Source organism: Aethalodelphis obliquidens, unplaced genomic scaffold (genome assembly GCF_003676395.1).
Source record: "Aethalodelphis obliquidens isolate GAN/ISIS:26980383/991018 unplaced genomic scaffold, ASM367639v1 scaffold37, whole genome shotgun sequence".
Lineage (NCBI taxonomy): Eukaryota > Metazoa > Chordata > Mammalia > Artiodactyla > Delphinidae > Aethalodelphis > Aethalodelphis obliquidens.
Window position 1 is genome coordinate 5,730,870 of NW_020837981.1, and position 63,450 is coordinate 5,794,319.

General features: G+C 42.7%; 3 protein-coding genes across 6 annotated transcripts in view; 1 reads left to right on the forward strand and 2 right to left on the reverse strand.

Moving 5' to 3' along the window:
- The window catches only part of PRXL2A (peroxiredoxin like 2A), a 21,144-nt gene extending 19,027 nt beyond the window's left edge, over positions 1-2,117 (reverse strand). The window contains exon 1 of one of the 4 annotated variants that reach the window (XM_027129723.1): positions 1,953-2,117. The gene's annotated coding sequence lies outside the window, so the exon portion shown is untranslated. The remainder of the gene's footprint in view (positions 1-1,952) is intronic. The other 3 variants (XM_027129724.1, XM_027129728.1, XM_027129727.1) reach the window with 3 other exon arrangements.
- Positions 2,118-30,320: 28,203 nt separating this feature from the next.
- Positions 30,321-39,817, reverse strand: DYDC2 (DPY30 domain containing 2). The gene is made up of 4 exons (XM_027129735.1): positions 39,222-39,817; positions 34,181-34,375; positions 33,715-33,840; positions 30,321-30,935 (listed from the first exon to the last, which is right to left on the reverse strand). The coding sequence occupies exons 2-4, from the start codon at positions 34,325-34,327 to the stop codon at positions 30,723-30,725; spliced, it is 486 nt and encodes a 161-aa protein (XP_026985536.1). The 5' UTR covers positions 34,328-34,375; positions 39,222-39,817; the 3' UTR covers positions 30,321-30,722.
- A 133-nt stretch (positions 39,818-39,950) lies between these two features.
- Positions 39,951-58,522, forward strand: DYDC1 (DPY30 domain containing 1). Its single transcript, XM_027129734.1, has 7 exons — positions 39,951-40,085; positions 42,831-43,000; positions 44,928-45,029; positions 51,314-51,406; positions 54,730-54,786; positions 55,266-55,367; positions 57,760-58,522. The coding sequence occupies exons 2-7, from the start codon at positions 42,854-42,856 to the stop codon at positions 57,787-57,789; spliced, it is 531 nt and encodes a 176-aa protein (XP_026985535.1). The 5' UTR covers positions 39,951-40,085; positions 42,831-42,853; the 3' UTR covers positions 57,790-58,522.
- Positions 58,523-63,450: the final 4,928 nt, after the last annotated feature.

A 63,450-nucleotide genomic window follows, 5' to 3' on the forward strand; every position in this document is an offset into this window, starting at 1 on the left:
CTCCTATGAGGGCAGGAGATTTGAAGCAGAAAAGACACAAAACACTGAACAACTTCTTCAGCTGTGTCACTGCAGGCCTGCCTCTTGGGCGGAAGTTCTGGATCTGGAGGGAACCCTGGCTTTTCTCAGGCCCCTGTGGTCTAACTGCCACCCCACAATGCATACTCCATGCTGCCCGTCTGCAGCCTGCCAGCACCAGAGAAGGCAAACAGCCCTGCCCAGTTGTAATCTCCCTGTGTCAGAGGCCACTGAGCTCAGGGGTGGGCTGGCTACCGCACAGTGTCTCCAGACAGTTCTTGCCACACACGCCTCAGCAGAAGGTGGCTTGGAGTGTCTCTGCTCAACATTTCACAAAAAGGCAAGTACCCAGCTGGCAGGAGAGCTGCCTTATTTCTGGGATACTAATAGAGGCTGGGGCTTTGAGCCTCAGAATTCCAGTCCTTACCAAACTTTCCAAGCACCATTTAAGTGACAGAAGCAGATAAGACAAAATAAATGTCTTCATACCCCCTCAGGAACAACACATAAGATGTCAAATGAATGGCATGCCCTTATAAAGAACAGCAATACAGTAATGGCCACACCAAGAATAGCTCAAACCTAATTCAAATTCCTACAAGCTGTTAGAACCTGGACAAAGCACTGTTTTTGTATCAGTAAAACAAGAATGATTCCCAAATTACAAAATGTAATCTTCCACAGAGTTGTAAGAATCAAAGGATTAAATGTATACGTGGTGCTTTGTAAGCTACCTTACAAAGAGTGACATAATGTGAGGTGTAATTCTTACTCATTTCTAGATTAGTCAATGATTGCCCCTAAAATGTGGTTTGTACATGAGACGGAGGGTTTCTGATGACCGGGTATGTTCCAAGGAGACAGGGTTTCTGATCTCCAGGACTGGGCTGGAGCAGAAGCATCGGAGCCTATACAAGCTGGCTCCCGGACAATGCTTTGCTAAATAAATCCCAAGTAATTATTTTCTGCTTTTAACCACCTGACAAGTTCAAAGGAAAATGCATTAAAACAAAGACAAAAACAAAAACTACACAGGGTTAGAGAATTGGGTTGTGGAAAGAGCCTCGTGTTGGTAAGGAAAAGAGGCCCAGAGTCAGCTGGGACTGGACCCCAAGCCAGCTTCTGGCCCCCCCGGGGGTGCTGCCTCCCCACGGCCCTGGCCAGGCTGGGTCTTAAACATCTTCTCCAAATGCTTCAGCTCCGATCCCTGCAACAACCTCGAGGAGAAACTGTCCGATCATCAGTGCCTTGTCTTTTCACTCCCAGACTTCAGCACAGTGGTTTAAAACGTACGGCTGAGCTCTTTTCAAAAAAAGTTGCCAGGGGTTGTAACCTTTGGGTAAGGTAGGCAAAACAGGTGCCTCTGAGATGATGAAAAACGCGAGAAATCGCGGCGCCATAAAACCCAGGACCCTAAGCAGGCACAGAGCCCAAGACGACCAGGCTCTTGGCCTCCACCCGCACATCGCCCATCGCCAGCTGGTCGGCCCGCCACCCACAGGCAACCCCGCAGGCCCATCCCGGGCTCGGCCCCGCAGAACAGACGCGCCAGGACAAAGCCCCTTTCTCAGTTCTTTGTCCCAACAATCCAGGCAAGCCGGTGCCATTAGCCTCTCTCAAAGCCTGGGGGCGGGGAAGAGGGGGGTTTCTCGGCCGGTCAGATCAGCGCAGGGTCCCGGCCCCGGGTTTTCTGACCGCAAACGCTGGGTTTTTCCGCGGAGCGCGGGGCTCAGGGGCGGGGGGGGGCGTCGTCCTCCGAGGGAGGTGGGGGCCGCCTCGAGACCAGCAGGTGTGGCCGCGCCCTGCCGGCTCTGAAGCAGCTTCCCGCGGGCTCCGAAGCTGACCGTGGGGCTGACCTAACCAGCCCCGCATCCGGCCAACCCGCGCGCGCCTCGACCTGCATCATTCGCCCCTCCCTGCCTCAGTTTCCTCACCTGCCTTCGCGGACGTCACGTGCCCCGCAGAGCCCTGCGCGCCGCACTTACCGCTCGCGCTCCCCTGCAGCCCGCCTCCTCTCGCGCCCGACGCACGGTGGCTGGCGGATGGAACACTCCCCGGCCCCAGGGGTCCCAGGGGTGGCCCCAGCGCCTGCGCAGGTTCGCGCCTGCGTCTCCCCGCGCGCCACTCCCACGTGACCCCCCCACCCCCCCCCCCCCCCCTCCCGTGGCTCAGTGCCAGCCCGGCTGTGGCGCTGTCGCCAGCTCGGAGCGCGCGTCCAACCCTATGCGGCTCTCGGGACCCGTTCGCATACGGTCCCTGGTTCTCACAGCTCCAGCTGCTTTCAGTCCTTCGCGAGTGGTGACCCTAGGCTCTTGATTCATTGTCAGGGGCGCCTTCTGGAGCAAAAGGAGGCTCTCGACTGCCCTGCTGGGACCTGGAAGTCCTGTAGCCGAGGACAGTCCCCTTTCAGTCCTCAGCGAGTTTCTGAGCAGTTATTTTTTCACGGTTTTTTGGCATAGGGAGGGGGAATCTTTAGGACCGACACACTTTAGCAACAAATTCAGAATTGCCAGCCTCTGACCCCCATCCCACATCCTCTTTCACCCCCAAATGCTGGCCATTGGGCAGAGCGTGGTGAGTGGAGATGGCTGGCTACTGGGATGTTGCCTGACTTCACAGATTCTGAAGTCGGGGTCTAGTTTGACCCACATGGTTCTTCCACTCATTCATTTACTCCTCATATTTAAGTGTCCACGTTGTTTTATAAAAGTAGGCAGTTGAGAGAACACCTTTTCAGAGACAGGAAGCCCTGATTCACAAGATAACACTTAAAGTAACACTGGGACAACTGATCAGTCACAGGGCAGTGCGCAATGAAATAGCAAAGCAGGGCTGCCACACCCACTGGTCAGAGGTAGCTGTCTGCCTGCAGTTTGGCCCCTGAGTTCACCTGGCACCGCCTCCTGGTGTACAAAGTCCAAAGCGTTCCCTGTCACCTTCCTGACCTCCCACCCAGACTCCAAGCTCCTTGTAAATTTATGGGCCATTTAAGAGATCTCTCCTTCACCAGATTGTGAGTTCCTTTGCTCCATCTCTGGGAACCCAGAGCCTGGCCCAAGGCCAGCATGGAAGTATACAGGGGAAGTGCTGTGAAAGAGAGGATGTTTCTAAATTGGAGGTGAGAGGAATCAGTTTGAGTGATCATGCAGCCTTCTTGCAGGAGTAGGTATTTGATTTGAAGGCCTGAAAATATTTGGTATAATTTGGTACAATGTGGGTGTAGTCATAAGAAGACGATTTACCCCCAGAGGGCCTTTCTCACTGCTGCTTAATACCTTCTTACCCGGTGAAGGGGAGGGGGAAAAGGCTTATTCTATCCATCCTGAGATAGGATATTTGGTCAACAGGGAGAAAGGTTGCAGGGGAAAAAGCCCACTTAGAACAAAACAGGAAGCCATTTCCCTTGAGTTTGGGTCCCCGGAGACTGACCATTAATGACAGAGCCATTCAGGGATCACCGGTAGCAGAATCCTGGGGTGGAAGGCTCCCTGAGGCTTCAGCTGTGGTATAATTACCAAAACAAAAAGCCATGATCATATTTATACTTTTGTAGCATTCCAAAGCTCTGGACTTCAACAGCCAGGCTAGATCTGACAGCTAATTAACACACTCTTCACACTCCCAATTTGTCCAAGAAGGCGCAGGCTGCACTCATTAAAAAGCAGTCATCAGACCAGAAGAAAAAGTAGACACAGGAAAATTTACAAACTCAGGGATTAAAAACAAAAACATCAAGCTACCAAGTTTGAAAAAGAAGAGTAGTTCTGGTGTTGTAAAGACCATGACATAATCTAGATTTTAATTTAAGGGGGTAGAAATTAAGGTCGACTACTACGAGCTTTGTGACAATTTGGGTGTGGTACCCTCTCAGCATGGGCAGGGAAACTGCTCTGTCCTTCAAAAATCCCCTGGGGCAGGCAGAAAACATTGCTAACAGGAGGCAGTTTGGGTAAAGATTTGTGATTCTTTCAGTGTCACAGACACCCCTAGATTCACCTAGCTTCATCTGCTCACTCAGCAGTGACCCAGGCCAGCATCATAACATGATTTTTTAAGCTGATGGTCCTGCAGTGTGTCTGGGCTCATTGGGGACAGTTCTGGAAGCAGCTAGCATCAACATGAAAATAAAGTAAAAATAGGTGCTTGATTTCATTGTTCCAAGCCTAGGTTCTTGTTCTGTGAATGCATAAAAGTCAAATCAAAATCTGGAAACATGTATGAACCACAAAAACAGATGTGCACGGATCCGCTCCAAATATCTTTCTACTTGTCAATATCCCTGAATTCCACTTTCTTATTTTATAAAAACATATAAAGATGCTCTACTTCCACAGCGCACCTCACAGCAAAGCCTTTCTGGAGCCCTCAATAGACGTGACCAGAGGTTCACCAGATGGACCAGTGACTGACCCAGAGCTGGATAGTAGGATAATTCTGTCCCCAGGTTGGGGAAGCAGGGCTGCCTTGAGTGTCCTCACTCATTACCTTTTTCTCTATCCACTAACATTCATTTAGGAAGCTTTAGTGTGCAAGTAACAGAAACCCAACTCAGACTGCCTTGAGGTGATCCTATGATTCAATAAAGTTATCAACTATCCAGGTCCTTTTGCTTCTTTGCACTGTTAGCCAGGTGTTGGTTCATGTTAAGACTGGTTCATCTTGTGGTCACAGGATGGCTTCCAAGATCCAGCATGGGGAGGGGCCAGTTAGACTAAGGAGTGAACAAAGCCCAGAGCCAGTCAGCCACTCTGATTGGCCAGTCACTGTGGTCAGGGTATTGCTGCGCTCTGATTGATCTAAGTCTGGGTTAGTGCCCATCTCATACATTATTGCGTGCATAGTTAAAAGGATAAATAGAAGTGAAATAAATGTCTTAAGATATTCCTAAGACATTTTCACATCCAAAGTCCAACTCTTCTCCATCATTTTTGGACTCAGAATCACTGATGTCTGCATTTATCACACAATATTATCCTTGGGCTATAAGAAACACTGGTGATGCAGCATTTCTTAAAGAGTGCTCCACTACACTGCAACGAGAAGCCCACGCACTGCAATGAAGAGTAGCCCCCGCTCGCCACAACTAGAGAAAGCCTGCGTGCAGCAATGAAGACCCAATGCAGCCCAATAAATAAATCTTTTTTAAAAAAAAGAGTGCTCCACTATTGTCTTCTGCTCAAAACCAGCAGGAAGTTTTGATAAATAGACGTTTTACATCTTAATGGTAGTCCTTCAAAACACAGGAATTGGGCTTCCCTGGTGGTGCAGTGGTTGAGAGTCCGCCTGCTGATGCAGGGGACACGGGTTTGTGACCCGGTCCGGGAAGATCCCACATGCCGCGGAGCGGCTGGGCCCGTGAGCCATGGCCACTGAGCCTGCGCGTCCGGAGCCTGTGCTCCGCAACGGGAGAGGCCACAACAGTGAGAGGCCCGCGTACCGCAAAAAAAAAAAAAAAAAAAAAACACATGAATTGTGATGACAATCTCTCATTGCTTTGGAATTTCTTTCATCTATTTCAAGAGATTTGGGAAATTTTCCATTGCATTACAATCCTTCTGCATGGATCTTGTAGTAAAAGATAATAGACTTCATATGTGTGTGAAGGGGGATTGGGGGTAGCTTTATTTCTTGGTTCTATAAACCTCTTGATTTTGCTTTGCAAGAAAACAGAAAAATGAAGTCATTCCTTTGATAACAAAATTCCCTTTACTAATATAAATTTATTTTCCACTTGCTGTTTCCATGAATTTCTGTGTTCACAATAACTTTTTCACTTTAGTGCCAAATCCTAATGTAATCTCTTAGAAGATTTTTATACAGCCATTAAACTCAACTCATGGAATATAAACAACGTGCACTTGCAACTGGAGGCAACTTAACAGAGAAGCCAAGCTTTATAAGGAAAACAAATGTCTGAAAGTAGTTGTGAAAGTTACATGAAAAAACAGACAAAATTTGCCTTACCAAATATCAAAATACACCATAAAGTCGTTGTAATTCAAATAAATACGGTATTTTCTAAAAACTCTGCTTTATCTCTAACTATATCCCAATTTTCAATCCTGGTATTGATTTCCTTCTCACTTCTTTTGCTGGACACCAAGGTCCAGGTGAGCTTCTCTGGTTGCCAATACTCTATGCATATTGTCACACATCACTGCTGGAAAATTAACACTTTTAATGACTCCATAGTTAGAGGAAGACCAGAAGTTCTGAGTTTGGTACTTACTCTGCCCTGTGCACTTCTTCCCTTGGCTAATTTCAATCTGTATCTTTTCCCTATAATAAAAATATAACCGTGAGCATAATGGCATTCAGTGAGTTCTATGAGTTCCCCTAGTGAATTATCAAACCTAAGTGTGGTCTCAGGGACCCTCAACTGGAAATTGGTGTCAGAAGTCTTGCTTCCCTCAAATTCCTCACTGTCCTTGACAGGTTTAGGGGCACCTGGGTTATCTAGCATAGTAAAACCTGTTAAGAACTTTCCTGTTGACTCAGTTTATTGTTATATTTTTCTGAAAAATTGTCCATTTCAACTAAGTTTTAAGATGTATTTATTTAAAGTTGTTCCCTAGTGATTTTCTAAAAACTCTGCTTTTCCTGTAGTTATAGCCCATTTCTCAATCTGGTTATCACTTTCCTTCTCACCTATTTTTGCTTGAATTAAAAAAATGTTTTGGGGACTTCCCTGGTGGCGCAGTGGTTAAGCATCCGCCTGCCAATGCAGGGGACCCGGGTTCGAGCCCTCATCTGGGAAGATCCCACATGCTGTGGAGCAACTAAGCGCATGTGCCACGACTACTGAGCCTGTGCTCTAGAGCCCAAGAGCCACGACTACTGAAGCCCGTGTGCCTAGAGCCCGTGCTTCACAACAAGAGAAGCCACCGCAATGAGAAGCCCACGCACCGCAACGAAGAGTAGCCCCCGTTTGCCGCAGCTAGAGAAAGCCGGCGCGCAGCAACGAAGACCCAACGCAGCCAAAAGTAAATAAATAAATTTTTTAAAAAAGTTTTGTCAGCTTTAGTAAAGTACAATTTTTTATGAAGTTAGAGTTGAGGTAAAATTCACCAATTTTAACTGCTGAATTTGAAGAGTTGGAACCCACATATGCAGACATCTACCATCACCACCACCATCATCATATAGAACATTTCTATTACCCCCAATAGTTCTCTCATGGCCCTTGTGGTCAATTCCTTCCCCAGATCCCTAGCCTCAGGAGATCACTGATGTGCTTCCTATCGCTATAGTTTTGCTTTTTGTAGAATCTCATATAAATGGAATCATGCAGCATGTAGTATCTTGTTTGGCTTTTTTCACTTAGAATAATGCTTTTGAGATTCATCCATGTTTCTGTGTACAGCAGTACTTCATTACTTCTTATTGCTAAGAAGTATTCCATTGTATAGGTATGCCAAATTTTGTTTCTCCATTCACCAGTTGATTGATATATTTGGGTTGCTTCTAGCTTTTGGGCAGCTATGAATAAAGTTGCTGGGAACGTTTGTAGGCAACCTCTGGACATATGTTGTCATTTCTCTTGGATCAATGTCTAGGCGTGGTCATATGGTCAGTGTATGTTTAACTTTATAAGACACTCTCAAACTGTTTTCTAAAGTGCCTATATGATTTTCATTCTAATTCTAAGAATTCCAGTTTCTCCACATCCTCACCAAATTTAGTATTTTCCATCATCCCCTGTGGTTTCCTCCACTGACAGCACACTTGCCATTAGACCCTTGAGGCCACCATCAATGCTTTAGGGCATATGGTCAAGTTTCTACAGAGATCCTGCAGCAATCCAGGGACAGAGAGGGCTCAGGCCCTCCATCATGTCAGGTAACCCTAGACCCATCTCTTCTGTTTGTCTTAGAAATCTCAACATCACCATGGGTCTGGCTTCTCCAGCCTCTCCTTCCTCCCAAGTATTGGCTTGTCTCTCCCAGTGTAACTGCTCAGCTGGCTGGAAACAGAAAATGTGTACTCCTCACTCCCTGTTCCCAAGAGCTAAGCTCTTCTGTTCTCTGTTCCTGATGAACAGGCAAGGGACAACTGACATCAGCTGTGTCTCTATCCTTATCTGTATCCCAGTTCCGGTCCTGTCTGTCTATCTCTTCATCTAGCTATGTGTAGGTCTGTATTGACACATGCTGACGCCCTATGGGCATAGAACAATGTCTAGAAGGAAACCCCACAAATTAATAGCAATTGTTCCATTTTGGGAAGGAGGAAGATATACTTTTCGACGTGTAGACTCATGTTGGTTTTTTTAAAGCAATATAACTAAAAATAAAATAGCTACAATGCTAAAAAAAACTGTTTCCTCATACTTCACACTTTGGGCATCCCCCTGCTCTGGGAGTTCTCCATAGTTCTGCCCAGCTCTGCCTACCTCTCATTAAATCATTCATTATTATTTTAAAAAATCACCTACAGTTTCTGGAGGCTAGAGAAGACACTCAGAACTCCCGGACAAAGAGAAATCTGTCTAGTGAGACAGGCTGCTCCATATTCATTAGAGGCTCTCCCAGGAGACGCAGTTTCAGTCTAAAAATGTTTAGAAAGAAGAGCACCCCAGAGAGAGTCTAGGTTTGCCTAACACTGTCTAATTTTTCTCTCTTTTCCTAGTGTCCCATTCAGTATAGCTTGTGTCCCAGATAGAAGAGCCATGGTTGGGATGATAAAAAGCATTGTCTCCCAAACCACAGGTAACCTGCTTTGGACAATAGCGGGCTGCCACCAGCCAGTCCTTCTGAGAGAAAACGAAAGCTTCCTCCCCGCCTGCAGTCACCTTGCCTTAGGTTCTCTTGCGACTATCTCAGAGTGTCACCTTCCCCTCGCTGGCATGCTGCCAGGACACCCAGGGACCTGGCTGGGGCCAGTGGATGCTGTTTCTGCATCCCAGGAATGTTGGTGAGTTCAGGTCACTGGCTGGGATGGCCAGGGCTGCTGCAGAAAGGAGCCGAGAGGTGAGTGTTCTTCACACTCTCCTCAGCCTCACCGGAGGAAACATCCCCTCAAAGCTGGCAAGGTCTCCTCTTTGGTGATTGAGGGCCTCCTCCCCACACACGGCCATGAACGTGGTGCCTGTGCCACCCGTGAAGCAATGCCTTCTCCATCCTCGGTTCTGGGCACGCAGCTGCACAGTGTAAGCTGTGGTTTCTCCCTGGTCAGACACTGTGGGCAGCCAGGGAGACCAGGAATGGCATCGCATCCCCCCAGAGCTCCTGGCAGGGGTATGGCGGGCCTGTTCTGGAGTTCTCACACTTCGTTAAGAGGCCTTCCCAAGTCTCAACCTCACCCTCAACCCTCTGCTATTCAGCCATCCTGCCATTCTTACGCACGCATGCTGTTTCCCCTGGCCTAGACTGCCTTTCCTTATGCTTTTCTGCCTGTAAGACTCCTCATTCTTCAACACCCAGGTCAGAAGTAATCTGTGCAATGCTTTTCCTCTCACTCTGCCTGAGTTAGCTCTGCTCTTCTGGGCTCCCAAGGCTTGTTCCTACTTCTGTTCCCACACTGCCTACCTCTCTCTGTCTCCCCCACTGGACTAGGACCTCGAGGGCAGAGACTGTGCTCATCACAGCCACACTCCCAGCCAAGGGCTTGGCAAGTGTTATTAAGAAGAACGGCTTGGCTCTCCCCCTACCATCCTGAGAGAGGCATTCTCATTGTGGCAAAAAACCCAGGGCGGAGAGTTTCAATGGACCAGCCAGGTTTCACTACAGTTTTCTCTGAAGAGGATTCTGCGATTAGCGATTTAAGTTACTTCTGTGCCCCAACCAGCAGGCACACCTATACTGAAACATTAATCATCTAGCAAACACCCACCACCCCACTGAGTCATCGTGCTGAAAGCAGAGGTTCCAATATTTAGTAACATGCCTGCCAGCCTGATTGTTGGCCAGACCTTTCAACCATGCTATTCAGGAGAGGAAAAGCAAACCTTTATTTCAAGGGAAACTGTATGGATCCTAAATGTTTTTCCCTGAGGGTATAGTATACGTGACTGAATTTGAAGAATGTTTTTCCTGCACACCTGGCATGTAATCTCCCGTATTTTCCAACAAGTCAATGCATAACTCATCCAGCAAATGATTTATACGAATAGATCCCCATTATCTCTGCTGAAAGGGTTTCCTAGATAATGTTGTGACTGAAGAGCATAATGATGCCGGGGCTTTCTCTGCAAGGCCCCAGTTTAGGGCTATTCTAGCTCCTCCTGGTGCTGCATCTTTGGGACTTCGTTGAGTGCCAAAATCTTAGCTTTGAGTGTCCAAACTTCCCAAATTAATGTCACCCTGCAGCATCTGAAGTGTTCATCTCAATTAGTTCACTCTTCAAAAGGCTCCATGTTTGTTTATTTGTTTGTTTGTTTAAAGAAAGCAGTAATAAAACACACAACCAAACTAATTGCATCTTAAACCTGAGAGTCAAGCTGGGTCTTGAAAAGATGTTTGCACACCCATGTCCATAGCAACATTATTCACAGTAGCCAAGAGGTGGAGGCAACCAAATGTCTGTCAGCTGGTGACTGGATAAACAAAATGTGGCATATATATACAATGGAATGTTATTCAGCCTTAAATGATACTGAGCAGGGCCCTTTGGGGCTCCTGGGCACAAAGCCTTTCTGTGTTCCCCCATTTCTTTGATTACAGGAAATATCCTTCAATCAGCCTACATGACCTTCCCTGAGTTCCAGTGGGCAGATTCAAACAGTTGTTAATTAGGGAAGGGACGGGATGTGAGACCAGGGAGAAACAGTCAAGAGAAACAATAGGGCAACCTTGGGACAAGGTCCCCCTTTCCCCATCAAAGGATACACACAACAATATCCTTGAGCTGTTTTGCAGATACTGAAACCCCTTCCAGGTGGGAGAGGTTAACGATTAACGATGGTATGCTGCCCACAAGCATGTAGACCCCAGACCAGTTGGAACCTGAAGGTTGATGATGCTGACTCCTACTTACCTCATCACCAACCCATCAGAAGAATGTCCATGAGCTGATCATGCCCTCTTTGAACCACTGCTATAAAACGTCTCGCTATCCTCTCCAAGTGGGGACACATAGTTTTTTGAGTCAGGAGCCCGCAAAGTAATAAAGCTATCCTTTTCTCCTTCACCCAAAACTCTGTCTCCGAGATTTGATTTGGCACTGATGTACAGAGAAGCTGAGCTTTAGGCATCAAAAAAATCCTGTCTCATGCTACAACATGGATGAACCTTGAGGACATTATACTAAGTGAAGGAAGCCAGCCACAAAGAGACAAACATTGTATGATTCCACTTATACGATGTATCTAAAGTGGTCTAACTCATAGAAGAGAACATAACATGGTGGTTACCAAACAGAAGGGGGCTGGACATGGGAGTTCTTGTTTAATGGAGTTTCAATCTTGCAAGAGGAAAAATTCTGGAGATCAGTTGCACAACAATGTGAATATACTTAACACCACTGAACTGTATACTTGAAAATGGTTAAGATGGTAAATTTTATGTTATGCATTTTTTTAACCACAAAACAAAAACAACAAAACAAAGTTTCTTCAGGATCACCTGGTTTGTCCTACTGTTTTACAAATGGCGCAAAGATTTGCCCAAGGTCATCATCCACGTTCAAGGTGACCTGACTCATGGGCTGGATGCTTTCCATGCTCCAGCAGCCCTAGTGAGTTTCCCCTCCTTCATTAAGGAAGGGAGGAGCCCAAGGCCCCCCATGGTGGTCCCAAGAGAGCCAGGGCAGTAGAGGATGCCCTGGGAGACACTAAATTCTCATCAGTTCCACTCTCTTCTCCTCATCTGCCTCCTGGCTAGCTCATTTTTACTGGGCACAAATGTGTATAACCATGGAAACAAGTCACGTGGCCCTTTGGGTCTAAAGATGACAGAAGCCCAGACTGTTGTCCAAGAGTGGCAGAGTGAGCACACCCAGCACCTGGGGAGACTTCCTCTGTGCCCTGGAGTCACACTCCCAGCAGACACCACCTTACCTCAAATCAGTTTTTCTGCTCCCCAGGTTCGGTTGTGCGTAGGCTTGGGTCTGCATGTACCTTTCTGCTCAGGCTTAAGGAGATTCCACCACAACCTCGGATGTTTCCAAAATGTTCTCACTCCAGAGCTTGCGCTTCCCTGAATGCAATGTTCTTTGCTAGGTATTCAAGGCCCTCTCTGACCCAATCCTAAGGTACTTTTCCAATCATATTGGAAGCTAAGATTGCACAGTGACTTAAGTCTTAGGGTCAGTGCTGAATTCCACTTTAACAGGCTTTATCTCTGTAGCCTTAGACAGTCACTTATCTCACTCAGACTTTCTTAAAGAAGAACACAGATAACAGTATCTAGTGTGTGAGGACTTGATGAGATAAGGCATGCCGGACCTGAGCCTAGAACCCTGTACAATGTAAGCACTCTCTGAAGCACTTGGAAACTGGACATATTGTCAACAGTACAGGTGTCCTCTGCTCCAGCAGAGTAGGATAATTTACCAGATGTATACTGTATACATGGTCTGTGCATTCCAGTCTCTGCCTCTGTCTTACTTCTCTCTTCTCTCTTTCTCTCTTTCTAGAGCATCTTCCCCAAATACCCCCAAGGCCCAGATCAAAGTCACCTCATTCTTGAAGACTTCATTGACCCTCCCAGAAGGAAAGTATCTGTGCTAGAGGTCGATTTGTGTAGCTCTGGGCTATAAAGACACTGTGTCACAAAGGCGGTTTGCTGAATGTGTCCTCAGGTGGTCATGAATGCAGGAGGCTCTAGGACCTGAGACAGGGGCTTAGTCTTTCTCTGGCACTTTGGAAATTTCTGTGAGCAGACCCACAGCTTCTCTCTTCACAGGATGTCTGTGAGACCTTAAGGGGGCATCTATATGACCCAGTTTGTCAGCTACTGCAAGCCTTGGAGAAGAAGGAAGCTTTCTTGAGGATATTGCATGGGCACTCCTAGTAGGCTGCCGCCTGCGTTCTGTTTTTCCCAGTAAAAGCAACCCTGGGTGGTGGAGTTGGCTCCCTCTGCACCATCTTGGGTCCATGGGTCTGACCTTTGCCCCCTCCATCCCCTACTTGTGTTTAGGTCAAAGGTTTAGGCTAATTCTCCTTTCCTACATTCACAGCAACTCTCCTGCCTTGGATTCTCTTACAACTTGTGGCTCCTCTCTTGGCATGTGATTCCAGTCAGTCTGTATGATCATTATTTGGTGTATAATTTGCTCCTCTATTGAATTAGAAGCTCTTTCAGTGCAAGGATTATGTTGGATTGATTTCTCTGCTCTGTGCAGAGCCAAGCACGGTACCTGGCTCATGCTTGGTACCTGGTGGTTTTGGGTTAACTTAATTGTTATAATAGGGAAGCTAATAACTACCAATTACCATGTGCTCATGATCTGTCTGGCCCAGTGCTAAGTGGTCTATATACGTTATCTCAGGTAATCCTCATCTCAGTTCTGTAAAGAAAGCCTTGCTATCCTCCACTTAAAGATGAGCACTGAGGGCCTAGAGAGGATAAGTGACTTGGCCAAGGTCATGCAGCAAGGAAAAGGTAGAGCTGGGGTTTTAATTCATCTCCACATGACTGGATAGATGCATACATGACCAAAGGAAACACACATACAGACACATCATCGCATTTGCAAAATTTTCACCTCACATCTGAAACAAGTCACACAAGCCTGAGGATATCTGGCTCCCCCTAGACAACGTGACCCAGCATCATGACGTGGGCTGCCTGTTTGGGGGCTGCTATCGGTTCAGACCCAGGTTGGGGCTGGCTAGATTTGTAAGATCCTGAACTATACAAGGTGATCTGCACCGTGGCTTCTGTCCTTCCTCTAGCTTCATCTTCATCATTGGCTCAGCTTACTCTGTAAGCTCCAGGAGGGCAGGGACTTTGTCTCTCCTAGGACAGTGCCCGCACCTGGCAGATGTTCAATAAATTACCATTATTCTTTTCAAGTTGTTCCCTTGGTGTGCTTCTATCTTCTCAGCATAATTAACAAGAAATATGGAGGCTAAAGCAGCGGTACTTTACACAAAATTCAGTGCTAAATACATCTCCATGAAAACAAACATATAAAGGAAATGTTTCTGCCATCCACGGAAAGATCTGTCTGATGAGGCTTGGCTCTCTGTATAAGCAGAGGCATGATCCTGTTGCTGAAATGAACAACCAGCCACTTCAGATGAACGTTTGTGAAGTGCTGGTGACACCACATGGCTGTGAAAGGAAACACAGGCTGGAACTTTTGTAAAGGGAGAAAGGAAAAGCGTGGAAGTGGTGGGGAGCTGGGGGAAAGCCCCCGCAGCAACACAACTGCAGGTTTAGAATTACATGGTTCTAGCACAACAACAACAATAGTGACAATAAGAGCATCAGCAGCTGATGTTATTGAGGAGTTCCTATGTTCCAGGCACACCACTCTAGGAGATTTATGTGAATTAACTCATTTAAGTGTCACAGAGGGTGCTGGAAGTTGGAGGTGGATGTTCATGGGCGGAATAACCAGAGGCTGACTTTTTAAAAAATTTATTTTATTGAAGTGCAGTTGATTTACAATGTTGTGTTAGTTTCTGGTGTACAGCAAAGTAATTCAGTTTTATATATATACATATATATATTCTTTTTCACATTCTTTTCCATTATGGTTTATCACAGGATATTGAATATAGTTCCCTGTGCTCTACAGTAGGACCTTGTTGTTTTTCCATCCTATATATACTAGTGTGCATCTGCTAACCTCAAATCCCAATACATCCCTCCCCCACTGCTCCTCCCTCTTGCAACCACAAGTCTGTTCTCTATGTCTGTGAGTCTGTTTCTGTTTCATAGATAAGTTCGTTTGTGTCATATTTTAGGTTCCACATATGAGTGATATCCTATGGTATTTGTCTTTCTCTGTCTGACTTACTTCACTTAGTATGATAATCTTTAGGTCCATCCACGTTTCTGCGAATGGCATTATTTCATTCTTTTGTATGGCTGAGTAGTATTCCATTGTATATATGTACCACATCTTCTTTATCCATTCATCTGTGGATGGACACTTAGGTTGCTTCCATGTCTTGGCTATTGTAAATAGTGCTGCTATGAACATTGGGGTGGGTGTATCTTTTCCAATTAGAGTTTTCTCTGGATATATGCCCAGGAGTAGGATTTCTGGGTCATATGGAAACTCTATATTTAGTTTTCTGGGGAACCTCCATACTGTTTTCCATAATGGCTGCAGCAATTTACATTCCCACTAACAGTGTAGGAGGGTTCCTTTTTCTCCACACCCTCTGCAGCATTTGTTATTTGTAGACATTTTAATGAAGGCCATTTTAACCAGTGTGAGGTGATACCTCATTGTAGTTTTGATTTGCTTTTCTCTAATAATTAGTAATGTTGAGCACCTTTTCATGTGCCTATTGGCCATCTATACGTCTTCTTTGGAGAAATGTCTATATAGCAGAGACTGACTTCTTGAGCATGAGACCCCTGAAGGACTATGCCTGGTAGGAAAGAGTTAGAAGCATTTAGCTAATGATGATTGTATTAGTGATCATTATACTTGTCATGAGCAATGGATAATGGCAACTTCAAAGGCCATTAAAATAATAATAATCTGAAGGGCAGTGTTATGACAAGAGAGCAGTTTCAATGGGTTCTCCTTGCATTTCAGTGGAATTATAGTTTATTTAAGATTGTGTTCAGAGATAGGTAAGCTGCTAAATGAAGAATGTGGTAGTGTCTCCCATCTCCCTCCACAAGCCTGACTTTCCCACCAAATTGTAGGTGGAGAAGCTGAAACCAAGAGCGTGAATACCTGCTGAGCCTCTGACAAGTACTGACAGGTTCAAGGGACCAGGGAGGAAAAGAAATCCCAAGCAGTGTGACATTTAATACATTCCCTCTGCCCAGCAGAGAAATGTGACCCCAAGACTCTCAGGCGCCAGACGATCTCAACAGCCAGAGAGGTCAATTCTCCTCCTAGAGGGAGGACTGGTGGAGCAAGTAACCAGAAGAGTTCACTCCATTACTGTCCCATCTGGAGGTTGGTCTAGAAGAATTCTGTGGAAACACAAGGACTGGGAATTAAGCATCCATTTAGCAGTCACAGTGAAAGCTCAAGTTTAAATGTACATTTTACACTTAAAAAAAAATTGGGGGGCTTCCCTGGTGGCGCAGTGGTTGGGAGTCCGCCTGCCAATGCAGGGGACGCGGGTTCGCGCCCCGGTCCGGAAGATCCCACATGCTGCGGAGCGGCTGGGCCCGTGAGCCATGGCCGCTGAGCCTGCGCGTCCGGAGCCTGTGCTCCACAACGGGAGAGGCCCGCGTACCGCAAAAAAAAAAAAAAAAAAAAAATTGGGGCTTCTCAGGTTCATATTGATAAATTTTACTTTTAAAAAGTAAATTTTGTTTCCCCGATGGAGAAAATAGTTTTACTTCTTTTTTTTTCTTTTTAATTTTATAAAAGATTTATGATCATTATAAAGAAGTTTGTGATGCAGAAAAGTATAACAAAATATAAATTCAGCAGTATTCCTATCACTTAAATGACCATCATTCTATATATTTCTCTATGCATAGACACACATGCACACTCTAAGATAATACATTTGCTATGCCAACACATATCTTTCTACATTATTGCTTTTAATGGCTGCATAATAGTCATCGTGGAATGTTTCCATGATGAATTCCAGTAATGCCTTTTGTGCTATCTACCTTTTATCTATCTATCTCTGAAATATACAAGAAATTAAATACCAAATCAAAGTACTCTTTTTGTAATCAGCTCTCAAAATTGTTGTCAGTCTATGTTTGTGTGTTTTTGTTTTTGTTCTGTGAAGTTGTTTGGGAAATGTTCAAATATTTAAGAAAAGTTTAGATGCTAAGCAGATTGGAACCGGGGATAGAATAACATAAGATTCTGGAGTTCATTTGGCCACTTATGTAAAACGAAACCCTTAGATGGAAAGGGGGGCAGGCAGGGCTTGAAAAAGTTCAGAAACGTGGAGCTCCTCGCAGGCCCCCCTGCCCTTGTCTCTCTGATGCTGCCCCCTGGTGGTGGGCTATCAAGGTTGGGCCCTGCAACCTCCAGTCATGTCTGTCTTTTAACCTCTTCCCCTTCCCTTGGGTTCTTGAAGGGCACTACTTAGGCAGGAGGAAGAAATATTAAAAAGGAGAGAAGCTTTCTTTTTAGTCATGTAGATTCTGAGTCTAATAAAAATAGTTTTTGAATAAGGAGAAGAAATCCACCCTTTTTTACAGCATCCTTTCAAACCCCTCTTATTTCTCCCACCTGTCTCTCTCTGTCTCTGTCTCTCTGTCTCTCTCTCACACACACACACACACACACATTCACACATACATAAAAATCATGTGATCATTTAGCTGTACCACATTCTCCCTATTGGTGGACGTTCTGATTGCTCCGGGTTTTTCATTTTTATAAACTTATCTTTTTTTTTTTTTTTTTTTGAGGTACGCGGGCCTCTCACTGTTGTGGCCTCTCCCATTGCGGAGCACAGGCTCCGGCCCGTGCAGGCTCAGCGGCCATGGCTCACGGGTCTAGCCGTTCCGCGGCATGTGGGATCCTCCCGGACCGGGGCACGAACCCGTGTCCCCTGCATCGGCAGGCGGACTCTCAACCACTGCGCCACCAGGGAAGCCCTATAAACTTATCTTAATGAACAACTCTGTACACACATCTTTATACAGCTTGATAAATTAAAAAGCTCTTTCTCATGTCTTACTTACTTTGTGAGAGCAGAGGGGCTGCCATCAGAAGCTGCAAGAGCTATTTCCAAAGAGACTTCTTCCAGACTGGGGGCAACAATGACCAGGTGAAAACGGGTGGCACAAAGAGGCAAGAGATCCACTTCTGCCAGAAGGCCCCACAGCCCAGGGCTCTGCCTCTGGGGACGCGGTGCTGGGTTAGCCCTTGGAGGGTGAGCAGAGCGGCAGCAGCCGTCATGAGGTGGAAGGGCGCAGCAACTGCCTGGTGGCAGAAACCTTCAAACCACTCCTCAGAGAGTAGAAGCCTGCGGAGCAAGCTCACTGAGTGGGAGAGGCATTACATGGCATCGTGCGTGAGCTCACCTGGCATATCATTAGGGATGACAAAAATAAGCTAGGGAAGAGTCTGAACTAATGGGTGGAATAAGACACTAAAATAAAATATGCATAATCATTTTTTTTTTTTTTTTTTTTTGGCGGTACGCGGGCCTCTCACTGCCGTGGCCCCTCCCGTTGCGGAGCACAGGCTCCAGACGCGCAGGCCCAGCGGCCATGGCTCACGGGCCTAGTCGCTCCGCGGCATGTGGGATCTTCCCAGACCGGGGCACGAACCCGTGTCCCCTGCATCGGTAGGCGGACTCCCAACCACTGCGCCACCAGGGAAGCCCATGCATAATCACTTTTAATGCTATGGTTTTCAGAGGCCAGTTTAAGCTGCAGAAACATGGCCAATAGCTATTGTGTATTGTATGTACTGCCTCATGGAAACCCCAAAACAACTTTACGTGGTGAAGCTTATTAGAATTCTAATTTTAGGAAGGGCAGGCATATGGGGCCCAAAGTGCTTAAGTAACTTGCTCATGGCCATACAGCTAGTAGGTGCCGGGGCGTGGATTTGCACCCAGCTCTTGTGGAGGCCAAAATTCTTGCTCTTAATCCTTAGGTTATGCTGCTTGCTTTCCAAATAAATAACAATTTACTTGGGACGAAAATCAAGTAGAAATTGGCCAATCTTATTATCAGTTTTTTATTTTTTGTTTTGTCTCCATTGTTCACTGAGAGAAGGAGCTACACTCCTCTCATTTATCCGTTAGGTACTTCATCCTGACTGACCTCATTCTCTGATGCTGTGACTTTCATTTCTGTTTGCCGTTATCTATCAGCTTTGTTAACCTTAGTCTGGAGTTACCTCTCGTGAAAACTTCTGAAAAGATTTCTTTTGAATCACTAACGGCAAGTAAATTAAACTTGAAGTGGAGAAAATCTTCATGCCTTCATGGCTTTCCAGAAATGGGTCATAGAATACAAAAGGAAGACCTAAAGCTTTAGCTTGGGTGACACTGACTACAGGGTTTGCACTACAAGATGACATCTGTGGAACTACTTGGCCTGGATTTACTTTACCTTGGCTATCTGTTTTTTCTGAAAAGAAATGAATTGAGATAACGGAGTTTACCTCAGGAGAGGTCATTTCTGCAGCAGAGAATGTGCAGAGTACTTCTTTCTGATGGGCTACAAACATAGGGCATCATGAGCTCGTGTCATCTCAGCCTTGCTCCAAACTACTCCCAATTCCTAAGACGTTTTGTCTTGACTACCTGTTTCTAAAGATTTTCTTCCTTTGAATCGTGTTTGCCAGGGAACTTCACTGAGTTGGATCCTCTCCATAGATTTTCTGACAGCATTTGCTGGGGAGAAGCTCCTGGCTCAAAGTATGCATTACTTGTTCCTCTCCTAAAGAATTGCTTGCAAGATTTTTATCCTGACTAATCATATGCTTGAACCTTTTTTTTTTTTTAATCTCCAGATGGCATTATTTGACTACACTTACTTACTATTATTTGTGATGACATTTGCTGAGAAATTTGTTCTTTATTGGGTTTGGTAGCTTTACCCATGACAGTGATAATTCTTTTGATATTTTGTGTTGAAGGGATCTAGTGATGAATACTAACGTACCCCAAGGCATGTTCTCAGGAATATCACCCTGCAGAACCCCTTCAGTAAACCTGACTACTGACTGTTCTGAGGAATAACCCTAACAACCTCTGCCCTGGGGCTTGCCCTTAAACAATTGTTAGAGTTCTCCAGATTTCAAGGTTTTCTTTCTCTCTCTCTCTTTTTTTTTTTTAATTAATTAATTTATTTTTGGCTGCGTTGGGTGTTTGTAGCTGCGCAGGCTTTCTCTATTTGCGGCGACTGGGGGGCTACTCTTCGTTGCAGTGCATGGGTTTCTCATTGCGGTGGCTTCTCTTGTTGCAGAGCATGGGCTCTAGGAGTGCGGGCTTCAGTAGTTGTGGAGTGTCAGCTCAGTAATTGTGGCTCGCGGGCTTAGTTGCTCCTCGGCATGTGGGATCTTCCCGGACCAGGGCTCAAACCCATGTCCCCTGCATTGGTGGGCAAATTCTTAACCACTGCGCCACCAGGGAAGTCCCTCAAGGACTTTATCATTTCTCATTGAGTCAACAAACTATTCTTCAGATCCTGCCTCTTTTGAGGGTTTTATTCTAAACATCTTGACCTTTGGGCATTATTTTTCTGTATGACTTTTCTGAACATCTATTCTGGTCAATCCTCTTGATGGAAACTTCTCTTTCTAAGGCCAGCAACTGATTTTTGAGGCATCTCATAAACACTGGTTTTATACACTGATTGTGACAGTGATGAATATTGAGGAATTTTTCCCCTGGCTAACTGTTCTCATGAAATTGCTTTCTATTGGCCATTATTCATGAGGATTTTCCTTAGCCAGGCTCATCTGCAGAATTTATCTCCCCTAGTGATAATTCTTGCAAAGTCTCTCCTCAGCTAGTTTTGTCCATGTAGTTAGTTTTTCAGACAAATGATCTGGAGGTAATTCATTCTGGCGCGTTATGGTCTTGGAATACGTCCCCAATGGTGACTTTTTTTGGGCTGTAGGGAATCATTGCAGTCTGGCTTAAAATAGACTTGTGTTTCATCATTAGGGGCAATGATTCCTGACCAGTTTCTCCCTTCTTGGCATTATGTATGTGGACTTTTCTTTTCTGGTGCCTCTTGTGGAGCAATTTTTGCCCCGATAACCGGTATCTGTGAACTGTATTTCTCCTGAAATTTTTGATAATTCCATTTCACTTTAGCTAAACTTATCTATGAGTGTAATATTTTTAGACAACATCTTTGGTTACTATCTTTTTAGTCCTGAAGGTCATCCTTTTTGACAATGGCAACCAACTTTTTTTTTTCTTTTCTAATAATTTCTTTGAGGTGGGAAGACCCAAGATATCCCTGACACTAGGGAGTCAGGATGACTTCTGACCATGGCTTCCAAAAGTCTGCTTTCTGGGAACACTTAATGGGACTTTCTGCCATCTGTGACGTTTGGACTTGCCTTTTGTTGAAAAGCATCAGAAGAAGTTTCTTCTTGACAAATAGAACTCAAACATGAACACAGAAAGACCCAGAGAACTTTCCCTTTAGTAATATGAGACATGCAACAGGGTTCAGAGCTGTTCCTTGAGGAACTGTTGGCGTAAGCATTGAACTCTCTTCATACACATCATAACTTTTAATCCTGTCCAGAAAATCACTCACTAGTTTTTCTTTGCTGACAAGCGTCTTCTTAGAACCACATTTTTAGTTGGTTTAAGCCATTTCATTCTCAAATTCTGAAAATATCTGGTTGTGACATCACAGGTTTTGCATTCGTTCCCCCAAAGTCATTCTTCGTGTTCTCTTTCCAAAGATAGAAAAGTGAGATATATTCCACCCCACAAGATATTATTCAACCTTTTGAAAAAATTTACAATGTACATAAAAATATAACAATGATATTATTAGGTACTAGTTATTCAAAAGAATATTTTCACTGGATGGTATTACTCTGTCACTGGGAAGAGCTTTAGTGATGGACTTCATCACTTATGTGGTTATCACAGTGTTCCTAAAGGGTCTAACATGAATTTTTGAAGTATCCTGCTTGGGATTTTAAATGCTTAAGAGTGTTGGTTAATTTTGGCTGATAATCAAGACAATAAAATATGAATGAGTGAGGTTAAACGCCTCCGGATGACAATGATCATTTGAAAGCTCTTTGAAGATTTGATTTCATCTGAGAGGTAAGAAAAAGACTGTAATTGGGCTTCCCTGGTGGCGCAGTGGTTGAGAGTCCGCCTGCCGGTGCAGGGGACACGGGTTCGTGCCCCGGTCCGGGAAGATCCCACATGCCGCGGAGCGGCTGGGCCTGTGAGCCATGGCCACTGAGCCTGTGCGTCCGGAGCCTGTGCTCCGCAACGGGAGAGGCCACAGCAGTGAGAGGCCCGCGTACCGCAAAAAAAAAAAAAAAAAGACTGTAATTGACTTGAAGCAAAATATCGACTGACAGAGGAATTAAAATTCCTTCATTAGAAAGTATTAGGCAGCACCGCCTGGCAGTCAAGTGTGTGGGCTCCTGACAGACAGACCCGAGTGCCACTGCCTTGCTGTCTGACCTTGGGCCAGCCATCAGCTTCCGAACCTAACTTGTTTCCTCATCCATAACATGGGGATTATTCAAGTATCCAACTTGTGGAGTATTGTGAGAGGTAAATGAGGTAATGCAATTAAGCACTTAGCATAGTGCCCGGCTCATATTCAACGTCCAACATAAGTCAGATATTATTACTGACAATGAAGATCATGCTTTTAAACTATGTCCCTTTCTTTCTTTAAACATGTGTGGAGGAATGAACTTGAGTGGAAAGTGGGAATTTCCATATTCCCTTTTGAAGGGTATGGAAAGTCTGATGAGCACATACCCTTCGGGGGAAGATGTGCTCCATCCTAGACCCTAGCTCTTTGGGAGACGTCCTGATTTTAAAGTCCCTTCAAAAGCAGACATTATTTTGGGGTGAATTTACTCAGCCCCTTAATTTCCCCCTAAACAAATAAAAGCTGGAAGCCGTTTTGGACTTCTCTCCCACTCACTGTAGATTCTTCTCGGATCCAGCCCTTTCCCTGCACCCTGAGCCTCTCTGGCAGCTCCTCACACACACCCTGCTTATGCTTCAGAGTCTTTACTCCTGTCTTTGTGCCTTTGCACGTGCCCTTCTCCTGCTCTGAAATGCTCTTTGTGGTGTCGTTCACCTGCCTTTGTTTATGCCGTCATGTCCCCCTGCACTGGCCCGTTACTGTGGTCATTGAACGTTTCCCATGCACTCAACACTGAATCCCTTACTGCTTCTGTCCATCACAGCTGCTCTTGATCAATAGACAGGATAAGTGAGGAAAGCTGCCAACCACAAGAACTAGAGGGTGAGGAAAATAAGAGAGTCTTTCTTCAGTTGCTTGTCAATTGCTCAGCAAGAGCAAAGCAAGCCTGGTCAGAGGTGAGACACATAATATAAGCTTAGAGGGAGAGGCGAGAAAGACTCTAACCTGAGTGAAGGCATTCAGCTCCCTTTAGAAAGAATGTGTGCATCAGAAGGGGCAGCACAAGCGCTGGCAGTGACCTCCAGGCATTGCCGGGTGTCGGAGGGGAGAGGGCTTGGTCATTTCACTTTGCCATTTTCAACCCCTGGGCCAGGCTAGCCCCGGGAAAGCCTGTGAGAGTCTGGTAACCAGTCATGACTTGGTCTGTCCTGGACTGCAGGGTAGAGCCATCTCAGCTGGGAGAGGATGAGGCTTCTGAGCCAAGTGCCCTTAACCCTTTGTTTCTAAGCCTGCTTTTCTGAGGACAGTGCTGGTGAGTGAGCGCAAGCCCTCCCTTTGGAACCAAAATGTTGGGATTTGAACACTGCCTCTCCCACTCCTAGCCACATGGGCTCAGACAGGCTACCTAATGTCTTTGTGCCTCAGTTTCTTCACTGGTAAAATGGGGATAACAACAGTATGTATTTGCAAAACATATATCTGATAAGTGTTTAGTATTCAGAATATACATAAAGAACTTTACTATTTTTCATGTATGACTGGCAGAAAATAAAAGTAAAATAACTAGCTCAGCCTGGAGCCACAACTAAGGAGCCCACCTGCTGCAACTAAGGAGCCCACCTGCTGTAACTAAGACCCAGCACAACCAAAAAAAAAAAAAAAAAACTAGCTCAGTGTAGCAAGAGTATAAAGAAATGGCCATTTTCATGTAGGAGTGTAAATTAGTCTAGACTTTCCAGATGACAACTTGGTGAAATTGATTGCAATTAAAAATAAAAGTTTATTTTTAAAATAAATAATAATAAATAAATAAAAGTTAAACTACATTATGGGGATAATTGAGGATGTTTGAAAATGGACTGTACATAAGGTAAGAATTTTACAACTTTTAAAATTTTAAACTTTTAATTTTGAGATAATTATAGATTTACATACAGTTGTATGAAATAATATAGAGAGATCTCATGTACAAAAGGTAACATCTTGCAAAACTATAGAACTACTATGATACTGACATTGGTACAATTTACCAGTCTGGTTCAGATTTCCCCTGTTTACCTGTACTTATTTGTATATGTGTGTGTTTAATTCTAAGCAATTTTTTTCAGATATGTAACTTTGTGTATCTATCATCACAATCAAAAGATGAAACAGTTTTATCATCACAAGAATTCCTCTTGTTGCTCTTTTATAACCACATCCATCTCCCTCCTTCTCCAACCCCTGTCCCTAAGCCTTGGCAATCACTAATCTAGTCTGCATCTCTGTAATTTTGTCATTTCAAGAGTGTTATATAAGTGGATTCCTATAGCATGTAAAAACACTTAGCATAATTTCCTTCAGATTCATCCAAGTTGTTCATGTATCAATATTTCGTTCCTTTTTACTGCTGAGTAATATTCCACGATATGAATGTACCACAGTTGGTTTAACTATTCACCCACTGAAGAATACTTGGGTTATTTCCAGTTTTTGCCTATTACGAATAAAGCTTTTATAAACACTCACATAAGGTTTATATGTAAACATAAGTTTTAATTTTTCTGGGATATGTGCCCAAGAGTACAATTGCTGGGCTGTATGGCTATTAATTATATGCTTAGTTTCATAAGAAACTGCTAAACTATTTTCCAGAGTAACTGTATCACTTTACATTCCCACCAGCAAAGTGTGAGTGACCTGGTTTCTCCTCATCCTCGCCATTGACATTTGGTATTGTCATTATCTTTTAACTTTAGCCATTATGACATATGTGTAGTAATATCATTGTGATTTTAATTTGCATTTCCCTAATGGCTACTGATGTTGGACATATGTTCATGTGCTTATTTGTCATGTGTCCATCCTCCCTGATGAAATGTCTATTCATTCCTGTCTTTTGCCCCCCAAATGCAAATTTTTTTGAGTTAGCAATCCATAGATATATCAGTGGAGATTTACTCAGATACATGTACAAGAAAGTTCACTGTAACAAGTTTTTAGTAATAAAACAACAACAAAAAAGTCAATGTAAAGAATATTGGTAGAGATTGATTAAATTATCACCGCCCAGTGATACAATCCAAAATTGGAGCCAAATAATGTAACAAAGGCAAAAAAGCATGGAATCCTTTAAAGCAGGCAGAGGTTACACTTCCCTCACACAGATTGTGATGTCCAGGAGACAGCAGCTCCCAGATGGAGGACAAACTACCTGGACTTCACCTTCCCCCTGAGGGGCTGCAGATCCATCAAGGAGTCCAATAGGTCTTCTACAAAGCTGTTTGCTCTGTGTGGGGTTTTGGGATTCCCTGACCTTTTTCAGCTACTCTGGAAAGCCTGGCTGCATGCCTTCCCACCAGGTGCAAATTAGATGCAATGACCTCAGCACATGCCTGGAGTGCTTTACTAAAGATGGAGCGGGTCAAGGTCACTCAAAGTTTCCCAGGGTTGCCCTCTGTAGTGGAGTCTGCCTCCATTTTTTTTTAGTAAATTTATTTATTTATTTATTTTTTGCCTGCATTGGGTCTTCGTTGCTGCTCGTGGGCTTTCTTTAGTTGCAGCGAGCGGGGGCCTACTCTTTGTTGAGGTGTGCTGGCTTCTCATTGTGGTGGCTTCTCTTGTTGCGGAGCACAGGCTCTAGGCTCGCGGGCTTCAGTAGTTGTGGTTCGCGGGCTCTAGAGCGCAGGCTCAGTAGTTGTGGTGCGTGGGTTTAGTTGCTCCGCGGCCTGTGGGATCTTCCCGGACCAGGGCTCGAACCCGTGTTCCCTGCATTGGCAGGCGGATTCTTGACCACTGTTTTACCAGGGAAATCCCTGGCTCCATTTTCTGATGTTCGACTTCTGACAGCTTTTGGCTTCAACTCTTTCTCTTCTCCTTGTGACTGGCATCACCGGGCCAGCTGATAAGCTCAGGTGCTCCCAACTTTGGCACAGCAGGAGTTTCAAACCACACAAGCCCCTCCCCATGTATGGTAGCTCCTACCTGGGCCCCTCCCCTAAACACAATACAAACCCCAAGCCCATCTCCTTTCCTAGCTGTCTTAAGCCATTTTCAAACCTGTTTTGGGAAGCCCAGAAGCCTCATTATGTGAGTAATAAACCTCTTCATACCTTCTTGCTGTGTGGTCACAACATCCTGAAGGTGTTAAGTCCATGCCTGAGGCCCTTTTCCTATAACCCATAACTGAGATCTAGTCCTATAACCCATCCCGGACCTAGGATTTAATACTTTTTCACTAGGAACCAGTAGGTCTAATCATTTTTACATTTATTTATTTACTTTTATTTTTTTTACGAAGGAGGCAATTCTTTTTTTTTTTAAATAAATTTATTTATTTATTTTTGGCTGCCTTGTGTCTTAGCTGCTGCATGCGGGCTTTCTCTAGTTGCGGTAAGCGGGGGCTACTCTTCATTGTGGTGCATGGGCTTCTCATTGCGGTGGCTTCTCTTGTTGCAGAACACGGCTCTAGGCGCATGGGCTTCAGTAGTTGTAGCACGTGGGCTCAGTAGTTGTGGTGCACAGGCTTAGTTGCTCTGTGGCATGTGGGATCTTCCCAGACCAGGGCTCGAACCCATGTCCCCTGCGTTGGCAGGTGGATTCTTAACCACTGTGTCACCAGGGAAGCTCCTGGGTCATATTTTAGATTCCACATATAAGTGATATCATCCGATGTTTGTCTTTCTCTATCTGACTTAACTTCACTTAATCTCTAGGTCCATCCATGTTGCTGCAAATGGCATTATTTCATTCTATTTTATGGCTGAGTAATATTCCATTGTGTGTGTGTGTGTATATATATATGTATATATATATATATATATATATATATATATATACCGCATCTTCTTTATCCATTCATCTGTCATTGGACATTTAGGTTGCTTCCATGTCTTGGCTATTATAAATAGTGCTGCTATGAACATTGGGGTGCATGTATCTTTTCAAATTAGAGTTTTCATCTTTTCTGGATGTATGCCCAGGAATGGAACTGCTCGATCATATGGTAACTCTATTTTTAGTTTTTTAAGGAACCTTCGTACTGTTCTCCATAGTGGCTGTACCAGTTTACATTCCCACCAACAGTGTAGGAGGGTTCCTTTTTCTCCATACCCTCTCCAGCATTTATTATTTGTAGACTTTTTGATAATGGCCATTCTAACCAGTGTGAAGTAATACCTCATTGTAGTTTTGATTTGCATTTCTCTAGTAGCATCCTGAAAGCTGCTAACATCTTACAACATACAAAACAGCTCATTACAACAAAGAATGTCCAAAATGTCAGTAGTGCTAAGGTTGTGAGAGTCTGCTCTAGCATTTGACTACTCTAAGTGTGGTCTTTGGACAGACAGCTTGGGCATGGTGGAGAAAACTGTTGGAAATGCAGTCTCAGATCCCCCCTGAATCTAGTAAATCAGAATCAGCGACATTGAACAAGCTCCCCAGGTGATTTGTATGAACATTAAGGCTTGAGAAGTGCTGTTTTTACGCTGATGGTTTATTCTTTCTGATCGTCAGCATGACTGTATGGTTTTCCACAGGATCCAAGAGTTCTCATTAATTATAAGCCCCAGTTTCTGAGGAGAGTGCACTTTCATCTCAGGAGAGACCTGGGCTAGCCATCCACATCCAGGAGACAGAGGGGATACCACAGTAGCTGTGCTTTCCAAAGTTCTGAGCCTTTCCCTTAAGCTTGGCACGTGTGGGGTACTGCATGTGGCAGCCTTGGATTGATTTATGTGTGTGAGTGTGGGGGAAGGCTGGGGGGAGATTTCACCCTGAAGAGGGTAGTAGTGTGATCTTTGATATACTTGATCTGCCCATCCTAAGGCCTAAACATATGGTTGGGGAAGACGGGCCCTTGTCATAGATATTCCATGCCAGCGGCAGTGCTTGCTGCAGCAGGGCCAACTTCATGAGTCACTCAGGACCTGAATTTGGAAAGGCTGCACACTTGGTTTAATGCTCCGCTGTCATCATCGTGAAGCACATAATTTGGATCGAGGCAGCCCACATTTTCATTTCGCATTGGGCCCTGCATATTACGTAGCCAATCCTGAGCTAGAGGAAGGGGTCAGGGGTCTGGAATTGCAACCTAACCCTTGTGCCAATCAAAACTGGCTAGCTTGTCATTTTCACATGTCTGCTATGAGTTGCCAGCCCTTCATTCATTTACTTATTCAGCAAATATTTACTGGCCACTTCTTGTGCACTGGGCACTCTTTTAGGTGCTGGAGATACCAAAGTAAACAGACAAAATCCCTGCCCTCATGGAGCTCACATTCTCCTGAGGGGGACTGACAGGGAAGAGGGCGTGAAACGTTGTGGGTTGCAGTACAAATAGGATGTATATATAGGAAATGTAGATAGGATGGCTGAAAAGCCCTCATTGAAAAGGCAACTTTTGAGTGAAGATCTAAATGAAGAGAGTGTCAACTTTAATAACAGAAAAGACAGTTATTTTACCAGAAACAGTATTTATTAGGGAATAGCAGAGGAATTGCAATTCAGATCATAAGCAAATCCAGAGAAGAAGGGAACTTGCTTTTATAGAGAAAAGGGGGGAATTGGGAGGGGCTGTGATAATCAAAGAGCCCATTGGAGGAAGCTGGGAGTCCAAAGTATGGAGGCTTCTCATTGGTTGTGCTACTACAATCTCTTACTGGCTGGGCTGTCACTGGGTGGAGAAAAGTTTTATTCCCCCTGCTGGATAGTAAAGTAGAGGCACTTCAGTTGGAGATGTAGGCAAATTTTGTCTCTTCCTATTTGGGGCAATTGGTGATGCATGGAGGGGCATGAGAGCTCCCCCTACAGTCCTGTCCCAACTCCAACTTTGGCTGAGGTTTCTTTAATTCCACAAGAGAATCTGCAGTAATCCAGGGGTATGGGGAGATGGGAGCTTTCCAAGTGGAGAGAAGAGAAAGTAAAAGTTCTGAGATTGAACCGTGCTTGGCATGTTTGAAGAACAGGAGGTTGGCATAGCTGGCATGGAGAGAACGATACGGAGAGTAAAAAAGTGATGGGGAATCACTCTTATAGTCTGGTAGGTCATGGTAGGGGCCTTAAATGTTTCTGTGACTGAGATGGGAAGCTGCTCATTAGACATGACTTAATGTTTCACCAAGATCATACTGACTTTAATGTTGAGGACAGACTAGAAAGGTCAAGGGCAGAAGAAGGGTGTTCAGTTAACAGGCTATTGTAATAATTTAGGCAAAAGATGATTGTGGCTTATGCATTCAAGTGGTTGAATTCTGTCTTTATTTTAAATGGAAAGCCAACAGACCAGATTTAGGGCTAACAAAAAAGAGTAGAGCCAAGGATGGCACCAGAAGTTTTGACTGAGCAGATTAAAAAAAATGGTAGAAACCAATTCAGGGAGGATATAAAGGATTCCATTTGGATCGCAGTTGATCCTTGAACAACATGGGTTCAAACAGCACAGGTCCACTCACATGAGGATACTTTTCAATAGTAAATACTACAGTACTATACAGTCAGTGGTTGGTTGAATCCCAGGGTATGAAGGAACCTCAGGTATGGATGGCCAACTATAAGTTATATGTGGATTGAGCTCTGTGTTGTTCAAGCATCAACTGTAGTTAGGTTTGAGATGTCCATTGGTTATCCAAGGAGAAATGTCAAACAGGGAGTCAAGTTCAAGGAAATTCTGATTAAAGATATAAATCTCAAGTCATCAGCATATAGATGATATTTGCATGAATACAGATAGAAAATAATTGAAAAAAAAGTCAAACTCCTAACTTTTACTGTCACTGGAGCTGTTTCAAAAATAAGGACATGTACAAACACTCCAAGAGGCCTGATTGCAAAATTCAGCTAGAGTTAAGATATGAACACATGAGATGGATGTGTTTTCACTGTCTAGTCTCCAAAAAAAAAAAATGATAAAGCAAAAGGAAAAAGTCTCATCAGTTTGGTTCCTTATTATTATTTTTTTAATAAATGTATTTTATTTATTTAGTTAGGCTGTGTTGGGTCTTCATTGCTGCGCGTGGGCTTTCTCTAGTTGTGGCGAATGGGAGCTACTCTTCGTTGCGGTGCACGGGCTTCTCATTGTCGTGGCTTCTCTTGTTGCAGAGGATGGGCTCTTGGCACACGGGCTTCAGTAGCTGTGGCATGTGAGCTCAGCAGTTGTGACACACGGGCTCTAGAGCGCAGGCTCAGTAGTTGTGGCGCACAGGCTTAGTTGCTCCACGGCATGTGGGATCTTCCTGGACCAGGGCTCGAACCCATGTCCCCCGCATTGGCAGGAGGATTCTTAACCACTGCGCCACCAGGGAGGCCCTGGTTACTTATTTTAAATCCTTATTATGAGTTATTTTATCCTATAAGTAGTTCAAATCTTCACATGATTAAGGGGTTTTCATGGCTGTCAGGACAGGGCTTGGGCTGGAGAGTCCCTGCAGACATCTCCTTCCACAGCCTCTCATATCTTGGTTTAATCCACATAGTTAATCATCTTCAAGTAAGAGCTCTTCTAGCTGGCCGTTTTCTCAGCTTGCAGCTTTGAGAGAAGCATCACTAGAATCATCCACCTTCTATAACCTAGGGAGGAGATGTGGAGCTAGGATGCATTTCAGGAGCAATTTCATGCTAAAAAGCCTGGTAATTTATGTCTTGTGGAGTTTCAATGTTCCAGTCAACCTGGACAGATGGCTCTGAAGAAGGAATCTGTTGAGGCATTCCTGGAATCATACTGGAAGTTCCTGGCAGGGATTCCTGCTTCAAGGCTTCCTTCTCAAGGGGTTTTGTGTTCTCCTGCATGAACACGGTCTTCTTTGTGGAACTCGCTACAGATATCAGTGGCTAAATAGAAAACAGAAGAGAAAACAGTCATTAGCAGAGACTAAACATACTGGGCATGGCAAGAATACAATATTGCCATTTTCATGCCCAAGACTGAACAAAACTGAAAAAGACCTAATCCAGCAAAGCATGAAACAAATCTAATTGGATCAAGATAACTCACCAATAATTTAACTGCCTGACAGAACAAAATTCAACACCTTTTAAAGGAACACTACACAATCTAGATGCCCCATAAAGTATCATCTACGATGTTTAGCATACAAGTAATAATTACTAGACATGTGAAGAAGTAGGAAAATGTGAACCATAATCCAGAGAAAAAGTATTTAATAGAAAGAGACCTCAAAATGACAAAGGCGATGAGACTGGCAGACAAGAACTTAAAACAGTGATTATAAATATTTTTTAAAATTGAAAGGAGAAAAATGGCCATAATGAGTGAAAAGATAGGGTATATCAGCAGAGAAAATGGAAATCATAGAAAGGAACCAGACAAATTCTAGAATTGAGAAAATATCTGAAATGAAAAAAATTCATTGAATTCCTAAATAGCATTGGACATTGCAGGAGAACGGATCAGTTAACTTGAAGACAGATCAATGGAAATTATCCAAACTGGAGCACAGAGGGAAAAAGATGGAAAAAATGAATGCAGTCTCAGTGACCTATGAGATGATATCAAGCATCCATGTAACTGCAGTCCCTGGTGAGGCAGGAAGATTGGAGCTTGAGCTCTACTGGCCATCTCTACCCCATCTTTGTCCATTTTCCACTCAACAGTGGACCCTGTGGGGCACTGCAGCGAGGTCTGTGGAGTACTTGCCCACATGATCTCTAAGACCTTCTAACTCCAAAGTGCTATGAATCTATGCAGCAAATCTATGTATTGTTTCCATAAAAACTTATTTCTAAAACACCTGTATGGCCCAGATCTTTATATCAAAGGGATTGCTTTCAGACTTAGAAACAGAATAATGGTTTACTTACTCAAAGCTGCCTCTGCTTAATGAAGAGAAATCACTACAAGGGCAACTTCTGCCAGCTTTCTTCTAGGTCTGACTCAAATGTTATCTCCTTTGTGAGTCCCTTCTTGATTCCCATAATTAGGTATGATCTCTACCACACATAGTGCTGTTTCTACTCCCCTTTGGACACATCCACCGGACCAGCAGTATTCAATCTGGGGTACTAAAAGCAATGATGGTTTTAAGATATTAAGGAAAATCTTGCAAAGCTTTTAGTATAGGCGTAAAAGCCCATCAGCTAAATCAGCAGGCCTGCTGAAATCCTATGCAACCTATCCTGGGGCTATTTCAGATAAGTTTTAAAGCTCTGGTGAGAAATCTAAAGATGAAATCTAAAGATGACAGTAGCAAGGAATAATTTGCTATTCACCTTGAGCCAACAAGAAACCAGAAGTTAGAATCTCATCTTATTTGATGTACCTCCACCTCTTTGCCCTTTATCTAGCTCTTTCAGTTTATACTAGGAGAGCAACTTGCTCTTGGAAGATATGGCTTTCCCTTGCCAGTAAGCAATAAGCTTTGTTTTACATCACTGTCGGGTTCCCTTTATTTCCTTCTAACAAAGGGAATCGATTTCCATAACCACAATTTGCCCATGAACTCTCTCCTAAAGCTGAGAACTTGCACATAGTGGGCATCAGGCCGGCTCTCATTTCTCAAGTTCCCTTACAATCGCTGATTGTCTCACACTTGGCAAAAGAAGAGCAAACCTTTTACTCATCCGAATCTTGCTAAGAAATACTGCTTCAGGGTATAAAATCCCTGAGTGTAACACAAAGGGACAATTAAAAAGGTTGATGTGAACAAAGTGTTCTTTAATAAAGGCATCATAAAACCAGGGTAGAGTTTTGGGCGTCTTTCCCTGCCTTATATATTTATATTTCTATTAACAGTGAAGCATGGTGTTAGAAAAGGATTAGAGTGGGCAGCAAGGTGACGATGACAACTTTTGCTTAATGATCTCAATTCTATCATCTCCCAACAACTGTTCCAAGAATGAACTGTTCCTGAGGGAGAGTTCGTTCAACTACTATTTTCAGATTGTAGTAGGAAACTATCTTTCTTTTGATTTATTTATAAAACATCCAGACTTAAAAATACAAATCTATTAATTATGAGGAAATCTGAGAATATTGATATAAATGTACATAAGCTTAATATTTTCATGCCTTCATCAAAGTTGGCTTTGAAACTAGCAAAAGCTAGTAAATTGTATAGGACTACATTAAAGATTTTCATGCACAGGACAGAGTGATAGTTAAAAAGATGCCAGATATCAAGTTCAATAAGTGAATGACCGCTATTAGAGCAACACAGAGGAGACATCTGTGGCTTGATACATAAATAAACAGCATATATTAAATTAAATATTTAAGTAAATAGTATATAATAAATTAAATAATATACCTGAAGTATATACTAGAAACCATATTTGGTTTCTGAAAAATATTGAGTAATTTTTGAAAAGGATTCAAAGGATCTTGTATAGAAATATATGTTCCAAGTGACACATTAGATTTTTCTTAAAATCTGATTTCTTAAACCAGTAACATGTAATTTATTCCCTAACATCGTAAGTGGAATTGCCTTTAAGCATTTTCTTTATTCATTACAAGGATTTTATTGACAAGGATTGTCAATAAGATTGATTTACATACAAACATATGAACATGGAGGAAAAAGTAGGTTTTGGGAGCCTCAGTGCACTGTGCACTAGGGTTGAGCTGTCTTGCAGGTTTCCTGGTACCCACCACGGGATGACACTTTTCACACTTCTGTTGAATCTCACACTCTTCTTGCATCAGCATTTCTGTCACTCTGGTTTCTTTGAGGCTATTTTCATATTCTTCTTGCAGCTGGATCTTCTCTTGCCTATCCTGGGGCGATATGACAGAGTAGAATAAGGTCAGTCCTCGGAAGCAGGGACCCTCCCAGGACAGGCCCCGGGCCCTTGAGCCCTCCTGACTTTGCTCCTGTAACTAACTAGCTTCAACCTGCTAGTATCTCCAAACCCCCAACCCCACAACTCCTCTGAGTTGGATTCTCTCTTCAGCCCCCAGACTCCCTATACTTCAGGGATATCTGGGCCTAAGCCATCCTCAAAAGTGGAATAAACCACGACACTCCCCAGGCCAGCTCCAGCGTGGTGCCTTGGATTTCAAATTCCTCTGGGAAAGCTGAAAGCCCTCCCCAAGTCGACCCTGTGCGCACACACACCTTTTCTTTTGCCATCGCCGTTTTCTTGTAACGATAAAGCCAGTGAGCCAGGTACTCTATGGGGTCACTGGGCTGAACCTTTGCCACTTCTGCCAGCGCCCGAGCCAGGCAATTTCCAAAGCACCACTTCAGGTATTCGGTTTCCATCCTGGTGGGTTTGGAAAACGTCAAGCAGGGTCACACTATTTCACAAATCTAATTGGACATAAAAAATAGACACATTCTAACCAACGCAGGTTCATTTCAGGACAAATATGAGATGTTTCTGGAGCCCATCCTCCCCCAAAGAACCAATAAATACACAAGTACTTGCCAATAGCTCTTACATTCAAATGGACATTTTTCTAAAGCTCTCCAGCTCTCCCAGGTCAGTAAATAGGTCCTGGGGCTCATCAGGCCTGAGAGGAGCTTGGTGGATTGGTGCTTAAAAGAGGCTAAGGCCTCCACTACACGACTCTACCCTTGACTAGGGAGGAAATAACTGAGCAGGCAGGAGGGCCCAGGAGGGGCTCTGAGCACCCAGCAAGCTGCACTATTGTGAGGTTGGGAGCTACAGTCATCTGTGACATAGATAAGACAGGCTTATCTATTTCACAACGGACCATTGAGAAGCCCTGAGGAGGAGAGGGACGGAGAATGCCCAGCACTGTAGCTAGAAAATATTCCATTTTCTATTGCTTAAGCAAGAAACTACTTTAGGTTGAGTTGAGCCCCTGGATTTACTCTTAATCAGATGTCAAGAATTGGAGGGAATGAAGCCTGAGTTAAACCATAAGTTAGGAGTGGAGGTGTAGTGTAGCAGTAGGAATGTAGAATTTGAGATCAGACAGACCAAGTTCCAGTCCTGGCTCCGCTTTTTATTAGCTGTGTGATCTTCAGCAACTTACTAAGTCTCTCTGAGCCTCAGTTTCCTGATCTGTGGAACAGAATAACAAAAATATGTATCTCATAACTGTGAGGATTAAAAGAGATAATAAATCCATGTGAAGCACATAGCCTGGCGTGCAGTACATGTTTAATAAATATTAGCTGTTACAGTGGAAGATTGTGACATGAAATGGCCTAGCACCCAGCCTATGCCTGAACAGCTCTATGTTCCTGAAGCTGACATATTTTAACTCCAAAAGAGCTAATAATAAAGTGAATAATAAAGGCTTAGATCAATTCCTAACATTTTCTGGAGGCATTTTTCAGTTTAAGAAGGGAAAGATAAGTAGATAGATAGATACGAATACAGAAAAAAAAATTCCCAGCTCCTTCCACTGCAAACGCCTAGAAGCAAAAACACCTCAGTAGCAACGAACACACAGAATTTGCTTTTTTAAAAAAATTGAGGCATAGTTGATTTACAATGTTGTGTTAATTTCTGATGTATGGCAAAGTGATTCAGTTATACATATATATGTATTCTTCTTTATGTTCTTTTCCATTATGGTTTATCACAGGATATTGAATATAGTTCCCTGTGCTATACAGTAGGACCTTGTTGTTTATCCATTCTATATATAACAGTTTGCATCTGCTAACCCCAAACTCCCAATCCATCCCTTCCCCACAGAACTTGCTTTTATTTATTTATTTTTAACATCTTTATTGGAGTATAATTGCTTTACAATGGTGTGTTACTTTCTGCTGTATAACAAAGTGAATCAGCTATACATATACATATATCCCCATATCCCCTCCCTCTTGCGTCTCCCTCCCACCCTCCCTATCCCACCCCTCCAGGTGGTCACAAAGCACGAGCTGATCTCCCTGTGCTATGCGGCTGCTTCCCACAAGCTATCTATTTTACGTTTGGTAGTGTATATATGTCCATGCCACTCTCTCACTTCATCCCAGCTTACCCTTCCCCCTCCCCGTGTCCTCAAGTCCATTCTCTACGTCTGCGTCTTTATTCCTGTCCTGCACCTAGGTTCTTCAGAACCTTTTTTTTTTTTAGATTCCATATATGTGTGTTAGCATACGGTATTTGTTTTTCTCTTTCTGACTTACTTCACTCTGTATGACAGTTTCTAGGTCCATCCACCTCACTGCAAATAACTCAATTTCGTTCTTTTATGGCTGAGTAAAATTCCATTAGAATTTGCTTTTAAATAGGCTTCACCACTTAAAAAGAAACAAGGTTCCTTGGAGAAATGACTAATTCCAAGATCAGGGCAGGAAATGTCTAATAACCCTGGAATGTTTTGTTGTCCCAGAAAGGAAATGCTAAAAAATAAAATGGTTGGGGACACAGGAGCCAGCTTGAAGGGGCTGCTACTAGCCAAACCTGGTGCAATTTGGCCACCAAAATTAATAATGACTGTAATGGATTATAACCAATTGAATAAAATAAGAATCCATGAGTCCATGTAGGAATAAACAAGTGAATGGGAGAGCAGGTAGAATGCTACTTAGAGTAGAATGCCAACTAATAAATGTGGAAAGAATAATGCAGTTAAAGAAACATTTTGAAACCATCATAATATAACTGAAGCAGCTATCAATGAGCACTAAAACTTGGTGAATATTTGACAAGGAATAGGATATTTATATATATTCTCAAAGTTTCTCCCCACAAATTATGGATTAATTCCAAAGTAAACATGGAAACTTTACAGTGGTGAAACCTGGCCGACACAACGTTAACCAATTGATCAAAGTAAGCATCACCAGTAAAGGGACAAAATGACATCATGTGTCTCCTGATGCAATGCACTGCTTACAAGGACATAATACATTTCTGTAGATTCCTGCTCCAAATGCAAAACTAGAATCTGATTGAGGAAACATCAAACAAAGCCAAACTGAGAGACAGTCTACAACTGGCCTGTACTCTTAAAAATGTCAAGATCATGAAAGACAAAAAAAGATGAGGCCAGGAGTTCCCTGGTGGCCTAGTGGTTAGTAGTCGGTGCTGTGCTGTCCCTGCTGTGGCCTGGGTTTGATCCCTGGTCGGGGAACTGAGATCTGCAAGCTGTGCGGTGTGGCCAAAATATTAAAAAAATAATAATAAAAATAAAAAAAGATGAGGCCCCAGTCCAGATCAAAGGAGCCTAAACAGCCATCACAACTACATGCAACACATGATCCTGGGTTGGATCTGGACCAGAAAATAGAATTCTGTAAAGGACGTTGTTGGAAATACCGAACGTGAATTGTAGATTACATAATAGAATTGTATCAGGGGTAAAATTCCTGGTTTTGGTAATTGAAGTATGAGTAAGTAAGAAAATGTCCTTGTCCTTAGAAAATACACAGTGTGGTAGGGCTGAATAATGACTTTCCAAAGTGTCCACATCCTAATACCTGGAACCTATGAAATATGTTACCCTTATATGGCAAAGGGGACTTTGCAGATGTGATTAAATTAAGCATTTTGCTTGGGGGAAATTTTACTGGATTATCCGGGTAGGCACAATGTAATCCCAGGGGTCTTTATAAGAGGGACACAGTAAAGTCAGACAGGGTAGAAGGAGATGTGGTGATGGAAGCAGGGGGAGAAAAGGTGATGTGATTCAGGGCCACGAGCCAAGGAGTGTGGGTAGCCTCTAGAAGCTGGAAAAGGTAAGGAAATAGATTCTCTCCTAAAGCCTCCAGAAGGAGCCAGCCCTGCTGATACTTTGGTTTTAGCCCTGTAAGATTCATCTTCGATTTCAAACTTCAAAAACTGTAAGATCATAAATGAGTGTTTAAAGTCACTACGTTTGGGGTAATGGTGGAGGGTGGGGATGGGATGTGTGGTGGCTCCTTCTGCCAATCTGGGGCCCACCTGAACCAATGCACCTGAATAAACTGTCTTCCACACCCCTTCTACTCAAAGTGTGGTCCACTGTCAGCAGCACTGCTTCAACTGGAGGTTGTTGAAATGCAGATTCTCAGGTCCCACCTCAGACTTACAGATTGAGAGTCTGCATTTTAACAAAATCCCCAGGTGACACACAGTTACAGATGTCCTCTGCCTTTATCACAGTAGAACTGCCCTTCCCAGAGGGCGGAATCACCAACTCTGCATTCCCAGGAAGCGTCTTCACTGCCTGGTCCTTGGTGGCTGCCACACTGCAGTAGGTGTGGCAAACCCTTTCTGGAGAGAGCATCTGCACATTTTCAACACTGGTCTCAACAAAATACACTGACCTGACCGTCACTAAGACTTGATGTGAAAACAGCAGAGCCAGAAAAAAACAGCCACCATGTGAAGCCTGGAGAGGGAGGAACCAAAGGGGTGCATTTTATAGCCCACTCCCCACCAAATCAAGCCACACTCACCAGTGAGGAGGGGGCTATTTTTCAGTTTCCCAGGGCTCCTCTGAGGGTCTGCTTATACTGGACCTCCTTGCTCATGGCCATGCATTCAGCAAGCGGGGTGCTAAGTATAGGGATTGTCTTTGTTCACACCACATCCTTAGTGCTGGGCACTCAGTACTTGCTCAGCAAATATTTCTTGACTTAAGCAGTGAGGGCTCTGATGTTTGCGGGCCCAGGCAAGAGCTCATGCTCCCTTCCATTTGTCAGTGCCCACACTGGCACTTACTAAGTACCTCAACTAATGGTTAACGAGGCATCTCCTGCCCAGCACTGCCCCACATAAATTGAAACAGACCATGGGAAATGCTAGTTGAGGACTGTGCACAAACCACTAGCCCAGGGAAGACCGCAAATGGCAAAGGCTAGAAGGCTTCCTGGAGGTGGGGGTACCTGTGCTTGTTCTGAAAGGAATGCCAACTAAAGAATGTCCCCAGCCAGCTGGCTACACCAGGCTCAAGTCATTAGCCACTGCAGTTGTTGAGTCACTAACACACCCTGGAAGGAGTTCAGGGTGGAGATCAGGAATGTGGAACTCTGCTCTCTGGGAAAATTGACAGAACAGACCTTCAAATAGAAATTTCCGGGAGAAAATTTTATAAACCCAATTTCTTCCATCTTCACATACTTAGAAAAGCACTAAAATAATTAAGCTATCTGTGCCTGGTGGCTAGCAGTGACCTTTTACCTAGATATGTTTGATTGCAGGTATTCCTTCTCCAAAAATCACATACATGCTGACCTCCCCCCTTACCTCTTCCAAGCAGAAGCAGTTTCTCAGAGTTGTCAGAGCAGCTGTCTCCAGGGCTAGAGTCCTCAGTTAAGTCCCCAAATAAAACTGAACTCACAGCTCTCAGATGTGCGATTTTTTTCAGTGGACAGGAACCAGGCAGAAGTCACCAGCAAATGCAAAGGTGCTAAGCTGGGAAAATACCAGGCTGCTCAGGTAGCTAGTCTTCTCTGGCGTAAGGCTGTGGGGCTTCACCTATAGGTAGTCTCTGCCCTTTCTCTCTCCCAGTATGCGCCCACCTGCCGGCCCCGCTCGCTCGATTCCCCTTTTCGGCAGCCCGTCCTCACAGCCTCTAGGTTGCACGTCCCTGTTCACCTACCCAGGTGCTCCCTGCTCTCCACCCTGCACCTTGCACACCTCGCGCGCCCCCGCTCTCAACTGCTCGTCCTACCCCGCCCCGCTCCGCCCGCCTCTGCTCTTTGCAGCACATCCTCTTCCGGACCCCGCCTCCGATCAACCCCTGTCCGCGCGCCCCCCGCCCCCGATCCCCGCCGGGCGCAGTCCGCTCAGCTCTCCGCTGGCGCCCCTTCCTCTCTGCCCCCGGCCGTCTCCCGCACCTGGAGCGCGCACGCTCGTTGCCTAGCGACGGGACGCGACTAGCGGGTAGGTAGGCGCATGCGTCAGCCGCCTGCGTTTAGAACGCAGGCGCCGTCTTGGAAGAACGGCTTCCGGTGCTGGGCTGGCTTCCGGCGGACGGAGGCGGTTTTGACCGTTGGACCTTGCGAGTGGTGTAGGGCTCAGGCGACGTCCAGGCTCCAGAGGCGAGAGAGGGTTAGCTCAGCGCCGGACTCCGTGGGCACCTCTGCGGCTGGGTCCTCCTCCTCGGTGGTGAGCGGCGACGCGCCATTTGGGAGGGGCAGGGGAGGCGGGCACCCTTCCGCCGACCCGGGATGGAAAACCAGGCGAAGCGCTCGGAATCCAGGGTTGCCAGATAAAATTAGGCGTACCCAGTTAAATCTGAATTTCACAGATTTTGTGCTTTTTAGCACAAATATAGTATAATACAAAATTAGTCATTGTTTATCTGAAATTTAAATTTAACTGGGCATCCTGTATTTTTATTTGCAAAACTGGCAGCCCTACCTGATCCCTTCCTTTGGTACTCGGCCGGCCTTCTCCCAAGCATGAGCGAGGAACCGCCTTCTATTTCTTCTGACAGCTTCTCCAGGCTTGAGGCAGCTGTTTCTGTGGGAAGGGGTTTCTTATGTATGAGCCAAGAAGCCTGTTGCTGTGTATGAAAAATAATATTCCTTACAACAGGCTTTTGAGATGGGTATTGTCGCTGTTTCATGGGCAGGAAACAAACCAAGCGAGGTAACGAGTTTCATCTGGGTTCCGCTGTTAACGAGATGCAGCCTGCGTAGGTTTGAGACCAATCCTACTTGGGAGGTTTCTCCTTACGGACCACGGTACCCTTCCCATGTGTTTGTTATCTTTCTGGATTAACAGCAGGAATCTGTTCCCTTTTTAATTGTTACTATTTCAAATGACATTGAGATTTGTCTTTAGAGTATTATCCCATTGAATTAGTACGATGAGGATACCGTGTTCCATACTCAGTTGTAATAATTCTTTTCTCTGTGTGGTTAAGGCACACAGCTTGATAAGGAATTAGGTTCGTTTGTGCCGGTTTTTAGTTTGCTTTTATGACTAAATTTATGTATACACACATACACATTCCTTTCCCCACTGCTGTTGCTAATACAAAAGACTATACACAAGTTCTTCATCTTGCTTTTTTTCACTTCACATTGTGTTCTAGAGATCACTCCCAATTTTGGAGATCTTCCTCATTCTCTTTTTATCTGCACAATAATTCATTGTGTAGCTGTATCTCATTAATCCTTTAATGATGAACATTTGGATGGGGGTCCCAATTTGGCTCTCCTTAGTAATAGTGCAAAACAACCCTGTGCATATATCATTGCATATTTTTGCAAGATAGGATCCCAGGAGTGAGATTGATCAGTCAAAGGGTAAATACATACGTAATTTTCTAGATATTTACAAATTTTTCTGCATGGGGTTCTGCCGTTTTGTACTCTACCACCATCATATGAGAGAGAGTAGTATTGGGGTCTATGGACGAAACTCAGGAGGTCATTGTTTCTGAAACTTTGTGCAGAATGTTAGGTGGATTTGTCCAGGGACAGGTCTAGACACTGGCAGTCTGTCCCCTATAATTGCTCATGCCTGACATGTAAGGTACTCAATATATATTTGTTGAATAATGAGTACATTTCATCAGATTCTCAGAGGAGTCTGGATTCCATAAGGGTAATTCGAAGATGATCAGTTTTTTCAAAGCACCTTAAATAGAGTAGTTACTGTATTTCCTTCTCTCTCTCTCTCTCTCTCTCCCCCTCCCCCTCTCTCCCCCTCTCTCTCCCTCCCCCTCTCCCCCCCCCCCCCCCCCCTCTCCCCCCCCCTCCCTCCCTCTCTCCCTCCCTCCCTTCCATCTCTCTCTCTCTGTCTGATCTGAGATTCCTGTCCATATTTGTAAATAAACTGGGACATTACTGAGAGAGTGGAGAAACTCATTCACTTGCCACCATGGAGAGCAAGCTGTGTCCACGCTGTGATTGAAACACACTTTTTGAGGAGCTAGAGAAGTTTGTCCTCTAGCAGGAGGACAGACATGTGCATACACAAATAATGCTCAGATAGTGTGAAAAGTACTGTGTGAGCTGCTTGGGGAAGGAGGAACGTCTTTGTGTTGCCTGGGAGACGGTTGTATTAGCCACAGCGGTGAGGAATTGGAGATGATTGATACCTTGCAAATGAGGAGATATTTTCCAAGCTGAGAGTGAGGGGGCCATCATGTGCAAAGTCATGGAGATGGAAACATGCAAGGTGTGAGCAGCAGAATGGCAGGATGTTCTGTGTAGTTAGAGCCCAGAACATGTTAGAGGCAGAAACTATATCGAGAGGTGACCCTGGAAACAGAATTGGGGCCAAAGCATGAGGAGCTTCATAGGCTGTTCTTTGAAGGTTGAATTTTTTATTCTTTGGCCTTGAGATACTTGGATTTTTAAAAAATTTGAGGTGGTCTATTGTGATATTTTCTAGAAACGACTCTCATGGCTTGGGAGGAGCATCTCAGTAAGTCACTTAGGGTAATGACTCTGGAATCAAGAGTTGGGTATGAATCCCTCTTCATCATACACCACCTGTGTGATTCTGGGCTGTTCACGTATGCTCTTTGGGCCTGGGCGACCTCATCTGCACAGTGGGGCTAATGATACCATGTTCAGGTATGTTGTAAGGATTTAGTAAGACATGCATCGCTTGCCATATAGTCGTTTCACCATCAATAATGACAGTAACCCTTTTCTGACACTTGGACTCCAGGGTCCTTCAGGTTTTTGAAACTATTTTAGTTGTAGTGACTTCTGTGGAGGCTTTTTGGACACTGCTAGAAGTGTCCTGGAGCCAGCTTGCTTGTGCCATCCCTGATGGCAGGTGCCCCTGACTGGTGACAGGATGTAATGCTTTGTTGGCCTCACTGAACTCTACTTCGATTGTGCCTTCATTGAAAATTTCCTGCTCTAATGCAAAATGTTCATCTTTTAGAGGTTTTTATTTAGCAGTTAGAAATGGAGTCGGCATATCTTCAAAAGAATCTTGGGACGTGTCTAACTCAAGGTCTTGCAGAAGTGGCAAGGATGCGCCCAGTGGATCCAATAGAATACTTAGCATTGTGGATTTACAATTATAAGAACAATGTGACCATGGAGCAACAAGTAAGTATGGATCTTCTTTTTTTTTTAATTTATTTTTTATTGAAGTATAGTTGATTTACAATGTTATGTTAGTTTCAGGTCTACAGCAAAGTGATCAGTTATGCATATATATATGTGTGTGTGTGTGTGTATATATATATACACACACACACACATATTTTTTTCAGATTCTTTTTCCATATAGGTTATTACAAAATATTCAGTATAGTTCCCTGCACTGTACAGTAGGTCCTTGTTGTTTATCTATTTTATATATAGTAGTGTATATATGTTACTCCCAAATTCCTGATTTATCTCTCTCCTCCCAGCCTTTCCCTTTTGGTAATCATAAGTTTGTTTTCTAAGTCTGTGAGTCTGTTTCTGTTTTGTTAATAATTTCATTTGGATCATTTTTTAGATTCCACATATAACTGATATCATATAATATTTGTCTTTCTCTGTCTGACTTATTTCACTTAATATGATAATCTCTAGGTCCATCCATGTTGCTACAAATGGCATTATTTCATTCATTTTTATGGCTGAGTAGTATTCCATTGTATATATGTACCACATCTTCTTTATCCATTCATCTGTCAGTGGACATTTAGGTTGCTTCCATGTCTTGGCTATTGTAAGTAGTGCTGCAGTGAACATTGGGGTGCATGTAGCTTTTCAAATTATAGTTTTCTCCAGATATATGCCCAGGAGTGGGATAGAAGCATCATATGCACTCTATTTTTAGTTTTTTTTAAGAAACCTCCACACTGTTCTCCATAGTGACTGTACCAATTTATATTCCCACCAACAGTGTAGGAGGGTTCCCTTTCCTCCACACCTTCTCCAGCATTTATTATTTGTAGACTTTCTGACTGGTGTGAGGTGATACCTCATAGTTTTGATTTGCATTTCTCTAGTAATTAGTGATGCTGAGCAGCTTTTCATGTGCCTTTGGCCATCTGTATGTCTTCTTTGGAGAAATGCCTATTTAGATCTTCTGCCCATTTTTGGATTGGGTTGTTTGTTTTTCTGATATTGAGCTATATGAGCTGTTCGTATAGTTTGGAGATTAATCCCTGTTGGTTGCATCGTTTGCAAATATTTTCTCCCATTCCATAGGTTGTCTTTTTGTTTATGGCTTCCTTTGCTGTGCAAAAGTTTTTAAGTTTAATCAGGTCCCATTTGTTTATTTTTGTTTTTATTTCCATTACTCTAGGAGATGGATCCAAAAAAGATATTGCTGTGATTTAGGTCAAAGAGTGTCCTGCCTATGTTTTGCTCTATAAGTTTTATAGTATCCAGTCTTACATTTAGCGCTTTAATCCATTTTGAGTTTATTTTTGTGTATGGTGCTAGAGAATGTTCTAATTTCATTCTTTTACAGGTAGCTGTCCAGTTTTCCCAGCACCACTTATTGAAGAGACTGTCTTTTCTCCATTAATTGACCATAGGTGCTTGGGTTTATTTCTGGGCCTTCTATCCTGTTCCATTGTGGATCTTCTTTTATAAAATTAGAGGAGTGAAATAATTGGTCCAGCTTCTTTGCTTTTTAAAAAAAGTTCAATATTATCATTTCTTTCTATTATAAAAATAGTATGTTTATTATTACAAAACTTAGATGAAAAAGTAGAAAGAAGAAAATAAAGAAGACCTCTATTTAGATTCTTAGGTATTTTTAGGTATTCTAGTCTTTTTTCTACACATTTGCCTGGAGATTTTTTTTTTTACACAATTGTGATTGTATGTGCTGTGTAATTTTAATTTTGTGTTCTTTGTTGAAATAAAACACACATTTCCCCAAATTATTATACAGTTTCCAAATGGATAGACTATAATTTGCTTAATCCTTTCCCTACTGTTGGAGATTAAGATGCTGTTAAGATTGTTTTTACAGATTGTTTTATCTGTAATTAGTCACATGATGATTTTTTTTTTTAAACCATGTTAGAGACAAGAGGAAATGGCCCAGTTGGAGCAGGAAAGAGAATTAGCTGTGATGGAGCAGGAAATGATGGAGAGACTTAAAGCAGAGGAGTTCCTGTTTCAGCAGGTGAGACAAGAGAGTTGGTGATTGGAACTAGTGGAGTCACCCTTGGTGTGGTGCAACCCAGGTGTTGAAAAACTCATCTCTTGTGCTTAGATGTAGCTTTCTTATATCTTCATCTTTATGTCTGTATGTGGCTTCTTTACTGGAGAAGAAGCAGTGATGAGGTAGGAGGAAAACCCAGAGAGTCTGCTGTCACAGAAGCCAAGGGGACAGCGTCTCAATGAGACCTGAGTGGTCAACCATGTCTGTGGCTGGTTGAGTGGGAACAGAACTGCCAAGTCTCATTTAAGGCCACTGGTGACCTTGGTGGGAGCACCGAATGTGGGGTGGGGTAAAGCAGGGGAGATGGAGATGGTGAGTACAGGTAATGCTTTCAAGGAGATTTTCAGGGAAGGAGTTTTCTTTTGTTTATTTGTTTGGTTTTTTTAAGGAACTGAGTGGAGGGGAGTGGTTGATGTAAAGAAATAAAGGGGATGATTACTAGAGTCAACTTTTCATGGAGACCAGAGGAAATTGGCTCTGGAACACAGGTTAGGCGGGTGGAGGGGCCCTTCTTTGATTCTTTGATTCAAGGAAAGAGAGGACGGTGTTAGGTACATGTGGTGTGTAGATTTTGTGGCAAAAGTTGAAAGCAGTTTCTGTGTGACTGTTTCTCTTTTGTAAAGTAGGGACCCTGATCATCTGCCCAGAATGAGGTGGTAAGGTAGGAGGTGTGGGGAGAGTGGTGAAGGTTTGAAACAGTGGCTTTGGAGAGGTAGAGTTGACCAAGGAAACTTAGCATCCCTCGGTAGCACTGAATTCCCTGAGACCAAGCAGTCATAATGGGGCCTTTTGGTTTGGTTTTGTGATGATGTGATTTTCTCCACCTAGGGCTGGATATTTGAGTGAGGATGTGGAGGAGACAGACCTTTGACTGAAGTGAGTTTGGGTTAGCAGGATTGGGGAGCTAAAGATGTTGGTTTGAAAATGGTTGAAGAGGTGGGTCATGGAGTATAAACCAGAGAGGGGCAAGTTCTAGAGTGGCTTCTGGACTAATTTAATTTATGGAGCTCTTGTAAACCAAGTTGGAGCCACCCTATACTGCTGTCATATGGTACTTAACTCTAGAGTCTCAACTCCAGTTTACATATTATAAAAAGGGAAAGAAGCCTGTTATTTGGGTGTGTGGATAAAAAAGGAAAATGTAGACATGGAAACTAGCTTCTCTGTCTTGTCTCCCATCCTTGATACTGGGGTAGATCATTCTAGGCACCTTAGATGGATATGGCTATTCTAAGCACCTTTACTGCTTCTGAGTCTCCATCTTTCAGTCATTTGGCTTATTTTTGTGGGGTGGTTGCACAGTGTTGAGTTGGATGTTAAATGACTATCCAAATGGGCAAATGTCTGCTGCAGTCGCCCCAACTTTGAGTGAGGATCTGCCCTGCCTCTTCCAGCTCCTAGAGCTGGCATCTGTCCCCTGTCTATCAGAATAAGAACTTCTCAGCAGTTCTCCTTCCCTAAGATAGTTAGATCACAGATATGGAGATGTTTAATTTGCTTTGACTCATCTTCTTTACCTTACTTAAGTAAAATTTGGCAATACTGGAACCCAAACGTCTTTCTAGCTGTATCAGTATGAAGCCATCCCCTGTGCATCAAACCCTAAGCATTGTATTGGGGGTGGAAGACATAGTGATATCCTGCAGAAGATGTGGTGGCCCATTAAAGAAGTGGATTGGTGGGCAGAGATAGATGAGAGGAGGAGAAGGGACGGGTAGACCAACAGATGAAGAAAAAGAGAGAGGCCTCTCCGTGTCCCCTGAGTCAAGTGAGCTGGAAGGTCAGGATTCTGGTCACCTGCCTGTTGGTTGCAAGAGCAGGTGTCCTCATAAATTCAAGGACTTGAAATTCCTTGAAATTTTAGGCATTCTCCAGCAAGCCTGGGTCCTTGTGAGCAGGGCAACATTTTTCTTGCTGTTTTCTGCTTAAGAGTTCATTTTGGAAGTACTGGCTTTTGTATTTCTTTGAATGTTTTTCTAATGGTTGGACACATGTGTGAAGAAAGCGATTGGGTTTCGAACATTTCCTGAAAATGTTAAGAAACTGGTTATGTTGACCAATGTGGTTGGTATTTAGCAACTGCACTTTGTGTTATTGTTGAGAGGTTAATTTCGCTTCCTCTACAAATATCTGAAAGTTGATTGAATGATAACGTTCCTGCATTTTGGCTACGTAGCCCATCACTTTTATCTTAGTGGGGATGATATAGGAATATGAAGAAATTACCTTAAACAGCCCTTTGTGAATAAATATTAATCACTGTTTATTATCTCTTTGTAAAAATGTATTTTTTTTAAATGCATTTAAAAACATAGTTTTAAAGTGCTCTTAATGGAATGAGCTTATATTAGGTCGTTTATGGGGTGGCACTGGACTGATGGTGAGAAATTATTTTCTAGCTGAGGTTGACAGACTCTTTCTGTAAAGGTGGATATTTTATGATTTTCAGGCCAAGAAGCAAAATTGAGGATGTTATGTAGGGATTATGGTATACTATGTAGCTATAACAAGAGAGAAAATAAATTTCTACAAATGTTTTATTGATGAAGTAAAAATTTAAAAAAATCAAATACAGTTTTTTCTGCAGTGTAGGCTTATTATTGAGAAGAATTACATTCCCTTTTTAAAGATAACGTTTCACTTAGTTGGAGTTCAAAGATAATGTTCCCTGTCATCAAAATGTATTGAAAATATGTATCTGTTAATGCTGATCTGGAATGAGATTTTATGTGTATCATCTTTGAAAAATGTCTTTTCCCTCATAGGTCCTGCCAAATATTGATATCAGTTCATGTGCCTATAATTTTGAGTGTATTCATCTCTTGGAAGGCGCCTGTAGAATTCTATTAGATTTTCCTCTTGATATTTGTCTTTTAGCCACTAGCTGGTAGGTTAATCCCTTCCAGTTGAAGGTTGGTGAAAACTTCTCAGTTACACAGTTAGATGGATTTTGAAATGTGGGAATTTCCTTTGCACTTACGTCAAGGCCTAAAAACACTCTGGAACTATAGTTTGAGCTTGGAAAATGTATCTGTCACAAATTTGTGTGGGAATGGAAATCCCGTTTCTGACAGCACTGGGAGTGTATAAAGCAGCTTGACATTGTGATTCAGAAAATTAGTTGTTGCTGAAATGACTTTCCTGCAGTGTAAGTTTTACATATGATGCTGTTTTGCCTTGTAGGCAACTTTTAGGTTAAATTGATTTAAAATCGTTATTAAGTCTGCAGCGGAAGCTAATTTCCAAAGCTATTTAATGTTTGATAATTGTAGTTGAAAATGGTCTTCTCATTAAGAAAAACGTCAGTCTTGTCCCTGAGCTCAAAAATTCACAATAAAACATTACCACTGTTGAGCCATGGAACTGTGGGGTGGTAGGGCAAGTCAAGATATATTCAGCTTCTACTTCTGACACAAATTCACCAGAAATGATGCTTAAGTTCATAAGGGTAAATGAAGGTCACTGTTGACACTGTTACTGAACCAAACGGGTCTGCTCGCCCAACGCACAGCAAAGCCAAATCTATTGACAGTGGGTTCTAGTGAAGGAAAGTACAGAGTTTACTGCAGGGCGCCAAGCAAGGAAGAGGGAGACAAGCCTCGGATCCACTCCAACTGAGTCTTTGAGTGAGGGGTTTTCTTAAAGGGGAAGAGCAAAGAGGCTAGGATTAATCTTGTGATGTTTCTGTGACATTTCTTTGCTTTTTTTTTAATTGAAGTATAGCTGATTTACAATATTGTGTTAGTTTCGGGTGTACAGCGAAGTGGTTATATATACATATATATGTATATATCTGTGTTCTTTTTCATTCTATTTTGTTATAGTTTATTACGAGATATTGAATATAGTTCCCTGTGCTGTACAGTAAATCCTTGTTGTTTATTTTATATATGGTAGTGTGCATCTGTTAATCCCCTACTCCCAGTTTAATCCTCCCCCTTTTGGTAATCATAAGTTTGTTTTCTATGTCTGTGAATCTGTTTCTGTTTTTTAAATACGTTCATTTGTACTGTTTTTCAGTTTCCACATATAAGTGATATCATATGATACTTGTCTTTCTCTGACTTACTTCACTTAGTATGATAATCTCTAGGTCCATCCATGTTGCTGCAGCACTTCTGTTATATTTCTTAGTCATTGATTTTTTTCAGTCAGTGATCGAATTTTTCAGTCATTTTGAACTCAACATTGACTCCTTTGGAAGTCAGGTTGTCTCCAGTTTACAGTTCTCCAGCCAGGTGGTCCACGGCTTGGGGGGGTCTGTTAGCTCATCTTGTCCTAGAGAAACAACCTGAGTTTGTACATTAATGATTATATCTATAATAGCAATTTTAGTACATTAACTATGCTATTGACAACAGTAATTTTAGTCATCTGACTCTGGTTGATTAGTGTTCAGTTAGCACAGGATTGAGGTCAGAGGGGACAAGAAAGGGAATAAAGTTTTGGATAGAGAGATTAATCAGAAACTCAGTAAGGGAACTCAGCTTTAGGGGGGACTCGGTTTCAACACTGCTGGCTCAATAACACATGATAGAGTCAGATATTTTCTGCAGAGTAGCTGCTGTTGAATCATAAAATGAGAACTCATAGGTTTTAAACACTATGTTTTCACCAACTTTGTAAATTTTGTCCAATTAAGCCTTTTTCTGTTCCATACAAACTTTTATCACTGTTTGTTGTAACACATCTGAGCAGATGTCACATCTGGTTGTACTGAATTAATGTTCCTCAATGTCTTTGAAGATGTTCTTGCCTGTAGTACTGTTCATGAAGACTGTTCATAGTGGTTGATTTTTCAGTCACTGCAAACTCAACATTGACTCCTTTGATAAACAACAACTAAGCAGTGTTGGGAGCGTTTGTCTACTCATCAAGAGCCAGGGAAAACCACTCAGAACCCTTTTGCCTTTGCCTTTAATTGACCATTGAGTTTGCTCCCCGTGTAATCAACTCTTTGAGCAGCGGTGCTCACTAAAAGGATAATAATCTTAAGTTTATGTTTTTTCTGGACATTGAATTCTCACTTGTTTTAATTGAATCACCATTGATAAATGTACTTCTTTGCTTGGGATCTTACTTTTGTTGCCGCCTCCGTTTCATTTTTAATTTTTGTGAAGAAATCCTGCTCTCATGAAGTAATTCTGTTTTAAATTTCTTAATACTTCTGACCTTTGCATTCGTGTGAATTGAGAAGATCGTGATGAGTGCGTCCTCTGGTAATGCTGATATTTACTGTATTCTTTTAGTACAGTGTCGTTGCATGAGAAACACTGTCCTGTGCTGTTTAATCTGATAATAAAGTAACCCACACTCCACTGTGTTTTAAAAGGACAACATTCAAAATCCACTTCTTTTCTTGTTTTGTTATGATGGGTAATGCACCGATTAAAAAAAAAAAAAAAAAAAGTCCCGGTATAGTGGTACCGTGGCACTCCAAACGCTGTGAGTTATAATGGTGTCACTGAACTTGCAGTGTGCTGAGCAGCAGTGCAAGGTAGTGAGAGTACCACCTGTGGTCTCTGTTGCGTACACTCAGCTGTGCTGTCATGGGGCAGAAGCAGTCACACTAAATGAGTGAGCGTGAGCGTGGCAGTGTTTTAATAGAGCTTTATTTATAGACACTGACACTTGAATTTCATATAATTTTCATGTGCAATGAAATATTATTCTTTTGATATTATTCAACCATGAAAAATGTATAAAAACCATTCTTCACTCGTGGGCTGTACAAAAACAGGCGTTGGGTTAGGCTTGGCCCAAGGAGTTTAGTCTACCGACCCCTGTTCTCGCGTGGCTAGGATATATGTTGAGTTGGGACCAAATATGTTGTTGATCATCTCTGGTTTAAGATAATCTACTTAAAATGTTCTTATCTACTATTTTACAACCAAGGTTTGGCTATTTGAAGATCCATCTGTGCTTAAAGAGATTTTATCCAAAAAAAAAAAAAAAAAAACTGCAGTCTCATTTGTAGCTTCAGGAAGAACAGAGAAAACGACTTGATTTTGTACAAATAGTGCTTTTCTAAAATTAGCAATTAAGGAAGCTTCCTTTTTAATTTTCTACTTCAGGAAATATTTGTAAAAGCTAAAGTATTGGGTGGTTGTGACCATTTATTTTTGTAAGTTTCTGAAATTTAGGTGGGCATAAACTTAATTATCCTGGGACACTTTAGAGTAATAGGGTGAATTCCTTGCAATTGATCTGACTCTAATATGACTTATTTATTTCTGAATGTTCAGCAACAGTTGGCATTCCAGCTGGAGTTGGAAATGCAAGAAAAAGAGAGACAGAGAATAGAAGAACTGCAGAGAGCTCAAGAGCAACTTGAGAAGGTAATTTGAAGTTTTATAAATGTCTCTTTTATTCAAAACCTCTGAGAATCCTCAAACTGTTTCTTCCAGCTGTTATAGCAGGGGATTCATAGTCTAGAGACCTTCCAGGAAGGTCTAATGTTGCCAGGAAGCCCTGGTCAACATTTTAGTCAAGAGATAGTTGTTCCTAATTATGGTAGCTGATACTGAAGTTCTTTGTAGTATTGGGGGTATTCTGATCTCTGAGGCAATAGTTTGTTTCTTTTCTTCATGTTAGATGTATTACCAACAATACTTTACATTTAAAACTATGTTTGGGGGACTTTCCTGGTGGCACAGTGGTTAAGAATCCGCCTGCCATAGCAGGGGACATGGGTTCAATCCCTGGTCCAGGAAGATCCCATATGCCGTGGAGCAACTAAGCCCGTGCGCCGCAACTACTGAGCCTGCGCTCTAGAGCCCGTGAACCACACTGCTGAGCCCACGTGCCGCAGCTACTGAAGCCCACGCGCTTAGAGCCTGTGCTCCACAACGAGAGAAGCCACCACAATGAGAAGCCTGCGCACTGCAACGAAGAGTAACCCCTGCTTGCCACAACTAGAGAAAGCCCGTGTGCAGCAACGAAGACCCAACGCAGCCAAAAATATATATATATGTATGTTTTTATTTGGATTTTTCATGTCTTTCTTTAAATAAACTTCAGTAACTTATGTCAAAAAAGTCCATCTCCATTGACTGTGTCTGTGTTTTTTTTAATAAGTTTATTTTATTATTTTGGCTGCATTGGGTCTTCATTGCTGCGCGTGGGCTTTTCTCTGGTTGCGGTGTGTGGGCTTCTCATTGCAGTGGCTTCTCTTGTTGGCGGAGCACGGGCTTCAGTAGTTGTGGCATGTGGGCTCGGTAGTTGTGGTACACAGGCTTAGTTGTTCCGCAGCATGTGGGATCTTGGACCAGGGCTCGAATCTGTGTCCCCTGCATTGGCAGGCGGATTCTTAACCACTGTGCCACCAGGGAAGCCCCCAGACTGTGTCTGTCTTATGTCAAGCCTCTTGCTTGGCTAATGTTTCCTTGTATCCGAAAAGTATGTGTCGTATAGACCAAACTTCTGCATGACTGAGTTATACTTTTCAACTGGATATTTCATATTGTATGCTTATAGCTAGTATCTGTTACTCAAATGTTACTCCTCTATTTATTCCGAAATTAAAATTTTAAAAAGAAGCAGGTTTTGTAGAAGATGTTTATTAATGGCTTAGATGAAGTCATCATTATTTAAAGCAATTTTAAAAAGTAGGAAGGGTAAATTAAATTTTTTTAAAAGATGAGATTTAATTAATTAGTTATTTTTTTAACTCTTGAGGTAAATTCAATTCTTTTCTTCTCATCAATGTACTATGCTCTTCATTCTATAATAAGAGATTAATCTACTAAGAATTGTTCTTGACAAAGTGAAATCATTTAGTCCTGTTGTAGCCCAAGTGTCAGAAAACTACTTTTGTGAGTCAAAAAGATGAGATTTTAAAAGGATAAATTCAAACCTCTGTACATAGTTTTAAAAAACACCGATGCTGATCTATCTTTGTCTGAATATGGTAGGACACATGGGTACCCATGCATGCACACACACGTAAATGCATACCCCCTTCCTCTTCAGTTAAGATTCCGTGATTGCAAAAGAAAGAAGAACCAGAATACATCAAGAAGACGGTGATCAAAATAATAAGAGGATTGAAAGTATTTTTTATTGAGATGCCTGATAGCTATATCTGAGTGCTGGGAAGTCTGTGATTTATAGAAGGGATTGGCTCCAGAGGGTCCCATTCATGTTACTCTATGGCCATTACCAGACTATGTGACCAGAGCCACTGTAGCTTTAATAAGTCATGTTCCTACTGGCTTATCACCCCTCTCTTCCCTGCAACATACTGCTGCTTGACCCCTTGCTCAGAGACAAATTCACCCATGTCTTTTTGTCCTCGCCTTTTTATGGCTTCAGAGACATAACTTAAACTATCAGTTGCAAAAGGAAGTTTATTGGAAGGATCCTGGGTTGAAGAAAGTGTTTTACAACTAAACTGTGAAGGGCTCTGGTTGAGTTGGGTCTTCCAGACCTTTGGGAGCAAGAGAATCAATGCTGCCAGGGCTCTTACCTCTGCTGTTGTCTCTCACTGTGGCCTGGTTTGCTGCACATGGGTGAGGATCACGGTCCTTAATAGTTCCTGGGTCTTGTAATGTGGGTTCCTGGGTCTCCTACTGTCTGAGAGGAATAGATTCCTTTCTTTTGGGTTTCAGTTAAGAAAAGAATCTTGGGGAAGGATTCTGACTGGCTTAGTTTGTGTCAAGTATCCATCCCTTGGCTGGGCAACAGAGTCCTGTGAGAATATATGCTTTCCCACCAGAGCCATGTGGTTGTGGGATAAGACATGCCCAGGAGAAGGGAATGATCTTGAGAAAGCCATATACGTACGATATATGTCCCCAATAATCAGGGTGACTGTATGTGATCACAAGATCACTAATCTTTTTTTTGCGGTACGGGGGCCTCTCACTGTTGTGGCCTCTCCCGTTGCGGAGCACAGGCTCCGGACGCGCAGGCTCAGTGGCCATGGCTCACGGGCCCAGCCGCTCTGCGGCATGTGGGATCTTCCCAGACCGGGGCATGAACCCGTGTCCCCTGCATCGGCAGGCGGACTCTTCAACCACTGCGCCACCAGGGAAGCCCGATCACTAATCTTTGAACAGTTGAAATGAATCAGCTCAGGAGCAGTTAAGTCAGCCTGCTGCCTTAGAATGAAAAGATAGAGGCCACAGCAAGGTTTGGCTTGGTTAGCAGATTCTACATTTTCACATTCAGAAAGCAGTCGCCCATGTGTTCAGAGCATTATAGAGGGCATTGTCCAGGTACTGTGGAGAGGTGTCCTGTATTGGATAGTGCCTTGGGCCAGATTAATTCCCTCAGAAATATTTGCTTCTTTTTTACTATGTATAAAATTCTACATAACTGTCAGTTCTTTCAAAATCTCGTATTCTAAGAGTTTATTAAAATTATTATTTTGTCACTTTCCAAATTTGCTAGTAATTTGGCTTCAGGGTTAGTGAAATAGTTAGCCTTTTTCATTTTTTAAAAAGTTCTATTTAATTATAGACAGAACCTCGTAGTCACCTCTTAATAGAGTATTAAATGAGACTATCTGCAGTTTTGTATTCACATTGCTCCTTTAAGAGGGACAGCATTTTTGCTGTTAAATTGATCATAATGTAAAAATAAAATGCTTGAAAATTAAACATGGAATCAAAATAAAAAGTATATTAAAAGTATTTTTCTTCATTTTTTTGTATTATAGGAGTTGAGAATGAATATGGAAAGTATAGCTAAGGGTGAAGATATTTCACATGGAGAGGTGAGAAGAAAAAGTTACTCTATATTATGGGAAATGAATAAGTATCCTGGAATGTAAAGCTTAATTTTGATGCATTAATAGCTAAATTTTTAATAAGGAGATTATCAAAACTGATAGTCCAAATACATAGCCTAGTAACAACAAGTTACAAATACGATGTGCTTTAAAGCAAGCTCTCCAAGTGGGTAGAACTGGGAGATGCGGGTGGTTTGGTATTTTTAAAAACCAGAATATTGTGAGATTATTGACCGCATGATTACATGCAATGATATGTTTTAAATTTCTGATGTATTTTTTTAAACACGTTTTTGCGTTTATTCCTGGAATTCTCTTGTCATTAACAGGTATTGGTTCGTTCCATTAACTGACAGTGTTGAATTTTGATGTTGTAATACAGAAGTGTCTTAGCAAAACTGAAAGCAAATTAATGTATTAATCTCAAAATCATTTGAAAGTGAAAATGAGCTCTGTGATTGTAGGATGAAGCCGACTCAGGCAGAACACTAGCTGAAATTAGTGATCGATATGGAGCGCCGAACTTGAGCAGGGTGGAAGAACTTGATGAACCGATGCTATCGGATGTGAGTATCCTTAGGAAAGTGTTTTGTGAAAAGCAGATTTTTTTTTTTTTTTTTTTTTACTTTGGGAGAGCCTAGTGTATCTCAGGCCAAGGTTGGATGGCAAAATGGGCCTTTTGTTTCATAGAAAGAAAACCAGTGTTCTGGGTGCTGACTTATCCCTAATTTGCCTTCTGCCCTTCTGTGCACTGTGCTACTGGCCCCGAGGGTGAGAGTGGGCACTTGTCTGGCTCCACACAAATGTGTGGGCACTGATGGGGAGGTCACTGGGCATTAATGTGGATGGAGCAGTGTGCCCTCCTGTGTAGAGGGTGATATGTATATTTGGAAATGAGCCTTTGAAAATTTCAAAATCTCTTCAAAATACGTATTTAGAATCGTGGTGAAATACATAATCTTTCAATTAAATTTTGGGGGCCAACATTTTGGTTCTCAGTAGCAAACCGTGGAGCCAAGTAAATATCCTAATGAGGGTGCATGCTTTTAAAGTATATAAGTCCATTTGCTTATTTAATAAACATATAGTGTTTCCTATGCACCACATAAACTGTGCCCGATGCTTTTATGACCGAAAACAGGTCCTTCTTGACCTTGTCTAGGGAAGAAACAGACAACTGGACAAGCAGTTGATAGTCATTGGTAGAGTGAGCAGGTAATGTCTGGTCCAGAGCATTATGCTTGGAGAGCGAGAGGAGGGGCTGTTGCTAACAGGCCCATCAGCAGCTGTAACCCGGGACTGCCCTGGCAGAGGGCTGCACTGAGTCACCTGCATCAGTGGGCACTGACAAAGCGGGACAGCCACCCAGTTGAGGACCCTTGGTCAGGGAAGGCTTCCTGGAGGAAGTCAGCTTTGTCATTCAGTGGGGGAATGGGAGGCTGGGGAGGGGAGAAGAGAGAGTGGGAGATAGGGAGATATCAGAGCTGAGGCAGTGGAGAGCAGGGGCCAGACCATGAAAGGACTTGTAATCTGTGCTCAGACGTTTATATTTTATCCTGAAGGCAGTGGAGGCCAACATCAGAACTGTGTTTTAGGAAGGCCATCTGGCTATAGCGTGTAGAAGAGAATGCAGTGATCGATTTGAGGAGACCCACCAGGAGGCTATTTGTAATCTACAGAGGGATGGCACTGATGGCCTGAAGTAGTGAGTGGTGTTTTTAAGAGCTGTTCAGAAAGTGGAGCCAGGAGGATTTGGTGCTAATCAGTCAGTGGATACATTTTTATTTAATGGCTGCTGTGTTTTGGTGCCATGCAGGGAGCTAGAAAATACCAGTGAACAAAACAGATAGGGTTTCTGCCCTTTGGGGACCATGGGCCAGCGGGGCAGGTGGTCTGAGAGGACAGAGCAGGGAAACCTGACCTAGCCTGGGTGAGTCTTCTCCAGGAAATGACGTTTAAGGAGTTAGCCTGAGATGAGCCCAGTGGATGGAGAGAGCAAGATACTTTCAAGGAATGCACATAGTCCAGTATTTTGGCTGAGTTGAATGGAACTAGGAGAATGGTGTGATTTGAAGCTGGAGAAGTGGATAAAGGCCAGATCACACTGGGCTCTGTGTGTCCTCTTAAGGATTTTGGACTTATGTGCAGTGGGAGTCATTGAAAGGGTTTATGTAAGGATTAGATATGTGTTTTTAGAAGGTGGAGAAAGGATCTGAGTGGACAGGAGTGGAAACAGGAGACCACTTAGGAGGTTATCACAGTCATCCAGATGCAAGATGACCAGGGCTAGGACCAGACAGCAGAGATAGGGACAGCTGAGTGGACTTGATATCAGCTGGGAAGATAAGGGAGAGAAAGAAGTCAAGGATGAAGCCCAGATTTCTGCCTTGGGCAACTGAACTCTTCACCATTTTTTGAGCTTTACCATTCGTTAAATTGAGGAACATATGAAGAGAAAGTAGGTTTTGTGAAAATGATGTCTTCAGTTGTGGACATGTTGATTTCAGGTCACTCTGAGGTATGCAGGTGAAAATGGCCAAAGACCCCTTGAAGTATGTTATGGGTCTGGAGGAAGGAGAGAGGTCCAGGCAGGAGAGATGAATTCAACAGTCATCAGCATATATGCTAAGTGAAGCTAGGAGAGTGAGTCAGGTTACCTGGCTCACATGAGAAATTTCAACATTTAAGGGATGCGTACAGGACCCCTGCAAGAAGGATACGGATAACAATAAGAGAGAATAGCAAGAGAAGTAGAAGAAAGGATGGGTTGATAAATACATTGAGAACACAGTTAAATTATTATTATATTGACTTCGGATTTTATTTGAAATAATCTGAAACTATCAAAAAGCTTCATTTACATAGTCACATAGAAGTTACCTAAGCTTAAATTTTCTGTGGCTTGTACATTTCACAGTTCTAGTTGTATTTTAAAACATATTTACTTTTTGTTTTTAGGTTGCATTAAACATTGATCAAGATTTGTAGGATCAACCAACCAAAGAACAATAAATTTTTCTTCTTCTTTCAAGTTTCAAAATAGGAGGTCGCCAATTGTTTTTTTCCCTCCAAACTTGAACTCTGCTTTTCCTCCCTCTAAAGACAGCTTTATAAATGGGCTTCAAGAGTGGCCTTAAAATACTGTTTTGATTACTTGTATGACACCATTTTGATTACTTGTATGATGCCAGTGAGAGAACAGGAGAGAGTGTTTCCCAAAGCAACGAAAAGGGGCAAATGGGAGACAAGCTGAAAAGAATGTGTGCATCTATGTGAGAACAAGATTTCCTGAGTTGAAAGTTACTGGTTCTATGAGAAGTGAAAGGGGCTGCCACTGTGTAGAGCTCAGGAATTGTCAACATGCTTTAGATATGGTGGTTCCTCCTGGGAGTGCACTGCAAAGATTCCCCCAGTTTGCTGGGGAGTGATGCTTTGTAGTACCACTTAATCCATGCTTATTGATGGGGCTGGGATGGGGAGGGATGCAAAGGTCCCAGGGACAGGGTAGCATTGTTTTTTCTGGAACAGTCACTGGGCAGAGGCCCTGTGCTGCTGTTGAAAGGAAGATCTTAGTGGACACAGGCCGTGCAAGGTGCTTCCTTCAGGGGATGCTGGGTGGTCTGTGGACCTTGACTGCACTCTTGGCCTCCTGGAGGTTTCAGGTCTAACTTTGAGCTTTAGGGAGAATTTTGCTTCTTTTATAAAATTCTTCCAAACCTAAGTCTATGTTATGAGTTCTTTCTGTTCTTTAAGGAATGGTGGAAGCATAAATGCCAGGAAGAGGCTTCTTTAAAAAAAAAAGAATTCTGTTTTTGGTTATAACATAACCTTTCCCGAGGCAGTGAGAACAGAACAGCCTAGTTGCTTAAGTGGGAAAAGAAAAAAGAAAAAAATAATGGGAAAAAAAGTCTATTTAATTAAAAGAAATGGGGCTTCCCTGGTGGCACAGTGGTTGAGAGTCCACCTGGCGATGCAGGGGACGCGGGTTCGTGCCCTGGTCCGGGAAGATCCCACATGACGCAGAGCGGCTGGGCCCGTGAGCCATGGCCTCTGAGCCTGTGCCTCCGGAGCCTGTGCTCCGCAACGGGAGAGGCCACAACAGTGAGAGGCCCGCGTATCGGAAAAAAAAAAAAAAAAAAAAAAAAATTGAAATGTTATATCAGTTCTGTGCATTTTTTAACAAGGTTTTTTTTTAATTTTTATAAATTTATTTATTTTTGGCTGCGTTGGGTCTTCATTGCTGCACACAGGCTTTTCTCTAGTGTAGCGAGCAAGGGCTACTCTACGTTGTGGGCAGGCTTCTCATTGTGGTGGCTTCTCTTGCTGCGGAGCATGGGCTCTAGGCGTGCAGGCTCAGAAGTTGTGGCTCACGGGCTCTAGAGCACAGGCTCAGTAGTTGTGGTGCACGGGTTTAGTTGCTCCGCAGCATGTGGGATCTTCCCGGACCGGGGCTTGAACCCGTGTCCCCTGCATTGGCAGGTGGATTCTTAACCACTGCGCCACCCGGGAAACCCAGTTCTCTACATTTTTTTTAATACATCTTTATTGGAGTATAATTGCTTCACAGTACCATGTTAGTTTCTGTTGCACAACAAAGTGAATCAGCCATATGCATACATATGTCCCCATATCCCCTCCCTCTTGAGCCTCTCTCCCATCCTCCCTATCCCACCTCTCTAGGTCACCGCAAAGCACCGAGCTGATCTCCCTGTACTATGCTGCTGCTTCCCACCAGCCAATTATTTTACATTCAGTAGTGTATATATGTCGATGCTACTCTCACTTCGCCCCAGCTACGCCCTCACACCCCATGTCCTCAAGTCCATTCTCTATGTCTACATCTTTATTCCTGCCCTGCAACTTGGTTCATCAGTACCTTTTTTTTTTATATATTCCATATATATGCGTTAGCATACGGTATTTGGTTTTCTCTTTCTGACTTACTTCCCTCTGTATGTCAGACTCTATGTCCATCCACCTCACTACAAATAACTCGATTTCGTTTCTTTCTATGGCTGAGTAATATTCCATTGTATATATGTGCCACATCTTCTTTATCCATTCATCAGTCGATGGAGATTTAGGTTGCTTCCATGACCTGGCTATTGTAAATATTGCTGCAATGAACATTGTGGTGCATGTCCCTTTTTGAGTTATGGTTTTCTCAGGGTATATGCCCAGTAGTGGGATTGCTGGGTCATATGGTAGTTCTATTTTTAGCTTTTTAAGGAACCTCCATACAGTTTTCCATAGTGGTTGTATCAATTTACATCCCCACCAACAGTGCAGGAGGTTTCCCTTTTCACCACACCCTTTCCAGCATTTATTGTTTCTAGCTTTTTTGATAATGGCCATTCTGACCAGTGTGAAGTGATGCCTCATTGTAGTTTTGATTTGCATTTCTCTAATAGTGATGTTGAGCATCTTTTCATGTGCCTCTTGACCATCTGTATGTCTTCTTGGTGAAATGTCTATTTAGGTTTTCCACCCATTTTTTAACTGGATTGTTTGTTTGTTTTTGATATTGAGCTCCATGAGCTGTTTGTATATTTTAGAGATTAATCCTTTGTTGTTTCATTTGCAAATATTTTCTCCCATTCTGAGGGTTGTCTTTTTGTCTTGTTTATGGCTTCCTTTGCTGTGCAAAAGCTTTTAAGTTTAATTAAGTCCCATTTGTTTATTTTTGTTTTTATGTGTTACTCTAGGAGGTGGGTCAAAAAAGATCTTGCTGTGGTTTAAGTCAAAGAGTGATTTTTCCTTTGTTTTCCTCCAAGAGTTTTATAGTGTCTGGTCTTACATTTAGGTCTCTAATCCATTTTGAGTTTATTTTTGTATATGGTGTTAGGTAGTGTTCTAATTTCATTCTTTTACATGTAGCTGTCCAGTTTTCCCAACACTAATTATTGAAGAGGTTGTCTTTTCTCCATTGTATGTTCTTGCTCCTTTGTCATAAATTAGGTGCCCATATGTGCATGGGTTTATCTCTGGGCATTCTATCCTGTACTGTTGATCTATGTTTCTGTTTTTGTGCCAGTACCATACTGTCTTGATTACTGTAGCTTTGTGGTATAGTTTGAAGTCAGGGAGCCTGATTCCTTCAACTCCGTTTTTCTTTCTCAAGATTGCTTTGACTATTCGGTGTCTTTCGTTTTTCCATACGAATTGTAAGTTTTTTTGTTTTAGATCTGTGAAGAATGCCATTGGTAGTTTGATAGGGATTGCATTGAATCTGTAGATTGCTTTTGGCAGTATAGTCATTTTCACAATATTGATTCTTCCAATCCAAGAACATGGTATATCTCTCCATCTTTTTATGTCATCTTTGATTTCTTTCATCAGTGTTTTATAATTTTCTGAGTACAAGTCTTTGGCCTCCTTAGGCTGGTTTATTCCTAGGTATTTTATTCTTTTTGTTACAATGGTATATGGGAGTGTTTCCTTAATTTCTCTTTCTGATTTTTCGTTGGTGTATAGGAACGCAAGAGATTTCTGTGCATTAATTTTGTATCCTGCAGCCTTACCAAATTTATTGATTAGTTCTAGTAGTTTTCTGGTGGCATCTTTAAGATTTTCTATGTATAGTATCATGTCATCAGGAAATAGTGACGGTTTTACTTCTTCTTTTCCAGTTTGTATTCCTTTTATTTCTTTTTCTTCTCTGATTGCCGTGGCTAGGACTTCCAAAACTATGTTGAATAAGAGTGGCAAGAGTGGACCTCCTTGTCTTGTTCCTGATCCTAGTGGAAATGCTTTCAGTTTTTCACCATTGAGTATGATGTTTGCTGTGGGTTTGTCATATATGGCCTTTATTATGTTGAGGTAGGTTCCCTCTGTGCCCATTTTCTGGAGAGTTTTTATCATAAATGGGTGTTGAATTTTGTTAAAAGCTTTTTTCTGCATCTATTGAGATGATCATATGGGTTTTATTCCTTAATTTGTTAATATGCTGTATCACATTGATTGATTTGCATATATTGAAGAATCTTTGCATCCCTGGGATAAATCCCACTTGATCATGGTGTATGATCCTTTCATTGTGCTGTTGGATTCTGTTTGCTAGTATTTTGTTCAGGACTTTTGCATCTATGTTCATCAGTGAAATTGGTCTGTAATTTTCTTTTTTTTGTGATACCATTTTCTGGTTTTTGTATCAGGGTGATAGTGGCTTCATAGAATGAATTTGGCAGTGTTTCTCCGTCTGCAATTTTTTGGAAGAGTTTGCAAAGGACTGGTGTTAGCTCTTCTCTAAATGTTTGATAGAATTCGCTTGTGAAGCCATCTGGTCCTGGACTTTTGTTTGTGGGAGATTTTTAATTACGGTTTCAATTTCCTTACTTGTGATATGTCTGTTTATATTTTCTAATTCTTCCTGGTTCATTCTTGGAAAATTGTACCTTTCCAAGAATTTGTCCATTTCTTCCTGGTTGTCCATTTTATTGGCATATAGTTGTTTGTAGTGGTCTCTTATAATCCTTTGTATTTCTGCAGTGTCAGTTGTGATTCCTCCTTTTTCATTTGCGTCCTCTCCCATTTTTTCTTGATGCGTCTGGCTAAGGGTTTATCAGTTTTGTTTATCTTGTCAAAGAACCAGCTTTTAGTTTTATTGATCTTGGCTATTGTTTTCTTCGTTTCTATTTCATTTATTTCTGCTGTGATCTTTATGATTTCTTTCCTTCTACTGACTTTAGGGTTTTTTGGTTCTTCTTTCTTGAGTTGTTTTAAGTGTAGGGTTAGATTGTTTATTTGAGATTTTTCTTGTTTCTTGAGGTGAGATTGAATTGCTCTAAACTTCTCTCTTAGAACTGCTTTTGTTGTGTCCCATAGTTTTTTGGGTCGTCGTGTTTTCATTGTCATTTGTTTCTATGTAGTTTTTAATTTCTTCTTTGATTTCTTCAGTGATGTCTTGGTTATTTTGTAGCACACTATTTAGCCTCCACGTATTTTTGTTTTTTACAGTTTTTTTCCCTTGTAATTGATTTCCAATCTCATAGCGTCGTGGTCAGAAAGGATGCTTGTTACAGTTTCAGTTTTCTTAAATTTTCTGAGGCTTGATTTGTGACCCAAGATGTGATCTCTCCTGGAGAATGTTCCATGTGCACTTGAGAAGAGAGTGTATTCTGCCACTTTTGGGTGGAATATTCTATAAATATCAATTAAATCTATCTGGTCTACTGTGTCATTTAAAGCTTGTGTTTCCTTATTTATTTTCTGTTTGGATGATCTGTCCGTTGGTGTAAGTGGGATGTTAAAGTCCCCTACTATTATTGTGTTACCGTCGATTCCTCCTTTCATGTTGTTAGCATTTGCCTTATGTATTGAGGTGCTCCTATGTTGGGTGCATAAACATTTATAATTGTTATATCTTCTTCTTGGATTGATCCTTTGATCATTATGTAGTGTCCCTCCTTATCTCTTATAACTGTCTTTATTTTAAAGTCTATTTTATCTGATAGGAGTATTGCTACTCCAGCTTTCTTTTGATTTCCATTTGCATGGAATATCTTTTTCCATCCTTTCACTTTCAGTCTGTATGTGTCTCTAGGTCTGAAGTGGGTCTCTTGTAGACAGCATATATATGGGTCTTGTTTTTGTATCCATTCAACCAGTAAATGTTGGGGCATTTAATCCATTTACATTCAAGGTTATTAG

Coding starts and splice junctions, on each gene's coding strand:
- DYDC2 (XM_027129735.1), bottom strand. CDS start 34,327: ATGGAAACCGAATACCTGAAGTGGTGCTTTGGAAATTGCCTGGCTCGG. Junction 33,841..34,180: donor CGGCGATGGCAAAAGAAAAG/GTGTGTGTGCGC, acceptor ATATCGCCCCAG/GATAGGCAAGAGAAGATCCA. Junction 30,936..33,714: donor GTGAAAAGTGTCATCCCGTG/GTGGGTACCAGG, acceptor TTTTCTATTTAG/CCACTGATATCTGTAGCGAG.
- DYDC1 (XM_027129734.1), top strand. CDS start 42,854: ATGGAGTCGGCATATCTTCAAAAGAATCTTGGGACGTGTCTAACTCAA. Junction 43,001..44,927: donor ATGTGACCATGGAGCAACAA/GTAAGTATGGAT, acceptor AAACCATGTTAG/AGACAAGAGGAAATGGCCCA. Junction 54,787..55,265: donor AAGATATTTCACATGGAGAG/GTGAGAAGAAAA, acceptor CTGTGATTGTAG/GATGAAGCCGACTCAGGCAG.